Genomic DNA, 71766 nt, shown 5'->3' on the forward strand with positions numbered 1-71766 from the left:
GTAAAGAGTGGACCAAGCTGACATGCTCACAGTGACCAAATTGTACTATTCTAAACTGACACAGTGCTCCGCTATGAAGCTGCAATAAATGATGTGTTTGCTTTCTAGACGTGAATGAGTTGCCTCACTGAACATACTCCAGGAAGGCCATCCATAGAAATTGGCTTCTAATCCATACAGAATAATTCACTGGTAAATTTCTTTCAGGAAAGCCCACGCTTTATCTAGACTATAATCTTTACACATCTGGATTCTTCAACCTAGACCAAAGGGAAAACCTCCGCTGGTGCTCTGCTGACAACTGGTGGTCCCTCACCTGCATCTTCTGAGATCAGAACCCAGTGCGGTAGGTGATCAACTCATGAACTGAGCAAAAGAAAACCTATACAGGGTAGGATATAGGCTCATTATCGGTATGACACTTGGGGCTGATTGTCATCAGGAGTACAAGAAAAGAACAGTCATACATGAAGCATGGATGACCAGGAGGCACACAGCCCAGAGAAGGCTTGGTTCAAATCCTGGCTAAGCCATCACTCTCTGCACACCCTGAAGACCAGTCTAAAGTCGAACTGTTGTACCAAATTTCTAAAAAGACGTGAAGAGCCTTACCTGCCAGGAAGGGAGGTTGTGGGGGGCAGCATCCGGCCAGGTGAGGGCTCTGCATTCCCTGCCGGCTGGTGATGATGGCAGAGGAGCAGCAATGGAGAAGGTGCTCCTGGTTCCAGGTCTCGCAGAGAAGCTGGGGAGGTCCCCATAGGTGCTGGACCACCCCCCGACAGGATGGGTGGCTCTTGCACTCAGCTTTGCACAGGCCTCTGAGACACAGGCAGGGAAGGGCTGACCGATACAAATGCAGGCACCAAGGGGGCTGCATGAGGAGGTGCTAGACAGGATGAGCTCTGGAGGAGGAGGCCCCCACAGTCCTTACCAGTCTTTGCATGGTGGCCCCTCTGGTGCCAAACACCTGCCGCCCACAGTGGGAAGTCTCAGCTGCTAGAGAGCCTGGGAGGGGTCATGCGCTGGGGCCCTGCCCTTTGCCCTGTAATTTGCCACACCCACGCGCGCGCAGCACAGTTTCTCTGTGACACGTATACCATGGACTCATCACAAAGGCCAGGCTGAGGACTCCCCCCTCCAGTGCATGCTTGACCACGAGTGGAGTCAGAAGCTAGGGAGGCACTCTCCCAGTTTCACACTCTATTCTCTGGCGTTTTGGTGTGCAATCAATACTGTATGGGCAACTACGCTCCTGAGTTCACTACCTGAGCTACCTGCTCAGGTGGTCAAGCCTGGGAAGCTGGTAGCAACCAGTCACCTCCCACTTCCTTGCGCAAAGGAGAGAGAGGTGATGGGCCAAGAAGAGCCCAGGGAAGGCATGACAAAGGAGGAAGGCCACGCAGAGGCCGAAGGACAGGACGATGGTCTGTACCACAGTGGGGATGTGACAGCGACACCCAGGCCCCAGGAGACCAGCGGGGTCCTCACATCCCTGCAGTGCAGTCCTGAGCCTCCAAACCTCCTTCCGGTGCACCCAGAAGGCAGCTTCCGTGAGAAAGCCCAGGGGTCTCGGCTGAATTCCTCCGGAAGCCCCGCCATCTGCTCAGCCGGCACTGGTGGAGACGGCCAGCCTCCCTTGCAACCTGGGCCCCTGGCCACGGTGCTCTCTGCCCCAGGTCCGTGCTGCAACCTGCTGCCCGAGAGGCCAGTAGAGGTGCTGGGAGAAGACCACCGACCCAGCTCCCCAGAGTCACTGATTTCCGGGAAGGTGCTGCAGCATAAACAACCTTCAGACACCCCACGGAGAAGCTCTTCGCCCCTGGGATCTGCCAGCAGTAGGCACCCCATCAAGCGGAAGACACCCGTGCCGCTTTTTCTGCCACTGCCGCCACTGCTGCCACCAGTGCCACCACCGCTGCCTCTGCCGTGGGGTCGCAGCAACCTTCCCCCTCCTCCGAAGCTTCCAGGCATGACTCTCGCCAAAACCTGGGGCACCCTGAAACAAAGCATGCAGCGTCAGCGGAACAAAATCCTGAAAGATGCAAGGAAGGCCATGCGACGCCACAGTGTCCCTCCGCCTGCCCCAGGGACGACAGGCTCCCTGATTCCGGTCAGTCACACTTTGGCGGTCCCTCCTGCTACCAGCAATTTGGCCGACCGGAACTCCAGATTCCTCAGTCTGGCTGGCCGTCCACCTTGCCTGACAACTTGTCTGGATCAGGGGGCAAGACACACAGCCCCCGTGTACTCTCACGCTGCTATTGCTGCACGTGCTCGTCTTCCTCCAGTTTGCAATCCCATTGTGGGAATGAACCTTAAGAAGGATGAAGGCACTCGGTGTTCAGTCAGAGCAGCACCCCCTTTTACTTCTGACCTCTCCAAACCACTGAGCACCCCAACCCTCTCCTTACCACCACCCTCTTACAGAACTGAATCCCCAACACCCATGTGTGTAGATCCTCCCCCTCCCTTATCCTTACTCACCCCTCTTCCAAACCCTCCCATCGCCCCCGCTGTTCTGACTGTGCAGCCCATCCCTGCTACTGCCGTCCCTTTTCCCACCACAGTCCCGGCATCTGGAAGTGTGACCTCCCCGTCTTCTTCAGATCCGGGCATCACAGCCATGGACACTACACCCCCTTCTAAAGCTATGATTTTTCGGTCTCCCCCAGGGATTGGGGTGCAGCAGACACACACTGCACCAGGCACGACACTCTCATTTGTGCCCATGGTCTCCAGCCGCGCTGGGGCTCCGGCTGCCGTCTTCCCCGGGCCCTCGTCTGGGGCTCCGGCTGCCGTCTTCCCCGGGCCATCGTCTGGGGCTCTGGCTGCCGTCTTCCCCGGGCCCCCGTCTGGGGCTCCGGCTGCCGTCTTCCCCGGGCCCCCGTCTGGGGCTTCGGCTGCCGTCTTCCCCGGGCCCCCACCTGCGGCTCCGGCTGCCGTCTTCCCCGGGCCCTCATCTGGGGCTTCAGCTGCCGTCTTCCCCGGGCCCCCATCTGGGGCTCCGGCTGCCGTCTTCCCCGGGCCATCATCTGGGGCTCCGGCTGCCGTCTTCCCCGGGCCCCCACCTGGGGCACCGGCTGCCATCTTCCCTGGGCCCTCATTTGGGGCTCCGGCTGTCGTCTTCCCCGGGCCATCATCTGGGGCTCCGGCTGCCGTCTTCCCCGGGCCCTCATCTGGGGCTCCGGCTGCCGTCTTCCCCGGGCCCTCATCAGGGACTCTGGCTGCCTTCTCTGTTCTAACTGTGCAGCCCATCCCTGCTACTGCCGTCCCTTTTCCCACCACAGTCCCGGCATCTGGAAGTGTGACCTCCCCGTCTTCTTCAGATCCGGGCATCACAGCCATGGACACTACACCCCCTTCTAAAGCTATGATTTTTCGGTCTCCCCCAGGGATTGGGGTGCAGCAGACACACACTGCACCAGGCACGACACTCTCATTTGTGCCCATGGTCTCCATCCGCGCTGGGGCTCCGGCTGCCGTCTTCCCCGGGCCCTCGTCTGGGGCTCCGGCTGCCGTCTTCCCCGGGCCATCGTCTGGGGCTCCGGCTGCCGTCTTCCCTGGGCCCCCGTCTGGGGCTCCGGCTGCTGTCTTCCCCGGGCCCCCGTCTGGGGCTCCGGCTGCCGTGTTCCCCGGGCCATCATCTGGGGCTCTGGCTGCCGTCTTCCCCGGGCCCCCACCTGGGGCACCGGCTGCCGTCTTCCCCGGGCCCCCACCTGCGGCTCCGGCTGCCGTCTTCCCTGGGCCCTCATCTGGGGCTCCAGCTGCCGTCTTCCCCGGGCCCCCATCTGGGGCTCCGGCTGCTGTCTTCCCCGGGCCCTCATCAGGGACTCCGGCTGCCTTCTCTGTTCTAACTGTGCAGCCCATCCCTGCTACTGCCGTCCCTTTTCCCACCACAGTCCCGGCATCTGGAAGTGTGACCTCCCCGTCTTCTTCAGATCTGGGCATCACAGCCATGGACACTACGCCCCCTTCTAAAGCTATGATTTTTCGGTCTCCCCCAGGGATTGGGGTGCAGCAGACACACACTGCACAGAGACCACGCACGACACTCTCATTTGTGCCCATGGTCTCCAGCCGCACTGGGGCTCCGGCTGCTGTCTTCCCCGGGCCCTCATCTGGGGCTCCGGCTGTCGTCTTCCCTGGGCCCCCATCTGGGGCTCCGGCTGCCGTCTTCCCCGGGCCCCCACCTGGGGCTCCGGCTGCCGTCTTCCCCGGGCCCTCGTCTGGGGCTCCGGCTGCCGTGTTCCCCGGGCCCTCGTCTGGGGCTCCGGCTGCCGTCTTTCCTGGGCCCCCACCTGCGGCCTTGGGTCCTGGTTTCCCCAGGCCCACTATCTAGAACTCCAGCCTATGTCTTCCCCATCCCTCCCTCTTGGGTCCGGCCGCTGTCTCCCCTGTCCCACCCCCCCATCTATGGCTTTGTGTCCTGTCTTCCCTCACCCCCCCATCTATGGCTTTGTGTCCTGTCTTCCCTCACCCCGCCCCCCCCATCTATGGCTTTGTGTCCTGTCTTCCCTCACATCCCCCCCCCCCCCCCATCTAGGACTTTGGCTGTTTCCCTCAGTTCTCAAATTATGACTTTGGGTCCTGCCTCCCCCAGCCCCCCAACTATAGCTTCAGCCCCTGTTTCCCCCAACCCCCATCCATGGCTTCAGCTCCTGTTTTCCCCAACCCCACATCTGTGGCTTCAGTTCCTTTTTCCCCAGCCCCACATCTATGGCTTCAGCTCCTGTTTTCCCCAACCCCACATCTATGGCTTCAGCTCCTGTTTTCCCCAGCCCCCACCTATGGCTTTGGCAGTTATCTATGCTCCAGCAGATGGCATCGCGACAGATGCCAAACCAGTCTTTGACACAGATGCTATAGAAACCACACCTGCTCCTCAGACTGTTATTTTCCAGTCTACCTCTGACTCCAAGGAGAACCACTACCCATATCACGTGGCTGTTCTTGGTTGTGAGAACACAGCACCCAGTGGCAGCAATGCCTGGACCCAAGCCTCGACTTATTTACCTGTGGAGTTGGTCATCAGAGGTACCCACATTTCAAGTGAAGCTTGAAACCCAGAAACTTGGACTCAGAACTCACCCTTTAGCCCACATCTGGGGCCAACAATAGGAAGAAGCCTAACAAGTCTATTCCACTGGGAAACCCATTAGCCCTAGCACAATATAAAAAGCTAACCTCTTCTGCAGTCCAGCCACCCAGAAGAAGCATAATGGATTCAGGTTTGCCAGATCCCCTGTCTGAGACCACCACCATCAACATGCAGCCGGCCTTTGTGTACAACTCAGATATTTTCCCCAGGTATGTATCTGCTACTACTGGTTTTGGAGAGGATACCACAGTGCCCGGTACTGGACACTGGTACTTGTCCCTTCACACAAATTTCTCCTCTATGGTGATGGGATTTGTAACTGTAGCTTTTCTACACTCAGGTGGCTCCTGAGTGCAGCGATGGGAAGTGGTAACACCCCGACCTCTAACCTCTAACCATAAGGATGGCAGTGTCCCCTGCCATCACTCTACCACCTGGATTCGGCTCAGGTAGACCCCAGGCATTTGGATTCAAGTTAGAACCAGATATGTGCCCCGATGCTGGGAGGGCGGCTTGCCCTTCCTACTGCAGCAGCCATGCTGCACTGAGATGCCCCCAGGTGATCTGGCCCACAGTAGGAACACTAATGGTGCTGGGTGCCCCACACAGTTCTGTCCAAAAGTTAGGTGGGCCAGATGCTTCTGAATAAGTGAGGCCTAGCGCATTCACACCAACCCCAAAACTCCCACCAGCCATAGAGGCTGCAGGTCCCATCAACAGTGGGCCTGATGTGGTACTGCAGACAGCAAGCTACCGTCTCCAGTCCTCTGCCAGAGCTGCCCCCGTCTAGGGCCCCAGAAGTTTTTTACTCACGAATGGTCCCCTCCTCCCAGAGTGCAGGGGACAGTCCCTGGAGGAGGGTCTGAGTGAGGAGGGGCAGACAGCATCCAGCGGGGAGAGAAATGACAGGAAGGGGTCCTCCCTCAGGTCACAAGCCAGCGAGGACTAAAACTGACCTGGGTTTCCTTGAGACCTCCCTCTCCCTGCCTCCTCACCCCCAGCCCTGGCAGGTAGCTTAGGTCCCTGGGAAGAAGGGGGTCAGTTCCATCTTACCTGTGGTTTGGGGATAAGGCAGTCAAAGGAACTTGTTTTCATTTCTAAATTATTCCCATGAAGGTGGCCTGGTCCTTTCCTATTGTCCTTCAAAAGTTCTCTCACAGGAGTAATGTGTTCTCTCTTTCCTCATGTGGCTCAACCCTCTCCTCTGAGGAGGTGGTGAGGGACAGCGCTAGCCTGCGAGGAGGAGGAAACGTGGGCCTCAAGGCCCCAGGTGCAAACACTCGAAGAATCAGGGCCAGGCAGACCAAGGAACAGTGAAAGCCTCCAGCGAGGGGCAGCCCTCCTGCTGCTCTCGTGTCCTGAGTTTCATTTGCCACTATGGGCTTCCCTGGGGGCTCACAGAGTAAAGAATCTGCCTGCAATGCGGGAGACCTGGGTTCGATCCAGGTTTCAACCCCTGGGTCAGGAAGATCCCCTGGAGAAGGGAATGACAACCCACTCCAGTATTCTTGCCTGCAGAATCCCATGGACAAAGGAGCCTGGGGGGCTACAGTCCATGGGGTCACAAGAATCGGACACGACTGAGCGACTAACACTTTCATTTTCATGGCTCACGAACCCCTGCTTCTGAAGGACTTGTTACAAATGTTTCCCAGACACCATCCCAGTGGGTGAGGGTGGAGCCCAGGAACATGCAGGTTTAACAAGTTCCAGGTGATTTCCATACAGGTGATCTGTTCACCATGCCTGGAGAACTTTGATGAGCCCTTGCTACGGGCGTACTAAGTCACTTCAGTTGTGTCCGGTTCTTTGCGACCCTATAGCCCACCAAGCTCCTCTGTCCGTGGGATTCTCCAGGCAATACTGGAGTGGGTTTCCATGCCCTCCTCAAGGGGATCTTCCCCACCCGGGGATTGAACACATGTTTCTTTCAACTCCTGCATTGGCAGGCGGGATCTTTACCATTAGCGCCACCTGAGAAGCCGGAGCCCTCCCTACTCACCCCCATAAACATCCACACATTTCCCCAAACAGCTGCACGTTCTTAAGGAGAAGTTCGTCCTGCTCACTGCGAAGATCCAGACTATGGAGGAAAGGGCCTTGCTGAACAAGCGCCGGGACAGTGCGCCCATCCTGCGACAGAGGGTCACTGGTCATGGGAGGCCCATGTACGAGGGTCAGGCCTGGGTGTTGGCAGCTGCTGCTTGCACAGGTACAGAGCAGACTTGCCTGCCACACCCAGGCAAGTCACCTTGGCTACCGCACAGAGTGTCTGCCTTGCTTCTTGCATTGCCCGGTCCCCCCTGCCCCGTGACATCTCCAAAAGCAGCCACTGCCTCCACTCCGCAGCATCCCCCACCTCCACCACACCTATGCCTGCTTCCCATGCGCCATCTGGCCAAGACGGCTTTTCCCCAGCCACTCCTCCCAACCAACTTCTGCTCCTTTTCCCAGATTCAGCAAAGCTGGGCCCATCTGGCGAGCTCTGCTCCCAAACTCCCCAAAGCTCCTGCCTGCCTCTGCCCCGGAAAAGCCAGTCCCAGCGCTCTGTTGAAGCCCCCCGCTGTCCACTCCACCTGCTGTGTATCTTGTCTGTTTCTCATTACTTGGCCTGCACGTAGCCTAGGTCGGGCGGGTGTCAGCTCCCGTGCCCCTTCTTTCCACAATGTCACCTGGCATTTAGGACCATGAAAGTGCCCGGTGTCCAGAGGAGACACTGATCACGCTAGCCATAGACCCCATCCCCCGCGTCCCAGGCCTCTCTGGTGCCCTGACCCTCTGCCCGCTTGCCCGCAGTGCTGCGAGGCCTGGGAATCCCTGCCCGTGTCGTGACCGCCTTCACCTCCGCCCAGGACACCGGCGGGGGCCTGCTGGTAGACGAGTACTACAACGAGGAGAGGCGGCGGAATGGAGAAGGCAACAGAGGCAGAGCCTGGTGAGAAGCCCAAAGGGGATGCCTGACGTCCCAGACCTGAAAGGGCTCCAAACCCGCAGGCTCTCATCCACGGGAACTCCCCGCCCCAAGCAGCCCTGCTTTGAATAGGCCTTCCGGATTCTGGAAGGCAGGATTCCGAAGGTCAGGGTGAATGTGAGATGCACGCCCCTTCCTGGGAGTGTTGGAACCACTCGTCCGCAGTGTCCTCCCAGCCACTCAGTATCAGCTCTGTCATCTCCAGGGCTGCTTCCGGACTCCCCCCCCCCCCCCCCCCCCGCAACTTGTATTGTTCCCTTTGCTTCAGGATCTTCCAGACTTCCACGGAGTGCTGGATGGCCCGGCCTGCTCTGCCTGAGGGTTATGACGGATGGCAGATTCTATACCCAAGTGCTCTTAAAGGAGGTGAAGGTAAAGCCTGGGGTGGGCCTAGGACCCCTGGGTTACACAGCGCTGCAAGAGTACAGGGAGTCCCTTGGAGAGGAAGCAGGGGCAGCAGGTGTTCCATAGTGGGTCTGCAGCCCCTAAAACAGAAGGGGTGACAGGACTGATGGTGAGCAGTGGGATGCCGGCCCAAGGCCCCCCAGGAACAGAACAGTCACAGAGCCAGGCACGCAGGAAGTGCTCAACAAAGGCAGCCTGCTCCTGTCATGTCTGCGCTCAAGCTGGCTTAGGAGCTCCCATGTCCTCTCTAACTCTGAGGTCTCGTCCAGCTTCTGAGAGGGCGCCTGCCATAGACCATGACCAAAAAGCTTTGTCACTACAAGTGAGCCTCACCTCCTCTGTGCCCTCAGAAACCCTGCCTAGTGCCCACCTCTGACCTTGATTCCAGCAGAGGGGCAACAGGGCGTTAGGATGGGGACAGAGGTTTGGCTGCTCTGACCGAAGCCAAGGTCTGGCTGTGGTTCCTCTCACTCACTGACGTTTCTCTCCCTCAGTCCTGGAGGCCTGTGATCTGGTCCCAGTCAGAGCGGTCAAGGAGGGGATAGTGCAGCTGAGCCTGCAGCAGCAGACATTTTTGCCTCCATAAATGCCTCATGTGTGGTCTGGAGGTGCCGTGAGGACGGGACCCTGGAGTTGACTGACTGCAACCCTAAGGATTTTGGCAATAATAGCACCGAGAATGTGGACGGTGACCGCCGTGAGGACATCACACAGAACTACAAGTATCCTGAAGGTACCAGGCAGTGGGGGTCCTCTCAGGTGGCTCAGAGGTAAAGAATCTGCCCACCAATGCAGGAGATGCCAGTTCGATCCCTGGGTCGGGAAGATCCCCTGGAGTAGGAAATGGCAACCCACTCGTTTTCTTGCCCAGAAAAATCCCTTGGACAGACTGAACGGATGCAGTCTGTGGGATTGCAAAGGGTTGGAGACGACTGAAGCAATTTAGTATGCACGCACCAGGTGGAAGAGGGCCCCAAACAGCAACAGAGGGAAAGGAATGGGCCAGACACATGCAGGTCAGGGAGACGTGCTGTCCGCTCCCCATCACATAAAACAGGACTGCTCAACCTTGTTTGACTTTACTCACATTTTGGACCAGATATCTTTGCTCTCTGGGAGGCTGTGCGACCTGGGACATTCAGAAGCCTTCCTGGTCTCTCTCCTCTAGATGCCAGCCCCTCCTCAACCAGCACCACCAGTTGTGACAACCAGAAATGTCTCCTGACATTTCCAAATGTCCCCTGGGGGCAAAATTGTCCCCAGCTGAGAACTACTGCTATAGAACAGAATACTTAATACCAAGCCCAGGTGACTTCCCTGGTGGTCCAGTGGTTAAGACTCTGCACTTCTACTGCAGGGGGTTAATCCCTGGTTGGGAAGCTAAGATCCCATATGTCACATGTGGCATGGCCAAAGACAAAAGAAAAACCAAGCCCAGCTGCCAGGAAATATTCTCTGTCTCCTGCTGTATTCCAACACTCCCCACCCTCCCTGTGGATTCCCCTCCATATTAGTTATTAGAGTGCCCCGCGGCCCTGTCCTCCCATTTGTCCAAACAAGAAGGCCTGCACTGTTCTTGAGCCGCCCAATGGCACCCTCACCCCCATCTCCTCATCTCCTTCCCCGTTGCCTGCAGGTCACTCAGGGCCTCATCATCTCTTTTCTAGAGGATTATAGTAGCCTCCTAATTGGACCCCTGCCTCCAGTTTCCCCATCATTATTCCATCTCTAACTTACAGTTTCCAGAGTGAGCTTCCCAGGACACAGATATGTTTATGTGACAGAATATTCCTGCTCCAGAATATTCCATGGCCTCCATTTCCCTTGGAATAAGTCCAAACTCCCTCACTTAGGAAAATACAAGTTCCTGCAACTTGGGCAAAAACTAGCTTTCCCACCGTTCAAGGGGCAAATTCACAGTACTTGAAGAACTTGACCCCTGAGTGACTTGGAAGAGACACACTGTATCTGTGGTGAGTTTGTCTAACACAAACCTTTCTTTTAACTACACGTGGCGCAAGAGGTTTGCAAGGCTCTTGTGGCCTTGGGCAATTTGAGCAGTAGTGGGTCAATGAACCTTAATCCTGAGCTTTTATTAGAAGAGTCTATACCTGCTGGGTAAGAGGCCTGCTTTGTTTATTCCATTCTTCAGGATCTTCTCAAGAAAAAGTGGTGCTGGAGGAAGTCCAGATACGTAATGAAACACAAGAAAGATGGTGCCATCTATCCTCCTTGTTGTGAGACTGATGATCCTCTACATCTCTTTTTGAAAGCACCGAGTTCCCTAGCCCTGGGAAAGAATGTAGAGTTCTCTGTGAACTTGTTAAAGCCCAGGGACCAGGAGAAGGAAGTGCAGCTGGCAGTTAGGCTGCAGGCAGTGTACTACAATGGCGTCCTTGCTGCCAAGCTCTGGAGGAAGAAGTCTGTCCTTACACTCAGTGCCAACTCAGGTAACGCTCTGGGGCCCCTTCCCAACACTCTACACACCCAGCTCCCACCTGTATGGCAGCAGCCATACAGCAACCCCTGCAGATTTGAAGACATGGTTTCTAGTTCCTGATGGGCTCGCTCGCTCTCTGTCTCATTCAGTACATATTTACTGAGCTTCACACAGGAAAAACAAAACCCACAATTCTGATTGTAGTCGTTTGAGTCAACAGACTGTGGAGCAGGGTAAGAAGTGTTTGACGAAGTAAGCACAGTACAATGGTGGATTAGCATCTCTCCCAGGCAGGAGCAGGCTGCCCCCAGGTAAATCAGGCTGCCCTGGGTCTTGAAGGATGAGTAAGGCAGTGTCAGACAGAGAAGTGAGTCATGGGCTTTCCAGGCAGAAGGGACATATGCCCAGGTTCTTCCTCCTCCTTGAGAATCTTATGTAATTGATCTGGAGCCGGATCCAGGCACTGGACTTTTTTCAGAGCTCCCTGTATTATTCTAGGGTTGAAATTCCCTGGACTAGAGCAGCTAGCTCTAGTTCTCATGGAAAACTTCTCCAACTTTGCTGCATGTAAGAACCAACTGGGGGAAGTTTGATGCTCACCTTGCACCCCAGACCAATTAAGTCAGAAACTCCACAATTTGACCCAAACATCAAAAATATTGTTAAGTCCCTGGGTGACTCCAATGTGCAGGCAAGAGAATCAGTGGAATAGAGCTTGTTTACATGATTGCAGCTCCCTCCTGACTGGTCCCCCTGCCTCCAGTCTTTCCACCCTGTTCCCTTTCCAAGAGTGGGAGGAGTGGAGTGGGGGAGTTGCGTGACTGGGCCAGATCTTGAAGTGGCTTGTAGATGCTGCTCAAGAGTTGGGTTTTATTCTCTGGGCAATGCGGAGCTGGTAAAAGGTTTTAACCAGAGGAGTCAATGGGATTAGAAATTCATTTTTGAAAAAGAACTTTTGGTAGAATGGAATGGAAGGGGTCATATTAGAGTCATGTATCTCAGCCTTGTCTGTATGTTGAATCACCTGGAGAATTTTAAATATACTGATTCTTAGGTTTCTCGGTCGGAGTCTGTTTTAATTGACTTGGGGTGTGGCTTGGCATTGGGAATTTTTAAAGCTTCCCATATGATTCTAATGTGTATCTCATGTGTATCCAACAACCACAGATTAAAGTTGGAAGGTTTTGAAAAAATCGAAGGACAAAGTAAACTAGCAAAACTTTTCAAATGAAGTCATATTATAGAAGTGGGCTAGATTGAACTTGGGTATGCGGCTAGAAGGTGCTTCCAGTTTGGATGAGCCTCTAAAGTAGGGCCAATGGGAAAGAACAGGTTTGGGGAGAAAGATGACGCGTTCTGTTTGTTGCATGTTGGGTTTGAAATCCCAGAAGACATCTGCGCTGTGATGGACAGTAGGCAGCTGGAAACCTAAACCTGGTATTTTGGATAAAGTCCTGGATGGGGGCAGGGGCGAGTGGGGAAGGGCTGAGAAAATGAGAGGGTGAGGAGGAAACCCAGGCAGCACCAGCGTGCAGGCAGCAGACAGGGAGACCTAGAGGGAGAGACTAAGTCAGAGAGGAGGAGGGGGAGCCCAGCACGGCCAGCGGAGGGGCTGGGAGAGGTCAGGGCGGGGAAGCCTCTACTGACAGGGAGGTCGGTGGAGAAGCAGTAGGATCCTGGGGCTTAAACTGACCGAGAGCTGAGGAGGTGAGACAAGGTACGCAGTCCTTCCTGGAAGAACGGATGGAAAAAGAAGAGAGGCTGGGTGGCAGACGGGGACACTCGGGAAAGGGAAGGTGTTCTTTGTTTTAAGATGACAGAGAGCAGAACCTGCTTATATGCTGAAGAAGAATTAATAGAAAAAGACAAAGCCTCAGGAGAGATGGGTTATAATCGATGGTGCAACCTCTGAGGAAATGAGACACAACTAGAATAATTACAGCTCACATTTATTGAGCACTTATTTTCGGCAAAGATGATGTTAAGTGTTCTGTATGCATTATCTCATTTATCCTCATAATGACCTTATGAGGCAGGAACCATTATCATCCCGCTTTACAGATGAGGAGACCAAGACACAGAAAGTTAACTAAACTGCCCACAGTCACACAGCTAAGCAGCGGTGGGGTTGGGATGGAGCACTGATCTAAAAAGCAGAGGACAGGATCTGCGCACAGAGGGGGCCGCGCCCTGGAGGCAGTGGCGAGGAGGGAAGCTGGCTTCATTTTCTCTGCAAACCGGAAAGAACAGAAGCAGAGAAGGGGAGGGGACCAAGCAAGCGTATATCCAGCCGTGACTGGGTGGCAGGTCTGAGGCCAGCACTTAACAACTGCCTCATAAACCAGAAGCCATCCCGCCAGGTAGGTGTTACTACTAGACAAGGGGACTGAGGCTCCACTTGTCGTCCACAGGGCCCTTTCCAGAGCCCTGTGGAGGTGGTCTGCCAAGAGTGTTGTGCCCATGGTGCTGATGCTGGTCTTGGATGGGTTGCTCGTTGTTTTATTTTGGCTGCCCCTGGTCTTAGTTGCAGCATGCGGGCTCTTGGTGGTGGAATGTGGGAATTGTTGTTTCCTGACTGGGGGTTGAACCTGGACCCCCTGCCTTGGGACCACGGAGTCCTAACCACTGGACCGCCAGCCAAGTCCTTTTGGGTGGGTTCTTGAGCGAGTTCCTTCTGAAACTGCTGTGAGGAATGAGGCATCTTTCTGGCGTCAGTGAGGCCCTGATTCCTGGGAGTCATGTGTGAAACCACTGCTTGTCTCTGGGGCACTCCTGGTCCCTGACTCCCCCTGTTACGTGTTTCAGCTAAGAAAATCTCTACCTCCCTGTTCAACTCCAATTTTGAACAAAGCCTGCCAGAGAATAGCTTCCTCAGACTCACTGCCATGGCAACGCACTCCAGCCTTACCTGCTTCGCCCAGCAAGACATCGCCATTTGCAGACCACACCTTGCCATCGAGGTAGGCACCGGTCCTTCCCCAAATCGCTGTGTTTGCTGCTATTCAGAAAGAACAGAGCCCCTCAAGCTTCAGAGCAGGTGACCGTGCTGAAGAAACTATCAGGAAATGCTGGGTTGAGAGCTCCTTCTCTTGAAAGAGATGATTTCTTATAGATGATACTAAGATTTAAATCTTTCCACTTTAAGTAAAGGTTTCTAAAATTGGAGTCTTCTCAGTGGCTGCCTCCAAACTTACAAAGATAATAGCCTACGGTCATTTAGCACTTTATACAAAACCAGTGTATTTTCACGTTTTACTTCTTTGAATACAACAGCCCTGGGAGGTGAACTCTTCCCGTTATTCAGATGAGGAAAGCATCATGCCTACAAATCTTAAAAATGGCCTGTCTTAGAGGCTTAGGGCTCTTAGTCCAGTCCTCTTTCCACATGTGTACTCGGACCAAAATGAATGTGACTTGGTCTCTGCCCTGGAGGGGGTTACAGTTGGGCAAGGGTGCCACCACATGTGGTCTATGTACCAGCTTTCAGAGGAGCAAAGTCACTCTGGCACAAGTGAAGTAAAGAGGCCTATTTCCGGCTGGGGGTTTGGGAACACCTCATGGAGGAGGTGGCATTTGTGTCAGGCTTTGAACAATAGGTGAGCTTTCAGTGCAGAGGAGGGAGAAGGCCATTGCAGATGGAAGACTGAGTAAAGAGGCCCAAAGGAAGGGAGCCTGGGGGCTGTGCTGGGGCTGGGAAACTGTCCACAGAGGCTAGGGTGGAGTCAGGGGTAGGACAGATGAGCCTGGGATAGATTGGGGTTAGATTGTGACGGGCTCTGAAGGCCAATCAAAGCTGAATTCTGAAGACAATACGAAACCATCCAAGGTTTCCAAGTGAAGGAAAGGCACCATCAGTGTTGTCAGTGATGGATCAAGGCTGAGAGGACATTCAGAAGACCACGTAGAGGGGAGGGAAGTCAGCAGTCGAGTTTAGGTGAGGATGGTAGAGATAGGAGAATAACCAAGAAAGGGTTCAGGACGGTAGCCAGGAGGGGAAGGCGTGACTACAGCTCTGTGCTCTTGGGATCCCCCATAGATGCCAGAGACAGCAGAGCAACATCAGCCCCTGATGGCCTTGGTCAGCATCCATAAGCCCCTCGATGTTCCCTTGGAAGACTGTGTGATCTCCATCTTCGGAAGGGGGCTCATTCACAGAGAGAAGAGCTACAGGTAAGAGAACACAAGCTTCTCCTCCCACAGAAGTGTCTCACCCTGTCAGAAAGGCAAGAACCTGGGCTTCCCTGGTGGCTCAAATAGTAAAGAATGGCAGGAACCCAAGACTCATGACACTCTGTTTGCTATGTCCATGAGGACAGAGCAAATACCTGCCAGAGTTGAACTAAAAGATCAGGGACTCTCTCACCCTGGGGCCAACAATGTTTACTGGGTACAGGAGAGAGGGGGGCTCTGTGCCCCTTGGGCACCTGATGCTGGCTGAGGCCCTGGTCATGCAGAGAGGGCCTGAGGATTACTGATGAGCGCAGGTGAGGGGGTTAGGGAACATCACAGGCAGGAGCTGCACTCTACCAGTGACAACACAGCACAGGATTTCATTTCCACATCCCTTTACTCCTATTCCCTACTCCCATTCTCTCAGATCCTTGTCTTAGTATGTGTACAATGTGTACTGTTGCTTCTCGAGCCTGTATTTTTAAACTATATAAATGTCAGGTCTAATTCATTTCACTCAGAACAGGTTTTCACTCACCCACAGGTCGTCCATTGCTTCTGTTACAAATTCCTCCGTCACGTATACCCCTGCTTCCCACCACACCACTCCACAGTGCCTCCAACTCTCAGACACCGCAAGTACACACATTCCCTTATCACCTGCTTGAAAACGTGTGTGTCGGGGGGTAAATACACAGGAACGGAGTTGCTGAGACATGGGATAAGACCTGGTTTGACCACATGCTACCAGATTGGTTTGTAGAATAGCTGCAGTTCCCTCCAGCAGTACTTGACAGCTTCTATATTCTTACCATTCCTCCATTCTTGGCAATACACAGTTTTCTCTTTTAATCCAGTCTAACAGGAATAAAATAACATCTCATCATTGTTTTAATTTGCAACTCTTCATGTTTATTAGCCTTTTCCATTTCCTCCTCTGTATAGTTCCTTAACTTTGCCCACTTTTTTTGCCGTTCCTTTTTTCCTTGTTGATCTGTGGGTCTATATATACACACATATATTCATACACACAAACCCTGTATAATCTAGGTTATTAGCACCTTGTTGGCTTTAGATGTTGCAAGTATCTCTGTTAATCATTGCTCCTTCTCTCGTCAGGTCCACAGCATCCTCCACTAAACACACACATACAGTTTAGAGTTCACGATGCCTATTCCTACAACCCCGAGGTCCCTGACAGGTTGTGTGGTTGTTGAGCCACCACCTCAGCCTCAAGAAACTCAGTCACTCTTGGCCATAAGTTGACGGAAGGACTGCCAGCATTTAACCAGACTTCTGTGGTCTCCCAGATAGATTGTTAAGATAAAGCTTCTCAAAAGAAATCTGCACTATGTGCTCAGTCACCGTATGAAGGTCCACAGGTAGACAAGAAAGCTGCTGATAGGCCTCCAAACAGCAGCTGCCGGCATCCTGACGTCTCAGTATGCCCACTACACCCGCTGCAGTTAGCAACGAGGATTCTAAAACCATAGTTTTCACAAGCCTACTATTACCAAGAATGGGACCAGACTGAAGTCACAGGTGATGAAACAACAGATGCAACCTGGAAGCCCTTGGAATAGGATGTTTCTCTTCTCAACCATACAGCTGCTCACCATGGAGGCTCCTGCCTTCCACCCTCTTCCAACCTCCTCTGTTTTAACAGCTGGGTACTTACATGTTTATTTCTTCAGGGTCTGTAAGCAGGTAAGCATCAGATTCACTGGGACCAGCAAAGGAATGGCCCTGAGACAGAACTAGGACGTTTCTTTTCTTCTATTTCAGAGTGAATTCGGTGCAGCCCAGAAACACTTTGCGCACCCAACTCGAGTTCATGCCAATGAAGGTGGGGCACCAGAGGCTCACTGTGGAAATGGACTGCAACATGTTCCAGAACCTAACCAACTTCAGAACTGTCACGGTGGTAGCCCCTGAGCCTCCAGCTTAAACTTCCAGCTCCCGCATCACGTTCCCCAACCACCTCCTCAATCTACAATCTAAAACCAAGCATGCTGGGAAGAGAAACTTTGCTTATCAGACAAATGATTCTCTGCTCAGGTTAAGCAGGAGAGGACCAAGAACAAAACCAGATTCCCCACCTCTAAAAAACTTATAGTCTCAGAAATCAACAGAAAAAACACTCATTTCTGTCACCCCAGCTCAAGGCATCTATGAAGACTAGTTGTCTTAAAATAGAAACTATTGGGCTTGAGGAATTTTTTTAAAAAGCCTTTATAAAGGTATTCAGATAATTAAGATTTTTTTTGAGTTCAGGGTTTTTCATAACCATTTACTATTCATCAATACATACATTAATTTATAGGTAAGGAAAATAACCTAATATTTAAAGCACTCTTGTATTTCTGATGAAATGGGACAATATTAAATAAAAATATGATTTTTAGACAATCCTGATTATACTAGTCAATGCCATCCCTGACCATTATCCTTAAAGATCCAAAGATGACTAAAGAAAGTTATAAAATACACAGCATAAGACCTGCGTGGAGAATGATCTTCAATATTTAGCTATGGATAAGTCCTTATTAGAGTTGAATATTATAAAAGCATAAATATTCCACAATTAAGTGTCATGTTAAAAACATGAATTTGGTCCAGTAGAGAAATATGCAGTTATTAAGTATAAAGGAAATAGGACCTATAAAAAAAACTGGACTCCTTTTGTACAAAGTTAACATTTGTTTCATTGTTTCCATGTTGTTGCTTTGATACTCTCGGTTTTAGTTCCTTTTCTTTGGAATACTTGTGAACAAGTACAGAATGGCACTTTATTAAAGTAAAGTAAAACTCCTGACTCAAAAAATTTCAGCCTCAAGTACACAGTATTCTCTCAAAAGAACGGATGCTGGTCTTGCAGGCTACTATGCTAAGTGAAATAAGTCAGACAGAGAAAGATAAACACTGTATGATATCATTTACATGTGGAATCTAAAAAATATAACAAATTAGTGAACATAACAAAAAAGAACGGGTGGTGGGAATAAAAAACAGGACAGCGACTGTTGCTGAGTGCACCTAGAGAGACCATGGGGATGTCAGATGGGCTGATGTGATGAAGAACATCTACACAAGACAAAGGACGCCCAGAAGAAGTGCGGAGACCTGTAGGACAGGCATGAGGCCTAGTCAGGTACAGCACTGTATACCCTGCTTTCTAAGATGTACTTTCCAGGTTTACCTTGCTTTCCAATACGTGATATTCCAGACTGATGCAAAAATATAATTAACCAGTGATGGTTTTGCAAAAGGATTAACTGAAGAGGCCCTTAATACTACATAAACCCTATAATCTTATACATTCAAAATTTTTTGATTTATAAAAATTTTGTACTTACATTTGGGGACAGGCAATACAAAACAGAGAACAATATAAATATGTATAAGGAAAATAAGTCTGTTCAATACAGTGAACACACCTAACAACTGAGCTTGTTGACCTAAAATATGAAACAGCCAGTTATTTTACCAGCAAAACGGGTTTATTCGGGAACAACAAACAACTGCAATTAGGGTCAAGCCAGCGACAGTAAAAACCACAGCCAAGTTCCACAAAGGAAGGAAGCAAAGGGAGGAAGTTGGGAGCAGTTGTTTGGAACAAAATTTCATGGAGGAAAGCGAGAGTTCAGGGTGACGAGGGGTTCTCATTAGCTTCGTAGCTAGGGTCAATTTCCTGGAGGAGATAAAATGTACACCAGTCCTGTCTATAACTGACAATCCTTCCTGTTATAGACCTAGAGTAATACTGTGTGAGAGCTCCTCCTTCTGGCCTCTCGACTCCATTTTAAATAAGCTTTCACTTTATTGATTTTCCAGCTTCCCAGGTGGCACTAGTAAAGAAACTGCCTGCCAATGCAGGAGACAGGAGACTCGGGTTTGATCTCTGGGTTGGAAAGATCCCCTGGAAAAGGAAATGGCAAATCACTCCAGTATTCTTGCCTAGAAAATCGCTAAGACAGAGGAGCCTGGCAGGCTACAGTCTACAGGGTCACAAAGAGTCAGACATGACTGAGCGACTAACACACTTAATAATTTTCACAAGCTCAACACCAACAGAACTCTCTCTTGTGTGCTCAGCTGTGAGGCTCTTCTGTCCATGGAATTTTTCAGGCAGGAATACTGGAGTGGGCTGCCATTTCCTTCTCCAGTAGATCTTCCCAACCCAGGGAGTGCACCTTGTCTCCTGTGTCTCCTGCATTGCAGGCAGCTTCTTTACTGCTGAGCCACTGGGGAAGCCCTTCAATAACAATATAGTAATGGAACAAACTGGAAGAACATTCAAAAGAACATGCTGGTAAGAATAATATTCAGCAACATGCTAAAATATACCTTTGACAATGACACATTTTATTGAACAGGGAATACTGCAGCTTCCCCAGGGATCTCTGAGAGGCAACTCAATCACAAAAACTCATGTAATTGTCTTTTGTATCTAGCACAGAAAAATATACTCATATGGTTTATAAATAATTGCCAGTTTGGCCTAATCACCAAACTTTGGTAATTGTGTCTCTTAGTAAGTACAGATACTCCCTTCTAATCCAGAAAGCATCCTAGCTCTATTCTCAAAGCAGACATCAGAGCTTGGCTGTAACAGTAAGAAAGAGAAGAGAGTTCAAATGAACCATGATTAAAATTCATGATTCAACTTCATTCTGAGTGAGTTCTTTGATTCTGTTCATGCAATGATCAACAGCATTAATGAGTAAAGGAATCCAATTATCTTCTGGCTGTGGGGTCACATGACTTGCTCTGCAAATGCAATGGGGAAAAGAGAAGTTAAATTTATTACACTGTCAAGGGAAAGACCTATCCTCAAAAGGGGACACAGGGAAAACTACAGTAAAAGAGGGCAAGGGTCTCAGCTGCTCCATAAGCAAAGCTGAGAGAAAATGCCACATTCATTCTCGACGCTTCGAGATGGGGGTTTGGGAGTTGAGAATGGCTGTTCAGGCTTATTCTCAAAAAGCTATTTCAGGATAAGTCTTCATACTCACTTTGTTATTTCCAGTGCCTTCTTTAAAACGGATACAAGTTTTGCAGACTAGAAAAAAAAAAGAAACAAGAGAAGTTACTCACTCTGAGCCCTATCACAAAAAGGAAAGGATAGGGGACTTCCCTGGAGGTCCAGTGGCTGGGTCTCTGAGCTCCCAGTGCAGGGGGCCTGGGTTCAACCACTGGTCAGGGAAGTAGACCCCCCAGGCCACAACTAAAAGATCCTGCATGCCACAACAAAGACCAAAGATACTTCGGGGAATAGCTAAAACTCAGCACAGCCAAACAAATAAAACAGATACTTAGGGGAAAAAAAAGGAAAGGAGGAAAAAGGGGAGGGGGGGGAGTAAAGCTAAAAATATTTTACTTGAATATTAAAATATTTAATACTTTAGCTCTCTTCCCCTTTTTTTTTCACATTCACTTTTTAAAAACGGACTGAAGAAATAAACATCTTTAGCATTTCGCCATGTCAATTACCCTAGAAACAATTTTAGGAATGCACATTGGTAGCATTCATACATCCTCACGTTATTTTGTCACTGGTATTCTTAAAATTCTGTAAGTTAAAAAAAACAAAAACAGTTGTTTCTGCTATACATATCCTGAACTATCAGCAGAGGTGGGACAAGAAGTCAATTTTTTAAAAGTGAAAGTGAGAAAAAAGGAAGGAGAGTTAAAATATTACAATATTTTAATACTCAAGTAATAAGAAGTCATTAAAAAAAAAAAACCTTGGAGGAAACAGTCAAAAATAAAAATGTTGATTAGGTGGCCAGATCATGGACTCTTTTCTATTTAGCAAAATCTTATTAATACTGCTGCCATAGTATCTTTATAAGCTTTTTTATATTTAAAATTTTTTTAAAGAAAACAAAAAAGGAAAAATATAACCTAAATTTGTCCTAACTGCTGATAGTTCAGGATATATACAGCAGAAACAACTGGGTTTTTTTAAAAAACTTAAAATTTTAAGAATACCAATAACAAGGTAACATGAGGATGTATGTATCCTACCAACATACCATGCATTCCTTAAAACTGCTTTTAGGCAACTGACATGGCGTATTACTAAGGATGTTTATTTCTTCAGAAGTCAATTTTTAAAAAGTGAATGTGGAAAAAAAAGTTAATGTCCAAAAGGATCCTAATTCTACTCCAAGGTGTTTCCACATTGTGAAGATACATTTGATGACTCTATTAATAATTTCCACAAATTTACCAAATATTATTAGAACTGATACATCTGATGGTAAAATATAAGCTATCCACAATTTATTTTTCTTTCCTATGAGACATAATAACTTAAAGTTTATAAAAAATAAGAGAACAGAACTCTAGCACAGGACCTAGGAGTTCAAAGAAAACAATAAAATCAGATTTTTATAAAGAGCTTAACCCTTCATGACCACTCACGGTTAAATCACATAATATGTCGATATTAGAATAGAGAATAGATATAGAATTAGATATTAAACATATTCTAATATTTTAAATTAGAGTATTCTCTATTAGACTATTCACCTATTTTGGCCAATACTGGAAATAAGAAACTTGTAACTTCACGGTGAAAGAATCCTAAAGCACTGTACTAATTTCTCTCAAGGCATGGTTATCTAAGGTCTTTGGGTGCGTGCATACTAAGTCACTTCAGCTGTGTCTGACTCTTTGTGAACCTATAGACTGTGGCCCACCAGGCTTCTCCATCCATGGGATTCTCCAGGCAAGAATCCTGGAGTGGGTTGCCATGCCCTCTTCCAAAAGATCCTGCTGACCTAGGGATCAAACCATGTCTCTTACGTCTCCCACATTGGCAGGTGCGTTCTTTACCACTAGCACCACCTAGGAAGCCCCTCTAAGGTCTTTGGGTTTTTCTAAACGATTACCCAAGTGGTTATGGAAGAGAGAGTACTATCAGAGTTCACTGCTATCAGAATTCAAATTCAACAACTATTTATCAGGCACAAACACATTGTGACATTACTATTGTACTTGCATCCAAGTGTAACAAACAAACATATTCCCCACAGTTTAAGAAAATACCAGTGATTCCTGAAATTCTACCAATTAGGTCTGCAGCTATTCCCTCAAAGCTAGTACTTAACATTGTTTCGCACAGTCAAAGGGCACACAGGTGGGTAAATGCTCAGAGCCAAATCATCCACACTAAAGGGAGAAAGAAAAAATAACCATTAACCAAGAAGGAACAAAGCTCAACTAGGTGGTCTCCAGGATACAACTAAGAATGCAACGAGTGAGGAAATAATTCCCAGAAATGCGTCAGTTCCTTATTCTGGGCAACCAATAAATAACCAATTCAACTGGTATTTATGGAACACATACATACCCTGTTTTACTAAGAAGTTGAGGGTGGGGGGAACTCCCTTGGCCAGTAGGATGGGATATTATTAATTCAGTTAAAAATTTTGGGATCTGAAACCATAAGTTTAATAACCGATATAGGCAGGGTTCATCCCTGAATGCCATTAAAGGAGGCACCACTTTAATCAAGCAATCAAGTTAGTGCTGTAGCACCAAAAAGAGGACAAACTAATACCATGTGCCTTTCCGATGTGATGCAGTGAAAAGCATGAAACACTCAACCAAGTGATATTCTTGCCAAAAATGTTTAACCCGAATATAATTATGAGAAAACAACCACACGAATCCAGATTGCTGGATATTTTACAATGCAACTGACTTGGATTCTTTAAAAATGTCAAGAAAATTTACAAAATTTTTAAATGTCAATGACAAAAAAAGCTAAAAAAGGACAGGGACTGCTTTAGTTGCAAGATGCCAGAGAGAAGACAACCAAATGCAGTATGACCCCTTGACAGAACCCTGAATTAAACAAACAAACAAAAATGCTATAGAAGACGTTTTAGAGACAATTTGGGAAATGTGAATATTAGATAATAAATATTATTATATTCAGTATAACCTTTATCATCAGGGAATGGCAAACCACTCCAGCATTCTTGCCTGGAGAATTCCATGGACAGAGGCGCCTGGCAGGCTACAGTCCACGGGGTTGCAAAGAGCAGAACACGACTAAGCGACTAACACACACAAACACATATTCAATGTAAATTTCTGAAATGTAATACTAAAACTGTTTGTTCTTAGGAAATACATGCTGAAATATTTGGGGAAAACGTCACTTATGTCTGCAACTTACTCACGAATGCTTCAGGGATAAAAACAGCACATCGATTTCGGTTTTTAAAAAGGTACATCTAATTACACAGAAATAAACCAATACAGGAAAAAAAGTGAACAACAGGTGAACCTAGACAGAAGTACAGGTGCTCACTACAATACTTTTTAACCCTTCTGTGAAGAAAGCTGATTGCCGAAGAATTGATGCTTTTGAACTGTGGTCTTGGAGAAGACTCTTGACAGTCCCTTGGACTGCAAGGAGATCCAACCAGTCCATTCTAAAGGAGATCAATCCTGGGTGTTCATTGGAAGGACTGATGCTAAAGCTGAAACTGCAATACTCTGGCCACCTCATGCAACAAGTTGACTCACTGGAAAAGACTCTGATGCTGGGAAAGGTTGGGGGCGGGAGGAGAAGGGGACGACCGAGAATGAGATGGCTGGATGGCATCACCGACTCTGTGGACATGAGTCTGAGTGAACTCCGGGAGTTGGTGATGGACAGGGAGGCCTGGTGTGCTGTGATTCACGGGGTCGCGGAGAGTCGGACACGACTAAGCGACTGAACTGAACTGAACTGAACAGGTTTGAAAACTTTCAAAACAAAAAGATGGGGAAAAACCTTCAGGTGACGGCACAAGTTGAGATCAGAATGCTGCTGCTGGGAGGTTTTGAGTGGAGGTCACACCTACCTAGGGCTGATCTCATCAGAAATGTCCACAATGTCATCCAGCTGGGCCACCTGACCCTTCTTCCCGTTCTCCGCCACTGAGAGCCGGGTTTTCTTCAGGCAGGCTTTGGATGCTCTCGCCAGTGCAAGGCATGGGATTATGAGCTCCTGGTCTTCCTCTGACCAATATGAGTCCCGACTGTTTGGACATCCCAATATATCCTCCTCATCAACACGGCTGTCAGAGCTGTCCTCCTCAATGTCATTCAAGAGGTCACAGGAAGGGTCACATTCCTCCACAGCCTAAGAGACAATATGATATATGTGAGTGCCAGAAAAAAAACACAAGTATTAATACTTTCAGCATCATGTCTGGGTTGTTCCCAAACTTCAGCCAGCTATTTCCCTAAACGGCTACAGAGCTGAATCACCTCACACATGCTGTTCTAACTCTCCTAGTGCAGCAATGGAGCAGAGAGGAATGGTACAAATCGCACCCCCACGTGGGGTGGGGGAGACGGGAGATGGAGGATGGGAGTGAGGGGGGACCCATGTGGTCCACGCTTGACACATCTTCTCTCTCTATAACCAGTTCTCATCTACTAGACACAGAGTGGCCTTCCAATGACCATCAAAGACAGAGGTCCTCTCACCTGCTCCACCTCCTCATGTGCATCCTTCACAAGATCCACTCTCTGTCAGCACTGAAAGGGCTGCAGCTTTGTTATCTATGAGTGAAGAATCAGAAGCACCAGTTAGTGGAGAATCCCAACAATTCTCTTGAGTCTGCAAAAAGCAACAGTGTGCTCATCTGAAGGGAGTGCCAAGGACAGTAAACAAGGGCAGCAGTTGAATGTACAATTCTTCTCATATACATCCTCTGGGTGCCCAGACAGGGGGGTAAAAAGCTTTCTGTCATTCACCATAGGAAGAACTACAACAGTCACATGCTGGTTCTCAGCGTCGTGCCCTGGCATGACCACTGCTCTCGGCCTAGCAGGCTCTACCCCGTAACTGCTTCAGTGTCCCCAGAATACTGCCCCTGAGGCAGGACCAGAAGAGGAAACCACATCTGTTCAACAAGAGACAGAGCCACAGCCAGAGGTGTTTGAGTCTAAAAGTTATGTGAACTAAAAAGACTGGCAACAAGAATTAACACCTATCATTTCATGTCGGCGATAAACTAGACCTGTTTCACTAAGTTCTTTACGGAAGTAAAGATACACACATACTATAAAACCGGCAGTTAGATGTAAGGTCTGTCAGCTTTGGCCAGCAGAACCAATGTCTACTTTCCACTCTCACCCACCTTTTGGGATCTGAGGGACACGTTGGCACGCATCCCAGACACTTTTATAGGAAATCAGGTTCTCAGGGCTGCTGAAAGCCATCAATAAGGTTATATCAATAACTGGGTTCCTGTTTCCTACCAAGGTCCTTCCTGCTGGTCATTAATCTCAGTTATCAGTAACTTTGCTGTTAAAACGACTTTCCCCCCCTCCCAGAACCAAAGAACCCCATTACCCAATAACTCCAGCTATGGCATCACTACTCTAAGCTGGATTGATGTAAAGTGCTTCCACAAGCTGAGCCATGCCATCCACGATGTCCAGAGTGGCGCTCCGCACCAGCTTTCGCAGGGTGATGCCTGTAGCCAGACCCAAAGACTAAGCAGCCTATTCCTCTTTCCAGAAGTCTGGAAAGTCTTCCCGAGAATCTAAGCCCTACAGAATTTGAGGTGATGTGCACCCACGTGCTTTAACTGCAGTGCCAACACAAAACCCAGGCCTCATGTATATCCCCATGTCATTTGCTTGCTCCTCCCACCACTCCTTAGTGGTATTCTCCAAAAGAGGGAAAGGTGGAATGATTGGGGAGAATGGAATTGTAGCATGTATATTATCATAAGTGACCAGTCCAGGTTCGACGCATAAATTTTCCTCTGTTCATTTCTTTGCATTTGTGCTTTTTTAATAAAATTCTTTTTTAGAAATAAAAATTTAAAAAAAAAAAAAAAAAAAAAGAGATCTGGAACAAAACTGTTCCATGACAGCACGTATTCACTCATTAAAGAGTAGTTTCTTTCCTGGGGGTCCAGTGGCTAAGACTCTACGCTGCCAATGCAGGCAATCTCTGGTCAGGTAACTAGATCTGACACGCCACAGCTGAGGAGTTCACACGCTGCGACTGAAGACCCTGCGAGCCATGGCGAAGGCTGAAGAGCGCCCCTGCCACAACCAAGACCCGGCCCAGCCAGAACAGAAAAATCACAAAGTTTTAAAGAAACAGTGACTTCTTGACGTTTGTGGATCAAACACTTCAAGTTTAAACCACATGAGTTAACCCTGAAGATCCATGAGACATGTCTTCATCTATAATTGTAACCTGATAATAATCAAGACACGAATATGCAAGCAGAGCTGGAGGCTACTTAACCTATAAGGGAGCTCAGAAACAGCATGTGATGAGGAGGAGGAGCCTGGGGATGGCACTGATAACCAAGCAGTATCTGTGGTGATTATAATGAGTTAGAGACAGAGAAGCCAGTGAGAATTAAAGACGTAAGGCAGGGGACATGAGAACACAGGATCTGAACTTTAGCACAAAGGCTTACTTACAGAGGTCACTTATATAACTACCTTTGACTGCATTTAATGGGAGAAAGTTACATTACATACTCAAATTGAGGAAAAGGTAAAATTCTCAGGACATAAGCTGTCACATTAGCAAAGATCTACCCCATAAACTGAATACTTATGTGTATGGAGTGGCTTACCCTGATCCTTGGGAAACAAATAGTACACTGCAATAATTGCCTTGATGGCAGCATGCACTTGTTCACAGAACCCCTGGGTTTCCTATGAGAAGATAAGCCAATTTCACAAAGAAAAAAGAAATGGATTAGATCAATGTGGTCAAGCCATCTACAGGGGAAAACAGCAGACATCTGTACAGCATCATCAAACATTTTCTGAAGTCCTTTTATGCATCAGGCCCTGTGCCGTTCTCATCACATACCAGGGAGGAGTTAGCTGGATACCAGATACTGAGCAGAAACTCAGTAAGACATGAAGAAGCTAGGAAAAACATCCCTGATAATCTATATCCCAAGATATCTGTGATTGGCTCTGAGGTATTCACCGTATCTTAGACCAGGAGTTGGCAAACTAGGGCCCAAGGGCCCAATCCAGCTCACTGCCAGTTTTTGCAAATAAAATGTTTCTGGGACACAGCCACAATCATGCGTTTACATGTTGTCTATAATCGTATTCGCACTACAGAGGCAGAGTGGAGTAGCTGGACTGCAAAGCCTGGCATGTTTACTATTTGGCCCGTTACAGAAAAGTTGTCAGCTCCATCTTAGACCATTAACCAGCTGTCTGTCTCTCTGCCTCTGTGTCTGTCTCTGTCTGTCTGTCTCTAACAGAATCTCAGTATACCTAAAGGAAATTAGAATGGACTTTACAATGCTCAGTGCTGACTATTTTCCTTTGAGGCAGTCACTGGCTTTCCCTTATCTTCCTTGTCCTCACTGCTCTGCTAAATTCCAAGCCAGGGCTACGCAAAATGTGATCTACGAGATTGGAGCCAGTCCATGAATGATCTGTTACCAGTCTGAGATGGATAGGTACAAAGATCGAGAATACTTAGAAACTTTTATGCCAATTTGACATTGTTTCAACATCCAAACATATAATTTTGTAAAAACACCACTTTGTATGGACTGCAATTTAAAAAACAAAAACAAAAACACCCATTCTTTGGCAGAATTAATGTGCTGAGATCCTAAGAAAGCAATCGTGATTCAAATATATATAATTCATATAAAGCCATATTCTAATTTTTCATCTACGAATGAAAAAACCACTGTCCTGAGCATGTACAGAGTAATCAAACTGATAAAAATTAAAGACAAAGATAAAATATGAAAAGCAACAAGGGAAAAGTGACAAATAACATACAAGAGAACGCCCATAAGGCTACCAGCTGATTTCTCAACAGAAACTCTTAATCACATGTGTAAAAAGAAGAAACCATATGCATTTAAGTGTGAATATGCATAGCATATATATGGAATAATACCAAAGGAACCAGAGACAGGAGATATAAACTGTTTAGCACATTTAACTTTGATATCTTCTGAACGTTATACTGTCTACATTATTAAAATTAAGTATAAAAATAATTCAGTACAAACGAGTATTATGTAGTATAATAGAAAAGGTAGAGCTCAAACATCAGACAGAACCTCATTTAAGTCCTAGCTCCACTACTTATCTACTTTAAACTGAGCCTCTGAGCCTGCCTGTTCATCTGTCAGAAAGGGATCATGTATGTGAAAACACTTAGCAAACAGAAAGTACTTTTGAAAATGTCAGCAAGGAAATAGCCAGGATGAACCGCAGAATGAATCAATATTCAGAAGAGCCATCTACCCCATGACAACTACTGCATTTGACAAGCTGATCTTCAGAACAATCCTGTGGTTTGAGAAACTTCATCTTACTCGACAGATTGAGGAAATTAAATCCCCAGATTTGAGTGAAAAAGGTGGAAAGAAAATGAGAGGCTTCCTAAGGAATACTGAAGCAGCACAAGAATTCTAGAAAAGTGAAGCCCACCTGTGGAGATGGCAGTGGAAGTCGAGAGAAGGCTACGGTCAGAGTCGTGGCTTCCCTTGACACTGTCACAGCTGCCTCATCTGGGGGGGGTGACACAGCAGGTGGCAAGAGCCACTATGTTAGTGCCAAAAGGACAAGGCTGCAACGGCTGCAAGGCCTGTGAAGATGATGCGTTCCCTCTCCACCCATGCCCGCTGAGACGTCTCAAACACAACTCCAAAAATCAGTGTTTTCTATTTCAACCTCGGAGGTACCAAGGATGGGTAAGCAGGAGTATCCCCGCAGAGAGGCTGGGGCGGGGGGAGCAGGAAGGAAAGGAGGCGGGAAGAGATGAGAGACAGCAGGCTCCAATCGGAGAGGCCCTCGCCGAGTCTTCTCCAAAAGGCCTCCCGATCTGACTCCTTGGTGGTTTCCTGCGCTTCGCCGACTAGTGGGTGCGGGGTGTGGGCCGGGCGGCGACAAACGACAGAGCACAGGTAAGCGGAACGACCTCCCGGCCCCACCTCCTCCGCCCGGGCCGCCGCCGCGGCCGCCAAGGCCTGGCCCCTTCCCACCCAAGCCCGGCGCTGCGGGCGCCCGTCCGCGCTCCGGCAGCTCACCCCGCGCTCCAGGAAGCGGGGCCGCAGCTCCCCGGCCAGGCGCCGGAGCTGCTCCAGAGGCGGATCCACGTGGGGTCTGGGGCTGCAGCTCCAGCTGCGCTCTCCATCCCAGCACCGCGGTAGGAGGCAGCGGACCGAGCCCCACCGCGGCCTCCGGAGCCGCCCCGCGGCCGCAGCTCCTCCTCCAGGCCGCGGTTTCGCTTCCCAACAACCTGCCCCGCCTCGGAGCCCCGCCACGCCCCTTCCGCTCTCAGAAGCCCCGCTCACTCCCGCTCCAGGACACAGGCAAGACCCAGACCGAGCTGTTTCTTATTCATCCTTCATTTACTGGTATTTGATTAGTTGAAAACACCCCCGACTGAGGAAGCAGAGAGCCCATAATTCTGTTGAAAAAAGGACTAGGAACTAATCAAGGGTAGTCAGGGTCAGGTCCAAGTGTGCACGTTCCCTGTCAGACTTTATTTTTTTGGGCTCCAAAATCACTGCAGATGCTGATTGCAGCCATGCAATTAAAAGACGCTTGCTCCTTGGAAGGAAAGTTATGACCAGCCTAGATAGCATATTGAAAAGCAGAGACATTACTTTGCCAACAAAGGTCCGTCAAGAGGCTTTTGAGTTCCTCTTCGCTTTCTGCTAGAAGAGTGGTGTCATCTGCATATCTGAGGTTATTGATATTTCTCCCGGCAATCTTGATTTTCAGCTTATGCTTCATCCAGCCCAATATTTCATATTATGCACTCTGCATATAAATTAAATAAGCAGGGTGACAATATGCAGCCTTGACATACTCCTTTCCCAATTTTGACCAGTCCTTTGTTCCATGTTCGGTTCTAACTGTTGCTTCTTGACCTGCATACAGGTTTCTCAGGAGGCAGGTAAGGTGGTCTGGTATTCCCATCTCTTGAAGAATTTTCCAAAGTTTGCTGTGATCCACACAGTGAAAGGCTTTGGTATAGTCAATGAAGCAGATGTAGACATTGTTCTGGAATTCTCTTGCTTTTTCTATGATCCAATGGATGTTGTCAATTTAGACATAAAGAATAAGCCTTCTTTAACATTGTTGGCTTGAGACTTTTGAATTAACTTTAAAAAGATTTTGGTAAGAAAAATGAACAGCAAGCTTATCATAATAAATTTGTAAAACACTTCAGGAAGCAGAACAAAATCTCCTATCAGTTCAGTTCATTTCAGTTCAGTTCAGTCGCTCAGTCGTGTCCGACTCTTTGCGACCCCATGAATCACAGCACGCCAGGCCTCCCTGTCCATCACCAACTCCCGGAGTTCACTCAAACTCGTGTCCATCGAGTCGGTGATGCCATCCAGCCATCTCATTCTCTGTCGTCCCCTTCTCCTCCCGCCCCCAATCCTTCCTAGCAGCAGACTCTTTTCCAGTGAGTCAACTCATCGCATGAGGTGGCCAAAGTATTGGAGCTTCAGCTTTAGCATCAGTCCTTCCAATGAACACCCAGGATTGATCTCCTTTAGAATGGATTGGTTGGATCTCCTTGCAGTCCAAGGGACTCTCAAGAGTCTTCTCCAGCACCACAGTTCAAAAGCATCAATTCTTCGGCGATCAGCTTTCTTCACAGTCCAACTCTCACATCCATACATGACCACGGGAAAAACCATTGCCTTGACTAGACGGACCTTGGTTGGCAAAGTAATGTCTCTGCTTTTTAATATGCTATCTAGATTGATCATAACGTTCCTTCCAAGGAGTAAGCGTCTTTTAATTTCATGGCTGCAATCAGCATCCGCAGTGATTTTGGAGCCCCCAAAAATAAAGTCTGACACTGTTTCCACTGTTTCCCCATCTATTTCCCATGAAGTGATAGAACCAGATGCCATGATCTTTGTTTTCTGAATGTTGAGCTTCAAGTCAACCTTTTCACTCTCCTCTTTCACATTCATCAAGAGGCTTTTTAGTTCTTCTTCACTTTCTGCCATGAAGGTGGTGTCTTATGCATATCTGAGGTTATTGATATTTCTCCTGGCAATCTTGATTCCAGCCTGGGCTTCTTCCAGCCCAGGGTTCCTCATGATGTACTCTGCATATAAGTTAAATAAGCAGGGTGACAATATACAACCTTGACGCACTCCTTTTCCTATTTGGAACCAGTCTGTTGTTCCATGTACAGTTCTAACTGTTGCTTCCTGACCTGCATACAGATTTCTCAAGAAGCAGATCAGGTGGTCTGGTATTCCCATCTCTTTCAGAATGTTCCCACAGTTTATTGTGATCCACACAGTCAAAGGCTTTGGCATAGTCAATGAAGCAGATTTAGATGTTTTTCTGGAACTCTCTTGCTTTCTCCATGATCCAGAGGATGTTGGCAATTTGATCTCTGGTTCCTCTGCCTTTTCTAAAACCTGCTTGAACATCTGGAAGTTCACGGTTCACATATTGCTGAAGCCTGACTTGGAGAATTTTGAGCATGACTTTACTAGTGTGTGAGATGAGTGCAATCTCCTATAATTTTGTTAAAGAATGCAGCTATAGAATTTTCTATAAAATTCCTTCTTTTAATTTCTTAATTACAAAATATGTTTGGAAACAATTATGTAAGTCCACTCTATTTTGGAATAAAAATTTAAATTTAGCTTTATATTGTTAACATAACATATCTATATGATATCCTATAATTTAACTGTATTATAATTCACTTGTTCTCCAATTACTGAACATTTGGATATGTAAGATTTTGATGTTATTATCATTATTTTATTTTCATTAAACTAATAAAATTATGTGGAATGAAACAACAGATTTACAACATTTACTTGTTACATCCAGAAAAATGGTAGATATCTCTACCTATTCATTTTTTCCCTGTTTAGAGCCAAGTATTTGCAGTTTTCTTTTTATACACGTTACTGATTTTTGATGTATTTATTTAGAGTTGTACTGCATTTTTTTGATATTATGAAAGACATTTTCTATTATTGTATTTTCCTCTTGATTATTATCTTTTGTATATTTACTTTGCAGGAGGCCACCATTTTAAAGAATTTTTTCTGATTTTAATCATTTTTGAAATTATTTTTATGAAAATTCACATCAAATATTTTTTAGTGTTTGATAAAGAAAAATAGGCAGAAAAATAAGTTTTGGGATGAGAGTAAATTTCTGAGTTTTAATTCAAGAGCTAATTGATGAGTATGATGTGCTATGTTTTAATCCCTATCTTCTTCCTCTTTCTTTTGGGAGAATTGGAGGGTTAAACACTTGCCTTCCCTTTTTCCAGTACTTTTAATGAGAGAAGGTGGGGAAGGCTTCATGTGGCTTACTTCTTCTCTCCACTACTAAGGGGTACTATAAGGCTCTGCAGGTTGTTCCTGGCATAAGGGAGCCTGTCTGAGAGCGGGAGTGGGGGCTGTCACTCAGCCTGTGCCCAGGGAGTAGAAGTGTGCACCCTGATGTGTGTGGGAGAACCCCTGAGGAAGGGGTGCCTAAAACACCTCTGGTCAAGACTTGTAGCTAAGGGGCTGCTGCTTTGTGATTTTATAATTTATGCAAAGGGCTTCAGAGACTAACCTGAGGCCCTGCACCCAAACTTTAAATTAAGTCATATTATCACCTCACTTAGATCCTGATTTTACCTCCCTTGCATAGCTAAAATGAAGATATATTAGTGAATCTGGTCTTTTTGTGCTTCTATGGAACTGGCTACAATTTTACTAGTAGATAAGATTGTGTCACTAAGAATGAAATTTATTTACGAAGATGCAATGTGACAATTCCAGGCCATTTTGAAAATTAACTGCAGAGAGGGATTGATGCTAAAGCTGAAACTGCAATACTTTGGCCACCTCATGCGACGAGTTGACTCACTGGAAAAGACTCTGATGCTGGTAAAGGTTGGGGGCGGGAGGAGAAGGGGACGACGGAGAATGAGATGGCTGGATGCCATCACCGACTCTGTGGACATGAGTTTGAGTGAACTCCGGGAGTTGGTGATGGACAGGGAGGCCTGGCGTGCTGTGATTCATGGGGTCGCAGAGAGTCGGACACAACTGAGCGACTGAACTGAACTGAACTGAAGCCACTCCAGTACTCTTGCCTGGAAAATCCCATGGATGGAGGAGCCTGGTAGGCTGCAGTCCATGGGGTCGCTAAGGGTCGGACACGACTGAGCGACTTCACTTTCACTTTTCACTTTTACACATTGGAGAAGGAAATGGCAACCCACTCCAGTGTTCTTGCCTGGAAAATCCCATGGATGGAGGAGCCTGGTAGGCTGCAGTCCATGGGGTCGCTAAGGGTCGGACACGACTGAGCGACTTCACTTTCACTTTTCACTTTTACACATTGGAGAAAGAAATGGCAACCCACTCCAGTGTTCTTGCCTGGAGAATCCCAGGGATGGGGGAGCCTGGTGGGCTTCCGTCTATGGGGTCACACAGAGTCGGACACGACTGAAGTGACTTAGCAGCAGCAGCAGCAGCAGCAGCAATGTACCTCATTTCAGACATTGGCTAAACTATCTTATTTCTGTCCTCAGACTTTCACACACTGTCCTTGCTGCATGATTGATCTTCATTCTTATATACACAGGGGAAAAGCACTTTAAAAAATCTTAAAGTACTTAAAATATGAATTATTGTGGCCTTATTAATTTTTTCCAGGGAATCTTGTTTCCAGGTCTCACTTGTATTCTGTTTAAGTACATTTATTATTTTGTATTGAGTGCTCCCAGGTGGTACTAAAATAAAGATGTAATATATCAAGTTATATGATTTTAAAACAATCCCAAAACTAAGGAGTTGGAGAAAGCTATTTTCACCAGATGGTGTTCAATAATTGACTTTGCTAAGAAAAAGTCTTTTGACAAGTTTATCTGGGGAAGAAGCTCAAACTCCAAAGAGCATACATATAGACAAAATTGTTCTGAATATGAAAGGAAAGGTGTTCTGGTCACTCTTGTGGGTGACGGGGAGAGGATGAGGAAGGAAGAGACAGAGATAGCAGCAGTATACCATGGGAACTTGACTGTGAGTTAGCGCGAAGATCCTTCCTCTTACTTCCTAACTCCATCCTGTAGTCAGGTTTATTAACCCCAAAAAAGCTTAAATGAGTTTGATTTTGGATAAAATGTTGATGGGGATGAGTCTCACACTCAGATTGATGTGATCAAAACAAGATAGCAGGCAGACTAGGAGTGAGAGGAGAGAAGCACAGTGTGTATCTAGGAAAATAGTGGTTGTATGGTGCGTGTGCGTAGGGAAACAGTGATGGGGACTCTAGACATCTAATCACTATACAGTTAGGGGTCAGAGACAAATCTACTTAAATTTGCAAAAGATAGAAACTGAGCAGTTGACATCTGGGTTCAGTTCAGTTCAGTCATGTCTGACTCTTGGCAACTCCATGGACTGCAGGCTTCCCTGCTCATCACCAACTCCCAGAGTTTACTCAAACTCATGTCCATTGAATTAGTAATGCCATCCAGTCATACCATCCTCTGTCATTCCCTTCTTCTCCTGCCTTCAATCTTTCCCAGCATCGGGGTCTTTTCCAATGAGTCAGTTCTTCGCATCAGATGGCCAAAGGATTGGAGTTTCAGCTTCAGAATCAGTCCTTCCAATGAATATTCAGGACTGATGTCCTTTAGGATTGACTGGTTTGATCTCCTTGTAGTCCAAGGGACTCTCAAGAGTCTTCTCCAACACCACAATTCAAAACCATCAGTTTTTGGTCCTCAGCTTTCTTTATGGTCCAACACTCACATCCATATATGACCACTGGAAAAACCATAGCTTTCTAGATGGAACTTTGTTGGCAAAGTAATGCCCCTGCTTTTTAATGTGCTGTCTAGGTTTGTCATAGCTTTTCTTCCAAGGAGCAATAGTCTTTTGATTTCCTGGTTGCAGTCACCATCCACAGTGATTTTGGAGCCCAAGAAAATAAAGTCTGTCACTGTTTCCATTGTCTCCCCATCTATTTGCCATGAAGTGATAGGACCGGATGCCATGATCCTAGTTTTATGAAAGTTGGGTTTTAAGCCAGCTTTTTCACTCTCGTCTTTCATCAAGAGGCTCTTTAGTTCTTCACTTTCTGCTTAAGGGTGGTGTCATCTGCATATCTGAGGTTATTGGTATTTCTCCTGGCAATCTTGATTTCGGCTTGTGATTCATCCAGCCTGGCATTTTGGATGATGTACTCTGCATATAAGTTTAATAAACAGGGTGACAATATATGCCTTGACATACTCCTTTTCCAATTTGGAACCATTCTGTTGTTCCATGTCTGGTTCCAATTGTTGTTTAAACTTAAATTTGCAAATTCAGAAGTTGACTTAGAAACTGAGCAGTTGACATCTGGGTTATATATGCTTTTTTTCCTGGAAAAATACAAGAGAATGGCATTTTCCAGTTTCCATACGGTACACACGGGACCACTAATACAATACAGCCTAATACAAATGATTTATTTAAATTCTGGTGCCATCTTATTTGTTATTTGCTTCACTGAAATGCAACCTAAAATATTCTGGGGAATATAGGAAACACTTTTCTCTCAAATTTATTAAAACCATTCACCTCTGATATGTTTATATTCCTATATGTCCTACATATATATAGATTCTAGTTCTTGAGAGGCTTTATTTGACCAAATATCACATTCCTAAACAGTTTTCTCAGGGCCTCCTTTATTTCCTTATTCTGGAGGCTGTAGATCAGGGGATTGAAAAGTGGAGTCATCACAGAATAAAATAAGGTCACAATTTTCTGAATCCCTGCTGGATTGCTTGCCATTGTGCTCACATACATCACCATGATGGAGCCATAGAACAGCCAGATGGGAACCACAAGTAGAGAAAGCCTTCTGCCGGCCTTCTGCTGAGGGGACTCTAAGCACAGCTCTGATCACCAGGGTGTAGGAGCTGATAATGAACAGGAAAGTGGAAAAAATTAGGACTGAGTTAAAGGTGGCACAGATAATCTCAGTGCCAGGAGTTGGCATGCAAGACAACTTCATAAGGGGTCCTGGGTCACATAGGAAGTGATCGATAGTATTGGGGCCACAAAAAGAAAGCTGGAAGATGAGATAAACTGGGAGGAGAAAACAGGAAAAGCCACAGACCCAGCAGCAGGCTCCCATTCTGATGCAGCGTTGCACTGTCATGACAGTGGGGTAGTGAAGCGGCCTGCAGATGGCAAGATACCTGTCAAAGGCCATGGCAAACAATATGAAGGTCTCAGTGGTGCCCATGGAGAAGAAGAAGTAGAATTGGAGGAAGCAGCCAGAGAAGGAGATGGTCTTGGTCTCAGAGAGAAAGTTGGCTAGCATATTGGGGACAGTAGAAGTGACATACCACATCTCCAGGATGGAAAAATTGGCCAGGAGGATGTACATGGGGGTGTGGAGATGGTGGTCCCACCACACTGCACAGATAATGCACAAATTTCCAGTTAGTGTCAATGCATAGATCACCGAGAAGAGTGAGAAGAGGAAGATCTGAAACTCCCAGGTACAAGGGAATCCAAGGAGAATGAATTCACTCACAGGGTCAGAGTGATTATTTGCTTCTGGGTTTTTTAATTTTTTTTTTTCTCCAGAAAACTGTAACAACAAGACATTACGATGATACAAATTATTTTACATAAGTTTTCTCATTAAAATGTTATCTGAACTTCTTTACAATTCAATAAGCAGCATCATTTTAGATTGCTTAAAGATTTCCAGCATTCTTTGCCCCAGTGTGATACTGGGAAGAAACAGGGAATTTGGAGGTCGTTTGCTTATTACAGGGCTTCCCTTGTGGCTCAATTGGTAAAGAATCTGCTTGCAATGCAGAAGACCTGGGTTCGATCCCTGGGTTGGGAAGATCCCCTGGAGAAGGGAAAGGCTACCCACTCCAGTATTCTGGCCTGGAGAATTCCATGGACTGTCTCGTCCTTGGGGTCACAAAGAGTCGGACACGATTGAGTGACTTTCACTTCACTTCACTTGCTTATTACAGGTTTATCTTCATGATTACCATGCCCATCATGGTCCATTGAACATCTGCCTCTGTGTAATGTCCTCAGCACTACATAAACCAAAATAGATAGTCCTTGCCATTCAGAGGCTTTCAACCTGGTTCAGAGACAACCATCTGGGCCAAACCTATATAAGGACACATGGCGTTTTCATTGTTGTTCAGTTGCTAAGTCGTGCACAACTCTTTGTGACCCCGTGTACTGCAGCATACCAGGCTTCCCTGTCCTTCACTATCTCTAAGTTTGCTCAAACTCATATCCATTGAGTCAGGTGGTTCTAGTGGTAAAAAACCCGGCTGCCAATGCAGGAGGTGTAATATGTCAAGAAGATCCCCTGGAAGAGGGCATGGCAACCCACTCCAGTATTCTTGCCTGGAGAATTCCCATGGAAAGAAAAGCCTGGCGGGTTATAGTCTATAGGTTCACAAAGAGTCGGACGTGACTGAAGTGACTTAGCATGCACAAACATGGAGTTTTAAATAATAATAATAGTTCATGATGTGTGTAAATGGAAGAAAACATTATAAGAATTCATAGTTGTAAATTAAGTTTATTACTGTAAATTTACTAATAATATGTATACTTTAGATCGAGTTTCTGTACTATTGGAAATTTTGGATATAGAAGTAAGGAAAATGCTTACAGCAAGCCCAACTGTGGTATCTGCATTCTCTCTGATTTTTAAAAATCTCCATGAAAAAAATTCCAAAATTTGCATTGTTAATTTCTCTCAGGGTTTAGTGACATATGCACAATTCTCAAAATAATCTTTACTTTTAACTTGGTCCTCTTTGTAATAAAAAAAAAATTCAGAAGAAGAGTAAGCTTCATGTATTTTCAGCCAAAATAAACATTAAAAAATGAACTCGGTATGCATGAAGGAGGGTCACACTGCAAACTAATATAATTCTCTTTTAACTGAAATTTAAGGTCAGGAAGCAACAGTTAGAACTGGACATGGAACAACAGACTGGTTCCAAATAGGAAAAGGAGTATGATAAGTTTGTATATTGTCACCCTGCTTATTTAACTTATATGCAGAGTACATCATGAGGAACGCGGGGCTGGAAGAAGCACAAGCTGGAATCAAGATTGCCGGGAGAAATATCAATAACCTCAGATATGCAGATGACACCACCTTTATGGCAGAAAGTGAAGGGGAACTAAAAAGCCTCTTGATGAAAGTGAAAGAGGAGAGTGAAAAAGGTGCCTTAAAACTCAACATTCAGAAAACTAAGATCATGGCATCTGGTCCCATCACTTCATGGGACATAGATGGGGAAACAGTGTCAGACTTTATTTTGGGGGGCTCCAAAATCACTGCGGATGCTGATTGCAGCCATGAAATTAAAAGACGCTTACTCCTTGGAAAGAAAGTTATGACCAACCTAGATAGCATATTAAAAAGCAGAGACATTACTTTGCCAACCAAGGTCTGTCTAGTAAAGGCTATGGTTTTTCCCGTGGTCATGTATGGATGTGAGAGTTGAACTGTGAAGAAAGCTGATCGCCAAAGAATTGATGCTTTTGAACTGTGGTGTTGGAGAAGACTCTTGAGAGTCCCTTGGACTGCAAGGAGATCCAACCAGTCCATTCGAAAGGAGATCAGTCCTGGGTGTTCATTGGAAGGACTGATGCTAAAGCTGAAGCTCCAATACTTTGGCCACCTCATGCGAAGAGTTGACTCACTGGAAAAGACCCTGATGCTGGGAGGGATTGGGGGCAGGAGGAGAAGGGGATGACAGAGAATGAGATGGCTAGATGGCATCACCGACTCGATGGACATGAGTTTGAGTGAACTCCAGGAGTTGGTGATGGACAGGGAGGCCTGGTGTGCTGTGATTCATGGGGTAGCAAAGAGTCGGACACGACTAAGTGACTGAACTGAACTGAATCTTAAGTAGAGGAAACAAGCTTCAGTGGCCAGTTGAAATTTATCATATGCTGGGAAAGTACCCTATGATGGTACTCTCAATATATATTTTGCCATATAGAACAGAAATAACTACAGTGGTATATGTCATTAAAGCACTTTTGAGTTTTGAATTACATTAATTGGAGAATTGTTCATGGACTATTCATTCTCATTATTCTCTATTTCTTTTATTCGAGACTTCTATGTTAGAGTTCCTTCTGGTTGCCTTGACCTATAAACGTTTTTTTAGGACCTAGTTCTTAATATTTTTCCTTTTGTAATTATGCTCTCTCTGTAAGCGATGTGACAGATAGCCCTTTGACATAAAAACTACTCATGTAAAATGAAGCCACATTTTCTCTACCTAACTGTGAAGTCTCTTCTGCAACCTGGATTTATCTACCCAATTTCTTACTCCATTTGCTATTGAAGGTAACCAAATCAAGAAGCTTATGACAAAACTTGATTTTTCTCACCACAAACTGGCTGATCCTTAGTTCTTTGCCATATCACCTCCATTTATTCAGTTGCTCAGGTCACAGACTTTGGCCACATCCTTACCACCTTTCTCAATATTCCACATCCAAACCATCAACAAGTCCTCTAGGCCTCCTGTTCAAAATATAGTTTTGAAAAAATCTGATCATGTCAACTAGTTGCTCTCGATCTTTCAAACATGCTTACAAGAAAGTCTAAAGCTCTTTCCACAATCTGTAAGGCCAACGAGACCTAACTCCAGACCCTCATTTCTTAGCACCTTTCCCTCCACTGACCCCACTCCAGACACACTGATACTTGCCCATGCCACGTATCAAGGTCTGGAATGTCCTTTATTCCTCTTTGCAATATTCATATGCTTTAACTTGTTCTTTTGTTCAGGTATCTGGAAAAATCAGAGACAGAGAGGCCTTTCTTAAATTTACATGTGTGAAGGCTCAATCACATCTGACTCTTTGTGACACCATGGATTGTAGCCCACCAGGCTCCTCTGTCTGTGGAATCTTCCAGGCAAGAATACTGGAGTGGATTGCCATGTCCTACTTCAGGGGATATTCCTGACCCAGGGATCAAACAGTGTCTCTTGCATCTCCTGCCTTGGTAGATTCTTTACCACCCAGAAAACCTTCCTTGATTTAGCCCATCTTTACTATTCTGTTTCCCAGTTCTGCTTTGGTTTTCTACAAAACACATATCACTATCTGGCATTGTATTTTAATACTTAGCATGTATTTTCTATCTTAATCGCTTGAATGTAAGAGGACATCATTTTGCTCACTGATGTATTCCCAGAATCTAGGATAGTGTTCAAGACATATTTTTTGTTGTTTAGTCTCTCAGTCGTGTCTGACTGTTTGCAACCCCATAGACTATAGCCCACAAGGCAAGGCATATTAGGGATGCTCATTCAACATTTGTCGTTTCAGTCAATGTCTTGCCCTAATAGTAACTAAACAGGAAAACCATTCCTTTAGACAGGGAAAATGTTTAAAAAAATGTAAAGACTGGTTTCTCCAGTTTGTTAAAAACACAAAAGCAAAGCAACACCTTTTGTATGGGGAAAAACCTCAATCTTCATAAGCAGGAGATCCATGAGAGGAGCCCACTCAGGACAATCCTATCAAAGCTACCTCACTCCATCAATCACACTGTCTTCATGTTCCTTTTATCCGCTCTGCTTTGTGCTCTGGATGTTTTCTTCTTGTTGCGAAGTGAAAATTGTGCTCTAAGGGTGTGTGTGCACGCGTGCACACAGTTTTCTTTATCTATTCTCTCAATCTGTTTCTGTATCTAATTGTCCATATTTTAAATGAATGATTTTTAAAATTCTTTTTTCTTATTTTTAAATAGGTAAGTGAACTGTTTTTGATTTCTCCTGCCTAAAATCAAAAGAGCAGCCTAAAGAAAATGTGGCTGTTCAAGTTACTTTAATAGAAAACTGCTCTTACTCCTTGATTTTTCTTCTGTATCATACTCAGGGTCAGGAAATCTGGTATATCTGACTTGAATATGTAATAAGATATAAAATAAAGTTGTCATTCACAGTTTATTCTTGGCCCATGTGGTTTTGTGATATAGATAACATATTCATTTAAGAGAGATATTATTTTGTTTAAATATGTTTACCTATATTTTATAGATGAAACTCATAAAATCTAGCATTTAATCAGACCAGTTCTAATACCAGAGGCAATGTTACATAATTGAGAATCTAACCAGTTTCCATAATGAGGAAGCTATTCTACTTTACATTTCCATATGGGGAAACTACAACATAGGGTTAGAGGAAAGTGAAAAAGGCATCACAGAGAAATGTGAGCTGCATATTCCCTGAAGATCGCGTGTGAGAATTACAGACTCTGGCGGAGAGCAGAGCTCAGGTTTCGGTTTCTCTCTCCCGGAATATGCCGCCCATCTCAGTCTCCTCGTTCTCTCATTTCAGCGGAAGAAAATGTGCAGCCAAGCCAGACAGCGGGGCTGGCATCCGAACATCTGATGGCTGCTAAACGGGGGTGAGTACTGGAGGTAACATCATCAAACATCGCAATTATCTGAAGCCCATACAGTGACCATATTGCTTAAGCAACTTGAAAAGGTGGTTCTATGCAGTTGTAAAGGGCACTGTGGTCTTTTCTGGTTTGGGAAGAACCAATTCCATTCCTGCCTCTAAAGAAGAATATGTTAGCAAACACATTCTGAATTATGGCTGATATGTTCCAGGCAGCCCACCTTGGAGGGAAGGTGATCCAGGGCACTCTGTGTATGTAGTCAGCTCTTAACCATGAGCTCCTGTTCCCCACACAGTTTTTAATAATATGCCAAGATTGTCTCTGACCATCCTGGATTACTGAACTCCTGTGGCCTCATCTGGGGATAACAATGAGAAAGTTTTGGCCAGACCTCAGAAAGTATTTCAAGTGAGGTCTAATTTGGTCCAACCTCTAGAGGAAAAGGGAAGGATGATGAAGCCTTGGTCTAAAGTGAAAAATAATTTGGCCTTAAGCCTTGGATGAGAATATTAAATATAACCAGAAGCCTCTGTACGCATTATTACAGTAATGCAGCTTTGTTTTCCCATGTTAGAGATGATACTGGGTTTAGGAAAGAAAATCTAAGAGCAAAGACTCCTATGAAGCCAAAAGATATGCAGACAGGTTAGTTGTTGCAAAGAATTAAAAACAAAACCTTCAAAGCCTTTATCTATTTATTCCTTTCTTTCCACAATTCTGTGTATGTTCCAGCCCCACATTTACTACGGTAATGTTGAGATTTCTGGATCTGTAACAACTGATCCATTCATTCTTGACTGTAAACTGTAGCTCCATTTGTTTTGTGAATTTGTCCTCTCAATCTCACTTCAGCCAGAGAAACATAAACATTTAAATCAAAGTAAAAACTCCAATGTCTGAAATTATGGCAAAATAATTTATAAAAATCTTTTCTTTCTCAACAAAGACTGACTTTACAACTGTTCTTTGAATGTTGAAATTCAAATGAACTAGGGAACTTGGGAATGTGTCATGACATTGTGATGCAAATGTGCAAAGTCACTAATTTATTTTCTTAAATATTATATTTTCCTAGTCATATAAGTCGATAGTAAAGAGGTTTTCAAGGAAAAAAGAATTAATAATGTAATGTGATATGAAATGCAAAATACAGTAATATAAACTTGGAGAAGAACTGGAAAATATCTCTGTTAATCAAGTAAGAGGTTGTAACTAACCTTTGAGACTTCAGAGTCAGAATAGCACCAGTGAAAACTAGTGTATGAACTGTCCAAATGAATAAGTGCATGATGACAGAGGGAGGCAACTGGTGTTTCACAATTTTTTTTTTAAAGAAAAATGTGACAAATAATTTGCAAGATTATTAGGGTTAAGGAATGTCTCCAAGTTTGGATGTGATCTAAACAACTTTCCTCTCTGACATTAAATAGCATATGGAAAAGAAAATATTGAAATTTCAAAAGGAAGTGCTTGGTCAAAAGAACACATGGCATCAGGGTACAGAAAGAGAGGTTGGCAGATGGGCAGGATCATTCAGATTTTAAAGATTTTTTTTTTTTTTTGGTGTGTACCATTTTTAAAGTTTAATTGAATTTGTTACAATATTGCTTTTGCTGTTGTTAATATTTTTTGGCTGCAAGGAATGTGGGATCTTAGCTCCAAGATCAGGGATTGAGCCCACAACCCCTGCGTTGGAAGGCAAAGTCTCAACCACTGGACCACCAGGGAAGTCCCAGGGAAGGATCATTTAGGAAAAGAGAAAGTCCACAGCCTTTGACAGAAAATAAGGAAAGCTCAACATTCAGAAAACTAAGATCATGGCATCTGGTTACATCACTTCATGGAAAATAGACGGGGAAACAGTGGAAACAGTGGCAGACTTTGTTTTTTTGGGCTCCAAAATCACTGCGAATGCTGATTGCAGCCATGAAATTAAAAGACGCTTACTCCTTGGAAGGAAAGTTATGACCAACCTAGACAGCATATTAAGAAGCAGAGACATTACTTTGCCAACCAAGGTCCATCTAGTCAAGGCTATGGTTTTTCCAGTGGTCATGTATGGATGTGAGAGTTGGACTGTGAAGAAAGCTGATCGCCGAAGAATTGATGCTTTTGAACTGTGGTGTTGGAGAAGACTCTTGAGAGTCCCTTGGACTGCAAGGAGATCCAACCAGTCCATTCTAAAGGAGATCAGTCCTGGGTGTTCATTGGAAGGACTGATGCTGAAGCTGAAGCTCCAATACTTTGGCCACCTCATGCGACGAGTTGACTCACTGGAAAAGACTCTGATGCTGGGAGGGATTGGGGGCAGGAGGAGAAGGGGACGACCGAGAATGAGATGGCTGGATGGCATCATCGACTCTGTGGACATGAGTTTGAGTGAACTCCGGGAGTTGGTGATGGACAGGGAGGCCTGGTGTGCTGTGATTCATAGGGTCGCAAAGAGTCGGACACGACTGAGCGACTGAATTGAACTGAACTGAAGGAAAGCAAAAAAAGTAAAGAAAGATTTTTCAGTTTGTTAATTTCTTTATTTTCATCTAGTTTTCACTACTAAATGATCAATTAAATAAATATTAAAGATGTATTATTTTGAAAAATACTTCAAAAGTACTATGATTAGCACAGGACTTTTAAAGCTGCAGTCCATGTTATAGCTATTTCTAACCCTCAGTCTTTAAAAACTAATACAAGGACAACTTAAAAAATAAATCAGCATTATGATTGCCATAATTACTAATGTGACAAGATATTTAAATGAAGGTAAAGGTTTAATCCTGTTCGATTCTATCTGTAGATATCAGAGATAGAACCCTTCATAAGTCCTGGATCTCACAGTTTAAGAAAAACAGGCAAAGATCAGTGAATTTGGAAAGGGGCTTACAAGTATCTAAAAGAAATAACACTGGAAGTATTTAGAATTTTAAATTGGAGTAAAACAAACAAAAGATCCTCAGAACAAAAGAAGGATGATTGTTTAACAGAACAATTGCATTTGTCTCATTTAATCCCCCCAATACAGAATTTAAAATAATGGTTTTTAATAGAAGTTACAGGGAGATACAGGCTTACCTGGTAGCTCAGCTAGTAAAGAATCCACCTGCAGTGCAGGAGACCCTGGTTTGATTCCTAGGTTGGGAAGATCCCCTGGAGAAAGGATAGGCTACCCACTCCAGTATTCACAGACTTCCCTGGTGGCTCAGCTGGTAAAGAATCCACCTGTAATATGGAAGACCTGGGTTAGATCCCTGGGTTGGGAAGATCCCCTGGAGGAGGGCATGGCAACCCACTCCAGTATTCTTTCCTGAAGAATCCCATGGACAGAGGAGCCTGGTGGGCTACAGGCCATGGGGTCAGAAAGAGTCGGACATGACTGAGCGACTAAGCACAGCACATAGAGAGACACATTGTAATTAAATGTGGCGAATAACTTTGAAAAGGATTCCTAGCCAGTGATGAATAAGCCGTTTCAGAAGATTGCTTTCTATCATGGATTTCACCAGATAAAGGCTGAGAAAGTGGTTAGAGCAGGTTTAAGCATCAGAAGTGGAGAAGGCAATGGCAACCCACTCCAGTGCTCTTGCCTGGAAAGTCCCATGAACTGAGGAGCCTGGTGGGCTGCAGACGATGGGGTCGTTAAGAGTCGGAAGCGACTGAGACTTCACTTTCACTTTTCACTTTCATGCATTGGAGAAGGAAATGGCAACCCACTCCAGTGCTCTTGCCTGGAGAATCCCAGGGACGGCGGAGCCTGGTGGGCTGCTGTCTATGGGGTCGCACAGAGTCAGACATGACTGAAGTGACTTAGCAGCAAGCATCAGAAGCAAATTTCTCTTACTACTGAAATTTGGTTGTATGCATTCAAGATGTATCAGAAAAAGAAAAAAGAAATCATGTGAAATGTTAAGATTAATGAGAACTTGGGCTTTTCACATTAACATTGATGAAAATGAATGGTATATTCTAATGGTCACTAGTTGACAGCAGACAACAGGGGCAAAAAGGGAATTCTGGACTGCAGCTTGGCCAGCAAAGTCCTGGAGTTATATACTGGGACTACAAATAGTCTAATCCTATTAATTGAAAAAACTGGCATTTTTTTTTTTTTTACAATGCCAATTTTTCACACACACACTGAAAAAATGTGTGTGGAACTCTTTCACTCTTTGAGCCTAAAATTGAGTGGCTCCTTGGTTTGGATAAAGTTAGTTCTGCAAGGTGGGTGTAGGGTGCTCAAGGGACTTCAGGGCTGGACAAGGAAAAAGATATGGCCTCAAGGTGGCAGTAGTACACATAATTTTGTCTGATGACACTGCTTTTACAGATTCAGTTCAGTTCAGTTCAGTCGCTCAGTCGTGTCCGACTCTGCAATGCCAGGCCTCCCTCTCCATCACCAACTCCCGGAGTTCACTCAAACTCATGTCCATCGAGTCGGTGATGCCATCCAGCCATCTCATTCTCTGTCGTCCCCTTCTCCTCCTGCCCCCAATCCCTCCCAGCATCAGAGTCTTTTCCAGTGAGTCAAGTCTTCACAGGAGGTGGCCAAAGTATTGGAGTTTCAGCTTTAGCATCAGTCCTTCCAATGAACACCTAGGACTGATCTCCTTTAGAATGGACTGGTTGAATGTCCTTGCAGTCCAAGGGACTCTCAAGATTAGCTTGCAGGAAATCCCTCAGAGCAGGAGACCTTCCAGAGGCTTATAGACTTGGGGGCCACTAACAAGGGAAGGAGAGCTAAGGAACTTCTAGGAGAAAGAAGGAGAACAGAGAGAAGGCTTACTTGTCTAAGTGATGTCAGCCTGGTGAGGGTGAGGACTCTGTGCCAAAGATTTCTGAAAGGCAGTAATTTGGAACATTTACCTGTGGCCAGCAGGTGTTGGGCACAGTTTTCTGGAATGTGCCAAGTAGGCAGGCTCTAAATGGCTGAAAACCTGCATATCTGGACCACGAATGAAACTGGGGGATGAGTAACAATTTTGTCCTGTGTGAGTCTTCAAGCTAGTAAAATACAGTTTGCTGTGAAGAAGTAAATAACCTATGGGCCAATATGTGGAAGCCATCTTTGGTTCCTTTACATGACAAATGGTCTTTGAAATAGGTTGTTTGTAATGGCTTTTCACGGTTTCCTCCATTTACCTAGATTTCAGCATTCATGCTTTCTCTAAAACTCCCATTGTGTCACCATAAAGTAGAGATTACTTAATTTAGTCTGTATTAAGTGGTTTCACTTTTGAAAGAGATTTTATTTATTTTTATTATTAGGAAGTTCAGTTCAGTCGCTTAGTCATGTCCAGCTGTTTGCGACCCCATGAATCATAGCACGCCAAGCCTCCCTGTCCATCACCAACTCCCGGAGTTCACTCAAACTCATGTCCATCGAGTCGGTGATGCCATCCAGCCATCTCATTCTCTGTCATCCCCTTCTCCTCCTGCCCCCAATCCCTCCCAGCATCAGAGTCTTTTCTAGTGAGTCAACTCGTCGCATGAGGTGGCCAAAGTATTGGAGTTTCAGCGTTAGCATCAGTCCTTCCAATAAACACCTAGGACTGATCTCCTTTAGAATGGACTGGTTGGATCTCCTTGCAGTCCAAGGGACTCTCAAGAGTCTTCTCCAGCACCACAGTTCAAAAGCATCAGTTCTTCGGTGATCAACTTTCTTCACAGTTCAACTCTCACATCCATACATGACCACTGGAAAAACCATAGCCTTGACTACACGGACCTTTGTTGGCAAAGTAATGTCTCTGCTTTTTAATATGCTATCTAGGTTGGTCGTAACTTTCCTTCCAAGGAGTGTCTTTTAATTTCATTAATACCTACTTATTTTAAGAAAAAATGAATAAAACAGAAATATATAAGAAGTTTAAATTATTCACAATTCCATTTCTGGGGCCATTTCAAATTTACATTTCTAATCTTCTCTCTTCTGGAGGTGGTTTACTCACTAAATTGTGTCTGACTCTTGTGACCCCATGGCCTGTAGCCCAGCAGGCTCTTCTGTCCATGGGATTTTCCACCCAAGAATACTGAGTGGGTTGCTATTTCCTTCTCCAGGGGATCTTTCTGACTCAGGGATTGAACCTGGGTCTCCAGCATTGCAGGGGGATTCTTTACCAACTGAGCTACCTGGGAAGTCCAATCTTCTCTCTTCTACACATTTCCTATGTTAGGTACATATACAACTTTTTCAAAATTGGATTATAGTACATGCAATTGGTAAATTTTTTAAACATTTTTAAATTAGAGTAGAATGTTGGTTTCAGGTGTACAGCAACATGAATCAATTATATATATACATATGTCCACTATTTTTTAGATTCTTCTCTCATATAGGTTAATGCAGAATATTGAGTAGAGTTCCCTGTGCTATATGCTGTGCTGTGCTCAGCTGTTTCAGTCGTGTCCAATTCTGAGGCCCCATAGACTGTAACCCACCAGGCTCCTTTGTCCATGGGATTTTCCAGGCAAGGAGACTGGAGTGGGTTGCCATGCCATCCTCCAGGATCTTCCTGACCCAGGGATCAAACCTGCATCTCCTGTGTTTCTAGCATTTCAGGCAGATTCTTTACTGCTGAACCATCAGAGAAGCCCCCCTGTGCTACATAGTAGATCTTTATTAGTTATCTTTGCATAGAGTAGTGCATATATGTTAATATTATGTTACAAGTCTTTCCCCATAAAAGTACATATCCTTCAAGCATGATTTTTAATGGGTTCATGATATTCCATTTTAATCAATGTACTTAAACTATCTTCCTCTTTGGGAACACTTATAACATCATGCAATTTTCTGGTAATCTTTTAAATTTTTCTTTCTTTAAAAAATTTTGGGGAATTGATCCTATATTTGCATATTTTTAAGATATTATCCATATTTGCCTATTTTAACTTTTTTAGGAGGTCAAGTTGTCCTAGGTTAGAGATCACTGGAAGGCAGTAGAGTGGAGCTAAGCAGCAGCCTCTAAGAGAGGCCCAAGCCTCTGAAGTGGGAGACGGAGTATTTCTGAGGTTCAGGTTGCTCAGTGCCAAAACCTGTAACTTTAGAGGCAGCTCCTCAAGTAGCATCTCCAGCTTCACTGAACTTGGGGCATAGCACATCCAGGTCTCCCAGCTCCAACACTTGCGGCCTGGGCATCGCAAATAGACGTAGACCTTCTGTACCCTCATGATCAGACCAGCAGTGCAAGTGCTCCAGGAGCGGAAGCTGTGGGAGGAATCCCTAGATGAATGGCTAGAGAAGATGAAGGGGCTGCAGCCTCTCAGAGTGAGGTGACGCAGGGTGGACGGTGTCATCTGGATGCAGCGATGTGAGATTCTCCAGGAACAGGAAGGGGTCTCTATAAACTCACTGCAAACTTCTGTCCAGTCCTCCAAGCTGAACAGTGCTATGATGCCAAGGAAAATAGGTCTCCAACATCTCAGGAGAATCCAGTTGCAGATGGCTCAGGTTCTGGGAACCCTGGAGCTGCCTAAGATCCACTCAGGAGGTTCAGTGAGGTGAGGGCAGGAAGGGAGAAGAGTCAGCCTCAGTTTAGTTCCACCCCAGGTTTAGGGTCTCTTCAGCCACCTCAGTCCCTCCAGGTTCTTGTTGGGTAAATTGGAATGATTGTTACCACTCAGCCAGAGCTCCTGGAGTTGAGGGAGAAAGGAGGGGACCCCAGAGATTGTTGTGGGACAGATCTAGCACCCTCAGGCTGAGCTGAACTGGCCCACTGGGAGCCTTCTGGGCCGTTTATTCTTTATTAGAGTGAGCCTCTGTAGCTGGGGTAGAGCACTGAGGAGCCTGGAAGGAAGTGACTGCAAGCCATTGGCATGAAGTCTGAGGTGTTTCAGGGAGCAATAGCTCAGGAAATCCCTGTCCTCTACAGTTTGAATTTGGTTCTTCCCAAGGTCAAGTATACAAAGCTGGAAGCAGTAGAAACAAGTGGTAATCGCACGTCGCTCATCCCAGTCCAAGAAAGATAGAAAGAGACAGGCGACCAGACTGGTGCCCTGAGAGACCAGATGTCAGTTACCACAGTGAAGACACCCTCCTAAGAGGAATTTAGCTTTTTCAGTAACTCGAGACTTTGGGCAAAGGAGGATTTTGTATTGAAAGAAACAGACTTTTCCACCTTCCCTTCAGTTCCCCATGAAGACAACATGCTTGGGTGATCACAAAAAGGCTGACTCTGGAAGCACTAAACTACCTTTCCTCAAGCAACACAGTTGTATGCGTCTCAGACTTCAATGAAAAGTTCAGGGGAGGCATGAGGAGAAAGGCCTGGGGATATTTGTCCAGGTAACTTGACCTTGCAAAGCCACCAGCCTCATTGTGTCACTCAACATACTCCATGCTGAGTCCTTCTGTCTCCATGGCTATTCCTTGCATCCTAGAAAGACTGTTTCTTGAGCTCACCCCTATAGTCCTCTATACGTCAAGTTGCATGCCCTTTTTTTCTTGGACTTCCCTCTCTCTTCTAGTACCTACGAGATTTCAGAGCCTGGAATAGATCTCAGACTAGGAACACACAATGACCTTGGAATAGAGATCCAAGGAATACAGAAGAGTTCTGGACTGTGGAATGCCCTTTGCCCTTAGGAAATTAGCTTTGTTGGCATCACTTAGATTGTCCACAAATGATGGTTCCTCATTTGGCCAGTTAAATGTGGCAAGTTTCACCTCAAATGTTCCCCTTGAGCTCTGCCCAGCCCCTGCCTAACTTGAGGCTTCGGGCCTCCCCTGGAGAGGTCCAGGGTCTCTATGAAGGAGAGATTCTCCATTTTTGCTTTCACCCTTGTTTGTTTTCACTACTTACTCTTCCACACTGTCCACAAAGCTTACCTGGCACTGGAACAATTTTTAACCTTTGAACAGAGGAAATGAAGATCAGGGGAGAAAGGGTTGACAGTTCTCAGGAAGGCCTTTTTCTCATCTCTTCTATTTTTGGGCCTCGTTGGATCTTTGTTATGGTGCGTGTGCTAGTTGTAGTGTGCGGGCTTCTCTCTTGCTGTGGCACCCGGGCTATAGAGAGTGCAGACTCAGTAGTTGCAGAGCACGAGCTTAGTTGCCCCGTGGCATATGGGATCTTAGTTCCCTGACCAGGGATTGAACCTGCATCCCCTGCCTTGGAAGGTGGATTCTTCACCACTGGACCACCAGGGAAGTCCCTCTTTCTCATCTTCATTTCCTCTGTGATCTTTCCTTCCTCTCATCCATAAGTGTGACACCCTTTTCAACTGAAGGTGGGAAGTGTCAGGGCAAAGAGTAGGGTGCTTTGTTGACCTCTTAACTTCTCCAACTTACAAGGTTTTCTTTCTCTTTTCCCTCCTAATAGCCTTTTCTGTTTCACGATTTCTCTTTTCCAATCTGGTTTGGGGGTTTCAGTTCTCACTGCTTTCGTGTCATACCTCCTGATGTCTGAAATAATGAGATGCTTCTTTGTTTGCAGGAGAGTCTATGTTCTTCCTTATCGTAAGTACAGCCCACTGTCTTCACCATGTCCACCTCTTTCCACTGAGTCCTTTCACTAGTCTTCATACTGAGTCCCTTTGTATTAGGAAGATTAAAGATGGGCCCATGGCTTTTCTGGAGAGAGCTTGACCTTCACACTATAGATTGGGAGTGTAGAGGAGGAAGGAAGAAGAAACAGAATGGTAGATTTCTACCTGAATGGTGTATCTCCTTACCCAGAGGATATGGGCTATTGAGATACTTCTGTGAGGAAGTCATGAAATCAGAACCAGGGTTGGGTTTCGGTAACTTAGTGTCCCAAAGAGAAGGCTCCCTTGATTCACATCATGCTTGACTTGACTGAAATTCTTTTTGGATTTTTATTTTTTGGGCCTGTTTTTGGAGTAAGAATCTCATAAATTTGAATATGGATATATTGAAATATTTCTTTTACCACTTGTATCAATAATTCTTTTTTTTTTTTTTCAAGTACTATATGAGGTGATTTTGTTTGTTGAGGGTCAGGGAAACAAAAGTTTATTTTTTCCACATACATTCATGGGTTTTTACTGCTTTACAACCTTTGCACAGTATAACATTATAATTTGTATCTGACACTTTTTCAAGGCCAAACTATCCCAAAGACAGAAAAAGACAGAGAGAGATGGAGGGAGAAAGAGCACTAGGAATAACAGTAAGACGATAGTGTTCTTTTTGTCTGTTTCTCAGTACTTAAGCTTTCAAAAGAACACAGAAAGGTGATGTTTAAAAATAATTGTGATGGTTAGTGGTTTCCTCAGAGGAAATAAAAAGAAAAAGTCAGTATATATATATTTTTACCTTTAATTTGAGTCATCATATTTATTAGCAGCCTTTAAACCCTAAAGGAGATCAATCCTGGGTGTTCATTGGAAGGACTGATGCTAAAGCTGAAACTGCAATACTTTGGTCACCTCATGCGACGAGTTGACTCACTGGAAAAGACTCTGATGCTGGGAAAGGTTGGGGGCGGGAGGAGAAGGGGACGACGGAGAATGAGATGGCTGGATGGCATCACCGACTCTGTGGACATGAGTTTGAGTGAACTCCGGGAGTTGGTGATGGACAGGGAGGACTGGCGTGCTGTGATTCATGGGGTCGCGGAGAGTTGGAGACGACTGAGCGACTGAACTGAACTGAACTGAACTGAATGAGTCCTAAATTAGGTTTTCAATGTATCTCCATGGCAAATGTTTATAAAGGTTTTATTAAGGTACTTTTTTTACGATAAAATAATGGAAATAATATTCAAGAAAAAGATTGGAAGTGGATGGAACAGGATTCTGATTCCCTGAGTATTAATTCTTAAGCAGTCATTATTACTTAGTGGTAACATATATTTTTCTCTTAATATATGTTCTGAAAATTCCTTTTTATATCCTTCACAAGTCAGCTACAAGGGACTTGGAAGAACAATTTTCCTTCTAGGAGAATAGTTACTTCACTACATAAACAATCCATGAAATATATTTGAATGGAATATTATAGTTTCTAAAAATAATTATAAAGACTTGTGATAATATGGAACAAATTTGACATTATATTAAATTACGCATAAATACAAATGAAAATACCTTTATTGCAGGGATTGAATTCTGGATGCTTTTCTTTAAAATTGTCCCTCAATGTTATTTTAACACTGTTTTAGTAACAAATAACCTTGAACTGACATTCATTTCTTTGATCTTAAGTAGTATATCCTCAAGACTGTTTCCCTCTCCAGTTTCTAGATGGAGATGTTCTGTTAACCTAAAACCCCATTACAGGATCAATCTTTTGGTGACACTTTGATGAAAATATTAGTATTCAGAATACTGCATTTCTGAATACTTTGATTGATGCTGCTATTTAGGCATTAGAGCCTGCCCTTTAAGGCTTCAGAAAGAGGTAATGTGTAAAGGAAACAGCGTATGTCTGGATGGCATTAGGCTAGCATTGACCAGTACTGTTTGACAGAATTAAACATTTTTTTTTAAATTTGTACTGGGGTATATTGCTAGTGGTAAGGAAACTGCCTGCCAATGCAGGGGATGAAAGAGATGTGGGTTTAGTTCCTGGCTTGGGAAGAACCGCTGGAGGAGGGCACTGGCAACCCACTCCAGTATTCTGGCCTGTAGAATCCCAAGGACAGAGGAACCTGGCGGGCTACAATCCATAGGGTCACAGAGTCTGACAAGACTGAAGTGAATTAACACACATGCACACACAGCTGATTAACAATGGTGTGATAGTTTTAGGTGGACAGAGAAAGGACACAGCCATATATACAGACGTATCTATTCTCCCCCAAACTCCCCTCCCATTCAGGCTGCCACATAACATTGAGCAGGGTTCCATGTGCCATACAGCGGGTCCTTGTTGGTCATCCATTTTAGATAAAGCAGTATATATAGGCGAACATATGTTCTCTACAGAAGTTTTGGATAATTGCTTTTAAGTGTTTATAATAAACTGAGAATAATAAAGTCAAATATGATAAGAACTACAGTTGGAAAATAATATATTAATGATTCCTTTTTTACTTTACAACTAGCCAACTGAACAAGCAAAATGACATAATTACAATTTTATTGATCCCAGAACTATTAACCTAAATTATCAAATAGAAGATAGGAATTTTGACCACAGGTGAGTCATATTAACTCTTCAAAAACACCTAAGTGTGGTGTACATTCCTTATTTAACATACAGCTAAATGCCAAGGAGGAACCCGACACTATCATTTATCTAAAAAATCTCAGCATTTTATGATTGTAAGTGGCCTTATAAATGTTTTATTTCACAGGTTGATATAAGTTAATATCACTAGACCCCCATTTGAAGCTTAGATAACAATATAATTCTGGTTGTTTCATGTTAGACTATACTGACCTGACAATGGATGGATCATCTAATAAGTCTTACATTATGTTGAAACTCCTGAGAAGTTTCCTCAAGGCTGCTTTATCTCCTTATTCTGGAAGCTATAGATAAAAGGATTGAAGAGTGGGGTCACCATAGCATAGAACAAAGTTGCAACTTTCTGCATCCCAGCAGAATGTCCAAGTACTGGGCTCACATACATGACCATGAGAGAGCCATAGAACAGGGATACCACAGCCAAATGAGACCCACAGGTGGAGAAGGCTTTCTGTCTCCCAGTAGCTGAAGGCATACACAACACAGCTGTTAGGACAAGAGAATAGGACCCCAGGATGAAGAGGAAGTTACCAAAGATAACTATTGAGCTTAGACTGTAGCAAAGCAATTGGGTTTTGGGGGCAGAGACACATGCTAATGCAAACAGTGGCCCTGGGTCACACACAACATGGTCAATAATGTTTGGTCCACAGAAGGGCATCCGAGAAATGAGAACAATGGGGATCAGGAACCACAGAAACCCACAGACCCAGCAGATAAGGACCAGTTTGGTACAGAGATGCCCATTCATGATATTAGGGTAGTGCAAGGGACGGCAGATAACAAGGTACCGATCAAAAGCCATGACAGCCAAAAGTAAGCATTCAGTCGTTCCCAAGGAAAAAAAGAAATAAAATTGTAGGAAACATCCAACAAAGGAGATGGTCTTTTTGCCTGAGAAAAAGTTGACCAACATCTTGGGGACTGTAGAAGAGACATACCAGATCTCTAGAAAGGAGAAATTCCCCAGGAATATGTACATGGGGATTTGGAGTCGTTGGTCACACCATCAAGCACAAATAATGGCCCCATTCCCTGTTATGGTCAGAGCATACATCGTAAGGAAGAGTGAGAAGAGGAGGCTCTGAATCTTCCACTCACAAGAAAAACCTAGGAGTACAAATTCTCTTACAAAGACAAAGCGGGAATCTGGCTCAGAGATGTTCATTGGGTCAGTAACCTGCAAGTTCAAAAGACATATATTTATCATTTAGAATTAGTTTCAAATGTGTTCTTGTTTGAGAATGAGGAGAAGATATTTCCCTAAATTCATCAGTCAGGAAGAGAATATAGTCCGCTTGTTCTTGGCTATATACTCTGAGTTCTGGGCATAGTAGGTAACTGGTGGCACAGAAACAAACTTTTGCCTGCTTCTGAATTTCTCCCTTAGTTTGATAGAACTAGAGAACTTTAAACACATTTTGTCAGCTTGTTATTTTGGGGACAGAGATGATCTGTGACAGTTTCTGTATAGCATGTAACACAAAGTAAACCCCATAAATCCATAAATGTACTAGTTTTTTTTTTTTTTTTAACTAAACCTATCTTATGGTGAAATACTCAGCAGAGAAGGTGTGACAATTTACATCTCAGTTGAATATATTCCTTATCATATCATTAAAATGTGAAAAATAAATGGATATATTTTACAGTAAGTTGGTAGTAACCATTTTAAAGGCAATAACTCTGCCTTTCTGCAACATAAAATATATAAGAGCATAATGTTACTCACCGACATTAGCTTTTGTAATGTTACAGTGATTCTCTAGAAATCAGTGGCTTTCAGTTTGCACTTAGTCTTTTACTTAAAATTTTGAAGAAAAAAAAAGCTAGGTATGGGACTATATTTTGTAGTATTTTTTTTTTCACAAGGTTTTAGGATTGATTTTACTTATAAGCTAGTTTAAAGTAAAACGTTTCCACAATTCAAGAGAAGGCAAATGCTTTCTTTTGTTGTAAGCAAATTTATTTTTACTCTATATTCTCATGGAAACGATGCCAGGTATCTGAGCTTCTTGAAATGTTTTTTTTTGTGTGTGTTGCAATATGCAGGGATGTGAGTCCTAAAAGTTATGAAGGCTTATATTTTCAGCACAAACACAACATTTTCAAAAGTAATTTTCTTCCACTTATTTTCCACACCAGTGTTCTGAGAAGTCTTTCATAATGATTTCGTAGAAGTTTGTGCATCTTTTAGTAATCTAAATCCTTTTAAAGTCACTCTAAATCAAAAGCATTAAAAAATCAATGTAAGGAGATGGGGATAAAAGGGGATTGGACTAATGGTGTCAGGACTCTGCTATTCTCGAAAGAAAGACCTGTGGTTTTGATGTTGACCAGATCTCTAAGGACCCATTTAATAAATCATATCCTTCTGTCTCTAGCTGGATAAAGAGTTTATTGCTTCACAAGATTAAGATTTCACTTTCTTTATCACAGGTTCTCTTGAGACGTGGCCTCTGTGGCTTTAGGGAAGTTCTCTTCCAAGCCAAAGCTTCTTTATAAAGTTAAACTAGTGCGCATTCTCTGAGGGATCAGTAAAGGGAAGTAGCAACTTCTCTGAGACCCCATTATTTACAAATAACTTGCCCACCTGAAATATGGATTCCAAAAGTTTCCAGAAAACACAGCTTGTGGAGCAAAAAAAGACACAGTGTGTCAGCCAAAGTTCTGATAGGAATATTTCAAATATCATTGTGCATATTTTGCAGAATAGAGAGGGGATGCGCAGAGACCCCAATGAGGCAAATGTTGATATATAGAAACTGTAGGACACTGATGATAAAGATTTGGAGAATTTAGAAGTATCTTTTAGAAGGGTATTATGGCAAAAGTCTTTAGATATGAGAGAAAAGAGCGAGAAGTATCAATATTTAAGCTTATTGACTAAAATACTTCAGAGGAACGTGTGACTTCCCAATTAACACATAAAAGCAAACTCTTTACACTGAAAGACTAAAGAGGAAGATTACTTAGACTTTATTACCTCTTGGTTATATTCAGTTCAGTTCAGTTCTGTCGCTCAGTTGTGTCCGACTCTCTGTGACCCCATGAATCACAGCACGCCAGGCCTCCCTGTCCATCACCAACTCCCGGAGTTCACTCAAACTCATGTCCATCGAGTCGGTGATGCCATCCAGCCATCTCATTCTCTGTCATCCCCTTCTCCTCCCGCCCCCAATCCTTCCCAGCATCAGAGTCTTTTCCAGTGAGTTAACTCGTCGCATGAGGTGGCCAAAGTATTGGAGTTTCAGCTTCAGCATCAGTCCTTCCAATGAACACCCAGGATTGATCTCCTTTAGAATGGACTGGTTGGATCTCCTTGCAGTCCAAGGGACTCTCAAGAGTCTTCTCCAGCACCACAGTTCAAAAGCATCAATTCTTCGGCGATCAGCTTTCTTCACAGTCCAACTCTCACATCCATACATGACCACGGGAGAAACCATAGCCTTGACTAGACAGACCTTGGTTCCCTAAAGCAGTCTTGATTCTATCATTTGCCTGCTTAAAATCCACCATTGGTTTCCTTATTCAAAATTTTCCCAGTTCTCTACAAATAGACTTCTAGTGACTTTCTTTCTTCCCTTTTCCTACTCTTTCTCTCAGAATAATTTTGGGCAGCATTTCATTCTCTGAGGCAGCTTTCAGTTTTTCATATTTGATTCTTTGTGGCCATTTTCTCTGTATGGAATTCTCATTACTTCCCTCTATACCTGCACACTGATGCTTTTGAGCTGTGGTGTTGGAGAAGACTCTTGAGAGTCCCTTGGACTGCACAGAGATCAAACCAGTCAATCCTGAAGGAAATCAAACCTGAATATTCGTTAGAAGGACTGATGTTGAAGCTGAAACTCCAATACTTTGGTCACCTGATGCGGACAGCCAACTCATTAGAAAAGACCCTGATGCTGGCTGGGAAAGATTGAGGTCAGGAGAAGTGGACAACACAGGACAAGATGGTTGGATGGCATCGCTGATTCAATGGACATGAGTTTGAGCAAACTCAAGGAGATGGTGAAGGACAAGGAAGCCTGGCATGGGGTCGCAAAGAGTTGGATACGACTGAGTGACTAAACAGCAGTACCTGCAAAGCCCCATCTATCCTTCAAGGTCTAGTTCAAATGACATTTTCCCATAATAATTCTCCTTATTCCCCTAATGGAAGCACTTTTTCCACCTCTGAATTTTTATTTCACCATTTGCGTATCTTTCTTTTTACGCTTTTCATAAGCTGCTTTATGTTTGCTTGTTTGTATACACATCTTTTCTCCCCTCCCAGATTTTAAGACATAGACAAGAGGTATTATTCAAGTTTGAACTAAATCAAGATGATAAAAATACATTGTATTTACTTATCCACATTAAATATTTGTTGAATATATGGAACTCTTGTTTTATGTTATCTGAGTTTTATTATTTGTATTGGCTTCCCTGGTGGCTCAGTAGTAAAGAGTTTGCCTGCTAATGCAGGCAACAGGGATTTGATTGCTGGGTCAGGAAGATCCCTTGGAGAAGGAAACCCACTCCAGTATCGTTGTCTGGGAAATCCTACAGAGGAGCCTGGCAGGTTACAGTAAGACACGACTTAGTGACTAAACAACAACCACAATTATTTGTAAAATCAACACCTGGTGCACCAAAGTAAAAAAAGACAACACCAAGGTGCCTGACAATATTACATTATATTCACAGATGGGAAAGAAATTCAGAGGGAAAGAGAGATGTATGTAGGTTACAACTTATATTGAGAGACTTCTTAGGACGCTCATTGAAGAAATGGCTTGAGATCACATATAAGTGATAACACACAGTATTTGCCTTTCTCTGTATGACATTTCATTACATATAATACATTTCAGTTCATCCATGTTGTTGCAAATGGCAGAATTAAATTATTTCATTGACTGAGTAATATTCCATTGTGTATATATCTATATTTATATATAGAAATGTCACATCTTCTTTATCCATTCATATATTGATGCCTACTTAAATTGTTTCTGTATCTTGGCTACTGAAATAATTGTGCAATGAACATCAGGATGCATGTATCTTTTCTATTAAAGAGGGATTATCAAGGAACATAAAGGCTGATGGATATATTCACTATCTTGATTGTGATGATGTTCATTGTTGAACACATGTCAAATTTTATCAAATTGCACACTTTAAGTATGTGCTGTTTGTTATATATTAATTACACCACAATAATTAAAAAGACCTAAAATATCAAATTAAATGCATTTTATGCTAATATCAGTGTTCTTTTGAAGATATTTTAATAACTTGACATCCAGTGCATAACTATCAGGACCTGAAGTAATCATAAATAATGTTGAAACTAATTAGTCAGGTAATCAACATTACCTGACTATTTAGAAAACATTAGGCATGCATTAGAGCATGCCATCCATATCAAGGTTTTCTGTTGGTGGTCATATATCTTAGTGGTCAAGATATGATTTCTCTTGGAACTGGAACTATTAATAAAACCTTAACTGTATCTAATGATTTAGATTTAGTTAGAGACTAAGATCGCAGAAGACATCTGCCTAGTACTTATACGTTAAATGAAAAATAATCTGAAACTTCACTTATGGTTAATGCTTAGCTGCTTTATATGTGGATTTTCTTGTCTCCCTCTTTTGATTCTCAGAATATGCAAAATTTATTGCTCTTAACAGAGAAGTTCCCAAGAGATGTCCAGTGCAAATTATTTTCATGATTCTTGTTCTGTCCAAAACAGAGAATAGGAAAATTTCACTCAAGGGATTCCTTCCAGTGGTGAATATGTGTCAGGCTGAGGGAAAGTTCTCTCATAGATACTGTCTCTACCCAACAATGGAGATTATCTCAAGCATATATCAGAAGAGAAGAGTGAAAAGTAATCTGGTCTTAGAGAGAATTGTGTATGGTAAGTTATCTCATATTCTCTGGGACTATCTTTTTTAAAAGAACTTTAAAAGTATATCTGTTTCTGTCTCACACATGCCTGTTATGCTTGGAACTGAGTATGGCTCGTTTAACTTCTGAACTTTAAAGAGATCATTCATGGGTTTTCTCCTTGTATTCTATTCCTACTGAAATCTCTGCGGTTTCTTTAACAAATGTACATATCATCATGATGCTGTGTCTGAGATGCTCTCAAGTCTGCTTTGGGAGATCAGAGGGCTTTGACAGCTACCTGATTATGAGCAACTTCCAGCTATCCTGGCTAAATGGCTCTTACCATTTAAGAAAATAAGTGTTTATACCAGAGAGAGTATTGCATACTAAGACAAATTTTAGCATAGAGACAGAAGTGAAAAGTTATGTATCCAGTGAGAAGTGGTATAAAACTCATTTATTATGGGATCAACAGGATTAAAATTTGTAACTTGAGAGAAAAGGAAGGCAAATTTAGTTTAGAAGAAGGAACTTGGAATATCTCCCTGTGTACCTCATCCAGTGTTTATATCAGGCAATCTATTAAATTCTCTGAGTTCAAGTTTCTCTTTGTAATATTATAAATGTTGAGAATCTCACAGCTGTAGGATTAATATCATGAAAAAATTAATGGAAGGACATTGGATCCAGACTAGGATAAAAAATATGTTGTTATATTTTAATACTCAAAAAGAGTAACTCAGTTTATCTCCTTTCCCTCATTCTTCACTTTCACTAATCCCAACTGAAAAATTCAAAATTTTCAATTTCACTACCTCCTTTTGTGAAAATCCACCTTAAGTTACAGAATTTCAAAGGTGCTTTAAAAGAATGTGTAACTACCTTTTGTCAGTCTTTTTAAAATCTTAAGTGCCTCCTGGATAAAAGCAGAATTGAAAGGTAAAAAGGTTGTTAAGTTTGTGGAAAGCAAGAAGCAAGTCTGATAATTCACTTGCATCTACATCCTATAGGGTTGCTAAGCATCTACTTATTACTTTAGAGAAAATATAAGCAGTAGGTATTTTAGGGTCAAACTGGGGTCTCCTGCATTGCAGGCAGATTCTTTGCCAGCTGAGCTACCAGGGAAGCCCACAAAGAAAGGTTATCCCATGTATTTTGGTTACAGAAAGTGGTTGGCCATTCACTAAGATTTTTGCCAGTAAGTTCTGGAAACTGTAGAGCTTTAGGTTGCATTTTAATGAATGAAGAAGGGAAATAACTAATATTTATTAAACATGCACTATCAAAATTTTAATTGCTTTTGGTATATTTTCTGACTTGACTACCGGTCTATTAGATTGAGTGTTATTTTTTTTACAGATGAGGAAATGGAAACAGAAATAAATTTAGCTCAAAGGCATAAGGTCAATATGCAACAGGGTTCAGACTAGATCTGACTATTTTAAAAAGTCCATGGTTATTCTATGAATTATCCCAAATGTTGGACTGATATTGATCGAATAATATCTCTACTAACATTGTGAAATATTAGCAATTTCAAAACTCATGAAAAATATGATTTCTTACTGATAAATTGTTCCATTGCAATGTACATATTCATCTTTTAGCAAATTTCTCTCTCAAACACAGTTGAAATTCTACTTTTGTTATTATCTATCTTCCATGTCTCTTATTCCAACCGGTACAGAACTAATTATTGAAAACCAGTTTTGGAAAGATTTACCTTGACGAAATTTAAGTTCAAGGTAAAGGTCAAATTATTCAAATTTCTAAAGAGACATAGGCCTTCTTTTGGATATAATATCAGAATATTTTTCTTTAGAAATTAAATAAATATTATGGAGGTTATATTTATTTGTTAGTTTTGAAACTATTATCACATGTTCCCATTTTCACAGCAAATATGTGACTTACATAATTCCTTTAAGAAATTCTTCTTTCTTTCCATTCTTTATCTATGCTTCATAGTTCTCAGTATAAGGGAAGGGAAAACAAGTGCTCACGATGAGGTAATGGTTTTCACTTTTGCTCACCTGCTCTCCTTGGTACCACCCTTGAGATTTCAAAGGATAAAAGAAGATGCAACATACGTACAAATGAGCTTATATACAAAAGAGAAATAAACCCATAGACATAGAAAACAAATTTATGGTTATAAAAAGGGAAAGGGGTAGGTTGGGATAATTAGGAGCTTGGGATTAACATGTATGCACCATTATATATAACTAGATAGCTAGTAATGACCTACTGTATAGCACAGGGAACTATATTCAATATTTGTAATTACCTATAAGAGAAAGAATCTGAAAAATATGTGTGTGTGAGCATGTGTGTATACAACTGAATCACTTGGCTGTACACCTAAAACTAATACAACGTTGTAAATCAACTATATTTTAATAAAAAAAATTTTAAAAAGGAGGTGTAACAGCCTAAAAGTAAAATGAAGTCAAAGGAAATAAATAAAATGGAAAGAGAGAGAAAAAGCTATCTTTCCACCAGGCAGCTTGAGAGGAATTCTCAATTTACTTCAGGATGAATATAAGCAATATCATTATTCATTTAGAAGTGATCGCTAAAGTTTTAACTTCACATCAGTCAGTACTAACAAAGACATACTTTGCTTACACATGTCAGTAGCTTATTTTCACTTCAGTAAAGATACATTTAAAAATTTTATGTCAATATTTCAAAGAACCCATTGGCATAGTAGAAGGTAAATATTTTCTATTGATAAACCTGAGTTATAAAAAACCTCTGTTCAGAGGTCATTAAATCAGAATGTGAGTCTGGGTTGCCACCAAAGTGGAAACTTTGGTCCATCCCTTTCTCACATAACACTCCCCTGACATTTTTTTCCTAATAGATTCAGTTTACTAAATGAATTGCATTTAATTGTGATCCTAATGGTAAATTATGTTTATTTTGCATTTGAATGGTCATGCCATGATATTTTTATATGGCCTTCTGTGCAGTTTCTCTCCTAAAAAAGCTTGTTCAAACATATACTTGAAAAGTGAAGTGGAAGTGTTGGTTGTTCAGTCATGTCCACTCTGTGCGACCCCATGGACTGTAGCCGCTCGGCTTCTCTGTCCATGGAATTCTGCAGCAAGAATGCCGGAGTGGGTTTCCATTCCCTTCTCCAGCGGATCGTGAACCTGGGTCTCCTGCATTGCAGGCAGATTCTTTACTGAGCCACCTGGGAAGCCCATATTTTAGAGTAATAAACTAAAAGTTTAGTTTAAGTTCATCTGAGGCTTGAAGAAATCATTATGCTTAACACAGAGAAACTGTAATTTTGTGCCATGTCGTTTATTCTGGATTTCAGTATCTGTTCTCCATCATCTTCCTAAGTAGACTACTTATATTTTAGTTATTAACTTATAACGGTTTTTGTTGGTCACCCATCCAGATTCTTTTCACTGGAGAAGCAGACTGAAGCTAGATTCTAGGTGGCCCAATAATCTTTTCTCAGCCTTTCATTTTGCTGTCCACCTTTCTCACTTCCTCATTGTGAAAGAACCCTCTCAATCATTCATAAGAATCCGATCTTGGAAAGCCAGCTTTATGCATTTTACTTCTCTTTTGGGCACACTACCCTGAGTATTTTACCAATATTTATTTTCTCAATTATACTTTTCACTTTCAGATGTAGATGCTAAATTTCAATGAAATTTAAATGTCAGTGGATAAATTTTAACCAAAGTCTAGACAATAAGTACCCTTTTCCATCCTACTAACTGACAATCTATCTTTCTCTCTAGGTTATTTTAGATGACATGCTGAGTAAAATGGATGAAAGAAATCTGTCTGTAGTGTCAGAATTCATGCTTCTGGGACTTTGCCAGTCATGGAATAAGCAAGTCTTACTCTTACTGATATTTTTTTATGCTATATTTGATCATTGTATCTGGAAATATTGCCATCATGATCTTAATCATCACTGACTCCCATCTGCATTCCCCCATGTACTTTGTGTTGGCCAACCTTTCCTTTGTTGATATGTGGCTTTGCTCAGTGACCACTCCTAAGATGATTACAGACTTTGTCAGAGAGAACAAGACTATTTCCTTTGGAGGCTGCATGTGCCAGATCCTCTTTGTGCATTTTGTTGGAGGGGGTGAGATGGTGCTATTTGTGGTAATGGCCTATGACCACTATATAGCCATCTGCAAGCCACTCCACTATTCAATAATAATGAACCTGCAAAAGTGCATTGGGCTTGTGGCAACTTCCTGGACCATTGGCTTTGTGCATGCCATGAGTCAAATGGCTGTGATTATGTGATTGCCTTTCTGTGGCCCCAGGGAAATCGACAGTTTCTTCTGTGACATACCACTGGTAATCAAGCTTGCCTGCATAGACTCTTATAACTTGGGAATATTAATGAATGCTGACAGTGGGGTTCTGGCCATGACCTGCTGTAAAATAAAAAATGATTGACAGCAAGTAGTTGACATGATCAGATTTTTTTTTACCTATGTTTTGAGCAGGAGCCGTAGAGATTTTGTTGATGATTTGGATGTGGACTATTGAGAGGTGTGGTGAGGATGTGGCCAGAGTTTGTGGCCTGAATAACTGAGTAAATGGAGGTGCCATTGGATGATATGGCAAAGAAGCAAGGACCCACCAGTTCGGGGTGAGAGGAACCAAGAGTTTTGTCATGGGCTTCTTGCCTTTGGGGCTTCCCTTGTGGCTCAGCTGGTAAAGACTCCACCTGCAATGTGGGACACCTGGGTTTGATCCCTGGGTTGGAAAGATCCCCTGGGGAAGGGAAAGGCTACCCTCTCCAGTAGTCTGGCTTGGAGAAATCCATGGACTATATAGTCCATAGGGTCGCAAAGAGTTGGACATGACTGCGTGACTTTCAATTTCTTGCATTTTTGTTACATTCAGTAGCAAATGGAGACGTTGAATACAAAATTGGGTAGATAAATCTAGGTTGTAGAAGAGACTCCACAGTTAGGGAGAGAAAATGTGATTTCATCTCACATGGGTGGTTTTTATACATGTGGCTAGTTGACTGATCACTAACAGAGAGAGCATAATTGGAAAAAGAAAATATCAAGGACTAGGTCCTGAAAAAAACATGTATAGGTCAAGGGAACCTGAAGGAACTCTAACATAGAAGTCTCAAATTAAAGAGATAGGGAGAGAAAAATGAGAATGAATAGTCCATGAACAGATCTTCAATTAATGTAATTAGAAACTCAGAGTGCTTTAATGACATATATACCACAGTAGCTATTTCTGCTCTATGTGGCAAAATACATATAGAGAGAAAGTACCACCATGAGGTACTTTCCCATCATGTGACAAATTTCAACTGAGCACTGAAGCCTGTGTCCTCAACTTGAGATAAATTTTCAATTAAAAAAGAATAATGTTTAGTTTATAGTCTGAACCTCATTCATGCATGCAGGTTTCATTTAAAATGTTGTTCAAGGTGACTGTGCATGAAGCTTACTCCTCTTAAGCAAGAAATTTTTGCCTACAAAGAAGTGCAGTGACGTGACATTCGTTCAGTCATGTCCAACTCCTTTTGACCCCATGGACTATAGCCCACCTGGTTCCTCTGTCCATGGGATTTTCCAGGCAAGTATACTGGCAGGGATTGTCATTTCCTTTTCCAGGAGATCTTCCCAATTTGGGGATCAAACCTAGGTCTCCTGCGTTGCAGGCAGATTCTTCACCATTTGAGCCACCAGAAAATGTCTTTGCCGGTCCTCTGCCTACAAAGAGGAGCAAGTTAAAAATGAAGAGTACATTGGAGAATTGTACATATATCACTAAACATTGAGAGAAATTAACAATGAAAATTGTGGAATCTTTTTACAGAGATCTTAAAAATAAGAGGGTACATGAACTTCATAATTGGCCTTTCTATAAGCAATCACTGATAAATATTGTGTTCTTCATCTCTTTTCCAACACTTCCAATAGTACATAAACAGAAATCCCACCTAAAACTATGCATGTGTTATTACTAAAGTTTACAGTAATAAACAAACTCTTGCTTTATGGCTATATATTCTCACAGCATTTTCTTCTATTTACACAGAGAATGATCTGTACAATTGTTTAAACATCTATGTGTCCTTATGTAGGTTTGGCTCAGGTGGACATTTCTGAACCACAAAACTAACATAATATTGTAAAGCGACTATACTCAAAATTAATTCTAAAAATAACAGAAATTTTTAAAAGGAATGAATAAGGAAATTATTGACTGAAAGATGTGTCAGACATAGGAACCAGTGACAAAATGTGAAATTTATTTGGCTCCTACTTCAAACAAACTGAAGAATTCCTTTCCTTCCAGTGGTTAGGACTCCATGCTTTCACTGTTGAGGGCCTGAGTTCAATCCTTGGTTGGGGAACTAAGATCCCACAAGCTGAGTGGGCATGGCCAAAAAACAAACAAACAGATAAATTGTAAGACAAAACAATTCTGACATAAAGCAATTGGAAATTTTAACTCTTTATAAAATTAAGGAATTATCAATTTTTGGATTATATAGAGATATTTTGATTATAGTTTTTAAAATTTTCCAGGGTTACATGCTGAAATATTTTGTAATGAAATCATACATTTGGTATCTGCTTTGAAATAATATGGGAAGTATGGAAGAAAGTAGAGTTACAACAAGTTTGCCCATGAGTAATTGTTAAAGCTATGTGATAAATGTGCAGGGATTCACTATACTCTTCTGTTTGCTTTTGCATATCATCCATAATCAAAAGTAAAAAAAAAAATTATTCTTATCAAACCTTGCTTCCCATTCGCTGGGAAAAAAAAAAAAAGCCTCTGAATGGCAAGGAGTATCTACCTTGGTTTATGTATTGCTGAGGACACAGACAAAGGAAGACATTAAATGGACCATGACAGGCATGATGATCATGATGATGAGGCCATAATAAGCCCCCACACTCCAAGTTCTTTGTTTCCTCCCAGTGTCACACTGTGTCAAAGAATGCTAAAAATCTTTAAGTAATCTAAAATCATGCTGCTCGTGGAATTAATGTAAAGAAGTTCAGAAATATCTTAATGAGAAAACTTCTGTAGAGTTCTGGACCTGATACGTATGATCATTTATAATGTTTTCTTGACTTCTCAGCCCTCTGCATACAAATCAAATGCTTTTCTACCATAGGCCTGATCCTATGCTAGTTTTAGAAATTAATCCAATTGTCAGGTTTGTAGACATGTAAAAGCTCATTCTGCTTATACAAAAACTCTGTTAGACTTGTGCCATCCTAATGTCCTTAAACCATGGCAACAGTCTGCTTCTAAATTGGAAAATTAAAAACAATAGCTGGAAATCAGAGTCAGGGCTATGGGAAATCCAAGATGGCTGCTTGGCTTTTCCCAGCTCCCTGACAAACCTCATTTTTTATTTGATGGGTTAAAGCCTCCCTGGCTACAGGGCCTCCATAATGAAAAATCACGGAATATTAAGTTTTGTAAATTGTTAAATTAAGTTTCTAGTTTTGTTAATGTCTAGTGTTTACTAAGACTCACTGCTGAGACAGTTCCTTGTTACTTGATACTGCTAAAAGATTTAATTAAGTTATTAAAAAGGACACTCTAGGTTAGTTTCCAAGGCTTATCTCAGTAACCAATCTTCAGATAAAGGTCGGATGCTCCATAATGTACAACCAGGAGATTAACACCAGACTATAATCATTTAACGAATGAAATCAGGTGACTTGGGGTATACCAGGCTTTACCTAATGAAAGTTCTTGACTTATAATTCTTATTTTACTCTTAACTGCTAGCTATGGCTATATTATTTTCTATGTCACTTGTTTCACTGAGCCTGTGATATAATGCTGAACTGACAGTTCCATATGAGATCAATAATTGTAATAATGTGACTCTGGGTATGGGAAAAAGCAACAAGAGGAAATATTTTCCTGGACCAGGAGGCTAGTAAGACAGTGGTCCAGAGACTTTTGCTACTTGCAAGGCCTGGTCCAATTTTAGCACACTGAGTGGCCCATCACTTCCCTAGACCTGGGAATGAGCCTTCCCAGCACCGTGGGACACAATGGCCATGAAACGGTGTCACATGGTCAGATATGTGGCTATGAAGGGACCCTGCTGACTGGAAGTTGGTACTTGCCAGCTGCCTCTACAAAGATTACATCATGACCATTGCAAGCTGCTGACCTTCAACACCCCCTTAAAGAAGTTCAGGGTGAAAATCAGGAATGAGGCACTCTGTGCTCTGAACAACAACAACAAAAAATAAACAGAACAGGTCTTCAGATAGTTAGATCTTTTCAGAAAAAGGTTTTATGAGTTCCAATTCTTGCATCTTCTCATACCTAGAAAAACACTGACATCATTAATGGTGAAATCTGCTTTGGCTATTTTAAAAAAAAATTTTTTTTTTTTTTTTTACAATTAAAAGTCAAAATAGAGTAGCTATGGTTCAGACATCCTGGGAAATAACTATTTCCCAGATATCCTGAAAAATGATATTATGAGTGTGATTTCAGATTAGACGCTGTGACCTAATGTAGAACTTAATGCTCCTGTAATGCACTTTTGCTTCTGTACTTTGCTTGCTGCTTGTAAAACCAAAGTTACTCCATTTTAAGATAAGGTTGTTTTTAAGTAAAGATTCCTAAAGTTGTTTTTGAAAAAATAAATAAAAAATAAAATAAATAAATACAAGGGAATGAGAAAAAAAAATAAAACAGCAAAAAAAAAAAAGAATAGGGTGGAAGTTAAAATCTCAGGATATTTTTAAATTCAAAAAAGTACTTACTAAACTCTATGTATGAAATTAGACAAGAAATGTTTTATTTCTGAGTTGAGGAGGAGAAAGAAAATGAGAGTGCTTGATAAAAAGTAAAAAGTAGACTGCTGTGATATAACTGATATCCAGTTCAATATCTAAAAATAAAACACACTATTGGAGTGTGGAAAAAAATTATTTATTTATTCTTGGCTGTGCTAGGTCTTCATTGCTGTGCAAGCTTTTCTCTAGTTGCATTGAGCAGAAGCTACTCTCTAAGTTGCAATGCATGGGCTTCTCATTGCAGTGGCTTCTCTTCTTGCAGACTCGAGGGCATGTGGGCTTCAGTAGTTGTGGCACCCTGGTTCTAGAGCACAGGCTCAGTAATTGTGGTACAAGGGCTCAGTTGCTCTATGGCAGGTGGCATCTTTCTGGATCAGGGATGGAATCTGTGTCTCCTTCATTCTTTACCACTGAGTCATCAGGGAAGCCAACTCTCAATCTTTTGAACACAATTACGACAAAACAAGGCAACACACTTGCACGGGAGAAAGCCTCAGTCCGTGCAAACAAGATCCATGAAGGGCGCCTACTCAAGGCAACCTCCCCCAACTACCTCTCTCTTTGAATCACCTTGTCTCTCTTTATATCCCCTCTATCCACTCACCTTCATGCTCTGTGCTTTCTTATTGTTGCTAAGTTATGATCATGCTTTAAGGTGTTTGTTGGTGTGTGTCTGTGTGTGCGTGTGAACAAACACTCTGGTTTTGCTGTCTGTTCTTTCAGTATTTTCCTGTGTCTAATTATAAACATTTTAATTGAGTGACTTTTTAAGTGGGTAAGTGAACTGTTTTATATTTCTCCCTCTTAAAGAAAATGTGTTTACAGTCTATAACTGATTTTCCCCCATGTGGTTAGCCAAAGCACTTTAATAGAAAAATGTACTTTTCTTACTGTCTCATATTTTCTTGTCTCATATTCAAGGTCAAGAAATCTGGTATATGTGACTTGAACAAGTAATAAGATATAGAATAAAGTGATCATTCTACAATTTATTCCTGGCCTACGTGGTTTTGTGGTTCAGTTAACATCTCAACTTAAGTGAGATATGATTTTTCTTAAATATATTTACTTATATATTTATAAATAACACACATATAATCTAACATTTAATTAAATCAGTTTTGATACTAGATGCTATGTTACACAGTTGAGAATCTGACCAATCATATGCAAGCTATTCTAGTTTACATTTTTATATGAAGAAACTACAGTACAGGATTAGAGAAAAGTGAAAAAGACACTATGAAAATTTTTGAATTGTATCTTACCTGAAGTTTTCATGTGAGAATTATAGTATCTGGTAGAGGCAGACTCCAAATTTATATTTCTCTCTCCTGGAGTATGCAGTCGGCCTCAGTCTCCTTGTTCTCTCATTTCAGCAGAAAGAAATGCACCACAAATTCGAACTGGCATCCGAGTATCTTCTTAATGGAGTGGGGTCGGGGAGGTAAGTGATGGAATGTAATATTATTAAGTATAGCAATTATTTGAAGCCCACAGAATGACCATATTATTTGAACAATTTGAAAGGGTGATTCCATGTGGTTATAAATGGCAATGTGGTCTTTCCTGATTTAAGAAGAACCAATCACACCCTTGTCTCTAAAGAAGAGTATGTATTAGTAGCAACCACATTCTGAGACATGGTTATTTTGTTCTCAACACTCTACCCTGGGAGGAGATGATCCAATGTACCCCATGTGTGCAGTCAGGCCTTACTACTGAACTCCTGTTCATAGCATGCTTTTTAATAAATATATGAAGATTGTGTCTGACTCTCCTAGATCACCAAACTTCTCCCAGTGGCTTCATCTAGGGATAAGGATGAGAAAATTTTGGCCAGATGTCAGAAAGTGTTGGTTCAACCTTTAGGGGAAAAAGGAAAGATGATGAGGCAGGCCTGAGGTCCAAGTTGAAGAATAACTTGGCTTTAAGCCTTGAATCAGAGCATTAAATACAACCAGCAGCATCTGTATATATTTTTATAGTAGTATAGATATGTTTCTCCACAATAGAGGTGATATTGGCTTTAGGAATGAGAATGTAAAGGCAAAAGTTCCACGAAGTCAACAGATATAAAGACAGAAGTTAACTATTGCAAAGGATTTACAAAACACTCCAAGATCTTGCTCCATCTGTTCCCTTCTTTCCACAATTCTACCCCTGAACCAACCCAAGTATGCTATGGTAATGTTTAAGTTTTGGGATCAGTAGCAAGTGTTCCAGGCTTCCCAGGTGGCACTAGTGGTAAAGAACACACCTGCCAATGCAGGAGATTGAAGAGACATTGGTTTGACCCCTGGGTGGGGAAGATCCCCTGGAGGAGGGCATGGCAACCCACTCCAGTATTCTTGCATGGAGAATCCCATGGACGGAGGAACCTGGCGAACGATAGTCCATAGGATCACAAAGAGTTGGACTGTAGCTACTTAGCATGCACACAGCAAATGTCCCATCTCTTCAGTTCAGTTTAGTCGCTCAGTCGTGTCCGTCTCTTTGTGACCCCATGAACCACAGCACACCAGACCTCCCTGTCCATCACCAACTCCCAGAGTCCACCCAAACCCATGTCCATTGAGTCGGTGATGCCATCCAACAATCTCATCCTCTGTCGTCCCCTTCTCCTCCTGCCCTCAATCTTTCCCAGCATCAGGTTTTTTTCAAATGAGTCAGCTCTTCGCATCAGGTGGCCAAAATATTGGAGTTTCAGCTTCAGTATCAGTCCTTCCAATGAATATTCAGGACTGATTTCCTTTAGGATTGACTGGTTTGATCTCCTTGCAGTCCAAGGGACTCTCAAGAGTCTTCTCCAACAGCACAGTTCAAAAGCATCAATTCTATGTTCAGCTTTCTTTATAGTCCAACTCTTACATCCATACATGACCACTGGAAAAACCAGAACCTTGACTAGACGGACCTTTGTTGACAAAGTAATGTCTCTGCTATTTAATATGCTGTCTGGGTTGGTCATAACTTTCCTTCCAAGGAGTAAGCATCTTTTAATTTCTTGGCTGCAATCACCATCTGCAGTGATTTTGGAGTCCCCCAAAAATAAAGTCAGCCACTGTTTCCACTGTTTCCCCATCTATTTGCCATGAAGTGATACTTGAATGTAAATATTACTCCACTTGTTTTGTGATCTGTCCTTTCAATATTACTTCAGCCAGAGAAAAGTAAACATTGAAATCAACACTATGATCGCCACAACTAATAACATGATATTAAAATATTCAAATGAAGGTAAAGATCTAATTCTATTTGATTTTATCTGTAGATATCAGATATAGAGCCCTTCACAAGTTCTGGGTCTCATAATTTAAGAAGACCACGGGCAAACTGCAGTAAATTTGTAGAAAAGAACTTA

At 43.3% G+C, this 71766-nt stretch overlaps 3 protein-coding genes and 3 pseudogenes across 3 annotated transcripts; 2 read left to right on the plus strand and 4 right to left on the minus strand.

Moving 5' to 3' along the window:
• Positions 1-1144: 1144 nt before the first annotated feature.
• LOC148776654 (nuclear pore-associated protein 1-like) lies at positions 1145-4339 on the plus strand. Its single transcript, XM_088840213.1, has 3 exons — positions 1145-3218; positions 3507-3840; positions 4135-4339. Exons 1-3 carry the CDS (start codon positions 1145-1147, stop codon positions 4337-4339), a joined length of 2613 nt encoding a protein of 870 aa, XP_088696339.1.
• A 1869-nt stretch (positions 4340-6208) lies between these two features.
• LOC148776655 (protein 4.2-like) lies at positions 6209-17146 on the plus strand (annotated as a pseudogene).
• A 1229-nt stretch (positions 17147-18375) lies between these two features.
• Positions 18376-25335, minus strand: LOC129563343 (cyclin-D1-binding protein 1). The gene is given in 7 exon segments (XM_088840050.1): positions 18376-19854; positions 20100-20146; positions 22203-22263; positions 23952-24232; positions 24583-24622; positions 24624-24657; positions 25239-25335. Coding segments are annotated over 7 exon segments (660 nt in total). The 5' UTR covers positions 25321-25335; the 3' UTR covers positions 18376-19739.
• Positions 25336-25366: 31 nt separating this feature from the next.
• LOC148776656 (uncharacterized) lies at positions 25367-34185 on the minus strand. The gene is made up of 5 exons (XM_088840214.1): positions 34173-34185; positions 29151-29399; positions 28552-28631; positions 26706-26787; positions 25367-25577 (listed from the first exon to the last, which is right to left on the minus strand). Exons 1-5 carry the CDS (start codon positions 34183-34185, stop codon positions 25483-25485), a joined length of 519 nt encoding a protein of 172 aa, XP_088696340.1. The 3' UTR covers positions 25367-25482.
• Positions 34186-35869: 1684 nt separating this feature from the next.
• On the minus strand, positions 35870-36507 carry LOC148776657 (olfactory receptor 11H6-like; annotated as a pseudogene).
• A 17420-nt stretch (positions 36508-53927) lies between these two features.
• Positions 53928-54901, minus strand: LOC148776658 (olfactory receptor 11H12-like; annotated as a pseudogene).
• Positions 54902-71766: the final 16865 nt, after the last annotated feature.

The sequence above is a fragment of the Moschus berezovskii genome, chromosome 9, assembly GCF_049115385.1.
Source record: "Moschus berezovskii isolate FMDL1 chromosome 9, NW_MosBer_1.0, whole genome shotgun sequence".
Lineage (NCBI taxonomy): Eukaryota > Metazoa > Chordata > Mammalia > Artiodactyla > Moschidae > Moschus > Moschus berezovskii.

Excerpts from the sequence above, each read along its gene's own strand:
- LOC148776654 (XM_088840213.1), top strand. The coding sequence starts at position 1,145 with ATGCTTGACCACGAGTGGAGTCAGAAGCTAGGGAGGCACTCTCCCAGT. Across the intron at positions 3,219-3,506 it reads CCCCGGGCCCTCATCAGGGA|CTCCGGCTGCCGTCTTCCCC; the intron begins CTCTGGCTGCCT and ends CCTCGTCTGGGG. Across the intron at positions 3,841-4,134 it reads TCATCAGGGACTCCGGCTGC|CGTCTTCCCTGGGCCCCCAT; the intron begins CTTCTCTGTTCT and ends GGCTCCGGCTGT.
- LOC148776656 (XM_088840214.1), bottom strand. Across the intron at positions 26,788-28,551 it reads TTCCACTGCCATCTCCACAG|GAAACCCAGGGGTTCTGTGA; the intron begins GTGGGCTTCACT and ends ATCTTCTCATAG. Across the intron at positions 25,578-26,705 it reads TTTGTTTCCCAAGGATCAGG|GCATCACCCTGCGAAAGCTG; the intron begins GTAAGCCACTCC and ends GTCTGGCTACAG.